Source organism: Haliotis rubra, unplaced genomic scaffold (genome assembly GCF_003918875.1).
Source record: "Haliotis rubra isolate DU_JTF1 unplaced genomic scaffold, ASM391887v1 Scf204, whole genome shotgun sequence".
Lineage (NCBI taxonomy): Eukaryota > Metazoa > Mollusca > Gastropoda > Lepetellida > Haliotidae > Haliotis > Haliotis rubra.
In genome coordinates, this window is record NW_025766048.1 from 1,516,108 (window position 1) to 1,570,499 (window position 54,392).

General features: G+C 42.3%; 2 protein-coding genes and 1 long non-coding RNA gene across 3 annotated transcripts; 2 read left to right on the plus strand and 1 right to left on the minus strand.

Annotated features, from left to right (window-relative positions):
* The first annotated feature begins 9,002 nt into the window (after positions 1–9,002).
* LOC124275927 lies at positions 9,003–10,158 on the plus strand. The gene is made up of 3 exons (XR_006898381.1): positions 9,003–9,088; positions 9,474–9,612; positions 10,072–10,158. It is a non-coding gene; the product is annotated as an uncharacterized LOC124275927 (long non-coding RNA).
* A 2,510-nt stretch (positions 10,159–12,668) lies between these two features.
* LOC124275941 (putative nuclease HARBI1) lies at positions 12,669–14,602 on the minus strand. The gene is made up of 3 exons (XM_046711645.1): positions 14,159–14,602; positions 13,644–13,820; positions 12,669–13,341 (listed from the first exon to the last, which is right to left on the minus strand). The coding sequence occupies exons 1-3, from the start codon at positions 14,600–14,602 to the stop codon at positions 12,862–12,864; spliced, it is 1,101 nt and encodes a 366-aa protein (XP_046567601.1). The 3' UTR covers positions 12,669–12,861.
* Positions 14,603–28,174: 13,572 nt separating this feature from the next.
* LOC124275924 lies at positions 28,175–38,810 on the plus strand. Its single transcript, XM_046711624.1, has 4 exons — positions 28,175–28,740; positions 37,321–37,392; positions 37,862–37,933; positions 38,274–38,810. The coding sequence occupies exons 1-4, from the start codon at positions 28,203–28,205 to the stop codon at positions 38,672–38,674; spliced, it is 1,083 nt and encodes a 360-aa protein (XP_046567580.1). The 5' UTR covers positions 28,175–28,202; the 3' UTR covers positions 38,675–38,810.
* Positions 38,811–54,392: the final 15,582 nt, after the last annotated feature.

Genomic DNA, 54,392 nt, shown 5'->3' on the forward strand with positions numbered 1-54,392 from the left:
AGGATAGTGAAGGCTGTAGTATACACAAAGGGATAGTGAAGCCTGTAGTGTACACGAAGGATAGTGAAGCCCGTGTGTACACACGAAGGATAGTGAAGCCTGTAGTGTACACGAGAGGATAGTGAAACCTGTAGTATACACAAAGGGATAGTGAAGCATGTAGTGTACACGAAGGGATAGTGAAGCATGTAGTATACACAAAGGGATAGTGAAGCCTGTAGTGTACACGAAGGGATAGTGAAGGCTGTAGTATACACAAAGGGATAGTGAAGCCTGTAGTGTACACGAAGGGATAGTGAAGCCTGTAGTGTACACGAAGTGATAGTGAAGCCTGTAGTATACACAAAGGGATAGTGAAGCCTGTAGTGTACACGAAGGGATAGTGAAGGCTGTAGTATACACAAAGGGATAGTGAAGCCTGTAGTGTACACGAAGGGATAGTGAAGCCTGTAGTGTACACGAAGGGATAGTGAAGCCTGTAGTATACACAAAGGGATAGTGAAGCCTGTAGTGTACACGAAGAAGATATAGTGAAGGCTGTAGTATACACAAAGGGATAGTGAAGCCTGTAGTGTACACGAAGGGATAGTGAAGCCTGTAGTGTACACGAAGGGATAGTGAAGCCTGTAGTGTACACGAAGGCATAGTGAAACCTGTAGTATACACAAAGGGATAGTGAAGCATGTAGTGTACACGAAGGGATAGTGAAGCATGTAGTATACACAAAGGGATAGTGAAGCATGTAGTATACACAAAGGGATAGTGAAGCCTGTAGTGTACACGAAGGGATAGTGAAGCATGTAGTATACACAAAGGGATAGTGAAGCCTCTAGTGTACATATAGAGGAGATTATCAATGATGAGAGTCTCTGATGAGTTGGTAGTATTCTTGAGGTATATAATAACCTTGGTCACGGTTGATTGATGGCTGGAGTCTTTTGATGTAGATGGCTTCTTGGAGTTTCCTGAGTTTAAAGTCCTTGTAGTTGTTAGGGTTTGGGGTCTGACTCACTGAATACTGTGGTCGGTATTTTCAAGTTTGTTGTGATCTGATAGGGCTGATTTGGAGTAAAGTCTTAATACCTAGGCCTGATGCTCTTTGATTCGGGTTTTGAGACAGACAGCCAGAATAAAGGCCGACAGATAATTACCGTCGCCTTAGACCACAAACTTTGTTCGTTATCCAGGTAGTTATATCAGCATACTGTGGGAGATATAATATAGGGTTCAATAGACAAAGGAATTAATGTTGTGTGTGGAGCCTGACACTGACTACATGTGCTGAGTTAAGGAGCTGAGTGTGGAGTCTGACACTGACTACATGTGCTGAGTTATTGAGCTGAGTGTGGAGCCTTACACTGACTACATGTGCTGGGTTATGTAGCTGTGTGTGGAGCCTGACACTGACTATATGTGCTGGGTTCTGGAGCTGAGTGTGGAGCCCGACACTGTTTACATGTGCTGGGTTATGGAGCTGTGTGTGTGGAGCCTCACATTGACTACATGTGCTGGAGCCTGACACACTGACTACATGTTATGGAGCTGTGTGTGGGTTAGCCCGACACTGTTTACATGTGCTGGGTTATGGAGCTGAGTGTGGAGCCTGACACTGACTACATGTGCTGGGTTATGGAGCTGTGTGTGGAGCCTGACACTGTTACATGTGCTGGGTTATGGAGCTGAGTGTGGAGCCTGACACTGACTACATGTGCTGGGTTATGGAGCTGAGTGTGTGGAGCCTGACACTGACTACATGTGCTGGGTTATGGAGCTGAGTGTGGAGCCTGACACTGACTACATGTGCTGGGTTATATAGCTGTGTGTGGAGCCTGACACTGTTTACATGTGCTGGGTTATGGAGCTGAGTGTGGAGCCTGACACTGACTACATGTGCTGGGTTATATAGCTGAGTGTGGAGCCTAACACTGACTACATGTGCTGGGTTATGGAGCTGAGTGTGGAGCCTGACACTGACTACATGTGCTGAGTTATGGAGCTGAGTGTGGAGCCCGACACTGACTACATGTGCTGGGTTATGTAATTGAGTGTGGAGCCTCACTCCGACTACATGTGCTGAGTTATATAGCTGTGTGTGGAGCCTTACACTGACTATATGTGCTGGGTTATGTAGCTGAGTGTGGATCCTCACTCTGACTACATGTGTTGACTATGTAGCTGTGTTGGAGCCTTACTACATGTGCTGTGTGGAGCCCGAGTGTGGAGCCACTGACTACATGTGCTGAGTTATGGAGCTGAGTGTGGAGCCTGACACTGACTACATGTGCTGGGTTATGTAGCTGTGTGTGGAGCCTGACACTGACTACATGTGCTGAGTTATGGAGGTGAGTGTGGAGCCTGACACTGTCTACATGTGCTGAGTTATGGAGCTGAGTGTGGAGCCTGACACTGACTACATGTGCTGGGTTATGGAGCTGAGTGTGGAGCCTGACACTGACTACATGTGCTGGGTTATGGAGCTGAGTGTGGAGCCTGACACTGACTACATGTGTTGGGTTATGTAGCTGTGTGTGGAGCCTTACACTGACTACATGTGCTGGGTTATGTAGCTGTGTGTGGAGCCTGAGCCTGACACTGACACTGACTATTTGTGCTGACACTGTGCTGTATGCTGTAGCTGTGTGTGTGGAGCCTGACACTGACTACATGTGCTGGGTTCTGTAGCTGTGTGTGGAGCTTGACACTACTACATGTGCTGGGTTATGGAGCTGTGTGTGGAGCCTGACACTGGCTACATGTGCTGAGTTATGTAGCTGAGTGTGAAGCCTGACACTGACTACATGTGTGTGTGTGGCCTATGGAGCTGTGTGTGGAGCCTGACATTGACTACATGTGCTGGGTTATGTAGTTGAGTGTGGGGCCTCACACCGACTACATGTGCTGGGTTATATTACTGAGTGTGGAGCCTCACACCGACTACATGTGCTGAGTTATATAGCTGTGTGTGGAGCCTGACACTGACTATATGTGCTGGGTTATATAACTGAGTGTGGAGCCTCACACTGACTACATGTGCTGGGTTATGGAGCTGAGTGTGGAGCCTGACGCTGACTACATGTGCTGGGTTATATAGCTGTGTGTGGAGCCTGACACTGACTATATGTGCTGGGTTATGGAGCTGAGTGTCGAGCCTGACACTGACTACATGTGCTGGGTTATGGAGCTGAGTGTGGAGCCTGACGCTGACTACATGTGCTGGGTTATATAGCTGTGTGTGGAACCTGACACTGCTTACATGTGCTGGGTTATGGAGCTGATTGTGGAGCCTGACACTGACTACATGTGCTGAGTTATGGAGCTCAGTGTGGAGCCTGATGCTGACTACATGTGCTGGGTTATGTAATTGAGTGTGGAGCCTCACTCCGACTACATGTGCTGAGTTATATAGCTGTGTGTGGAGCCTTACACTGACTATATGTGCTGGGTTATGTAGCTGAGTGTGGATCCTCACACTGACTACATGTGTTGGGTTATGTAGCTGTGTGTGGAGCCTGACGCTGACTACATGTGCTGAGTTATGGAGCTGAGTGTGGAGCCTGACACTGACTTCATGTGCTGAGTTATGGAGCTGAGTGTGGAGCCTGACACTGACTACATGTGCTGGGTTATGTAGCTGTGTGTGGAGCCTGACACTGACTACATGTGCTGAGTTATGGAGGTGAGTGTGGAGCCTGACACTGTCTACATGTGCTGAGTTATGGAGCAGAGTGTGGAGCCTGACACTGACTACATGTGCTGGGTTATGGAGATGAGTGTGGAGCCTGACACTGACTACATGTGCTGGGTTATGGAGCTGAGTGTGGAGCCTGACACTGACTACATGTGTTGGGTTATGTAGCTGTCTGTGGAGCCTTACACTGACTACATGCGCTGGGTTATGTAGCTGTGTGTGGAGCCTGACACTGACTACATGTGCTGGGTTCTGAAGCTGTGTGTGGAGCTTGACACTACTACATGTGCTGGGTTATGTAGCTGTGTGTGGAGTCTGACACTGGCTACATGTGCTGAGTTATGTAGCTGAGTGTGAAGCCTGACACTAACTACATGTGTTGGCTATGGAGCTGTGTGTGGAGCCTGACATTGACTACATGTGCTGGGTTATGTAGTTGAGTGTGGGGCCTCACACCGACTACATGTGCTGGGTTATATAACTGAGTGTGGAGCCTCACACCGACTACATGTGCTGAGTTATATAGCTGTGTGTGGAGCCTGACACTGACTATATGTGCTGGGTTATATAGCTGTGTGTGGAGCCTGACACTGACTATATGTGCTGGGTTATATTGCTGTGTGTGGAGCCTGACACCGGCTATGTGTGCTTGGTTATATAGCTGTGTGTGGAGCCTGACACTGACTATATGTGCTGGGTTATATAGCTGTGTGTGGAGCCTGACACTGACTACATGTGCTTGGTTATATAGCTGTGTGTGGAGCCTGACACTGACTACATGTGCTGGGTTATATAGCTGTGTGTGAAGCCTTACACTGACTACATGTGCTGGGTTAGGGAGCTGAGTGTGGAGCCTGACGCTGACTACATGTGCTCGGTTATATAGCTGTGTGTGGAGCCTGACACTGACTACATGTGCTGGGTTATGGAGCTGAGTGTGGAGCCTGACGCTGACTACATGTGCTGGGTTATATAGCTGTGTGTGGAACTTGACACTGCTTACATGTGCTGGGTTATGGAGCTGATTGTGGAGCCTGACACTGACTACATGTGCTGAGTTATGGAGCTGAGTGTGGAGCCTGACGCTGACTACATGTGCTGAGTTATGGAGCAGAGTGTGGAGCCTGACACTGACTACATGTGCTGGGTTATGGAGCTCAGTGTCGAGCCTGACACTGACTACATGTGCTGCGTTATGGAGCTGAGTGTGGAGCCTGACGCTGACTACTGTGCTGGGTTATATAGCTGTGTGTGGAACTTGACACTGCTTACATGTGCTGGGTTATGGAGCTGATTGTGGAGCCTGACCTGACTACATGTGCTGATTATGGAGCTGAGTGTGGGCCGACACTGACTACATATGGAGTTACAATGGAGCCGGTGTGGAGCTGACACTGACTACATGTGCTGAGTTATGGAGCAGAGTGTGGAGCCTGACACTGACTACATGTGCTGGGTTATGGAGCTGAGTGTGGAGCCTGACACTGACTACATGTGCTGGGTTATGGAGCTGAGTGTGGAGCCTGACACTGACTACATGTGTGCTGGGTTATGGAGCTGAGTGTGGAGCCCAGACACTGACTACATGTGCTGGAGTTATGGAGCTGTGTGTGGAGCCTGACACTGACTACATGTGCTGGGTTATGGAGCTGAGTGTGGAGCCTGACACTGACTACATGTGCTGGGTTATGGAGCTGTGTGTGGAGCCTGACACTGACTACATGTGCTGGGTTATGGAGCTGAGTGTGGAGCCTGACACTGACTACATGTGCTGGGTTATGGAGCTGAGTGTGGAGCCTGACACTGACTACATGTGCTGGGTTATGGAGCTGAGTGTGGAGCCTGACACTGACTACATGTGCTGGGTTATGGAGCTGAGTGTGGAGCCTGGGTTATGTGTGCTGAGTTATGTGAGTGTGGAGCCTGACACTGGGTTTGCGGAGCCCACGCTGACTACATGCGCTGGGTTATGTAGCTGTGGAGCCTCACTCCGACTACATGTGCTGAGTTATATAGCTGTGTGTGGAGCCTTACACTGACTATATGTGCTGGGTTATGTAGCTGAGTGTGGATCCTCACACTGACTACATGTGTTGGGTTATGTATTTGTGTGTGGAGCCTGACGCTGACTACATGTGCTGAGTTATGGAGCTGAGTGTGGAGCCTGACACTGACTTCATGTGCTGAGTTATGGAGCTGAGTGTGGAGCCTGACACTGACTACATGTGCTGGGTTATGTAGCTGTGTGTGGAGCCTGACACTGACTACATGTGCTGAGTTATGGAGGTGAGTGTGGAGCCTGACACTGTCTACATGTGCTGAGTTATGGAGCTGAGTGTGGAGCCTGACACTGACTACATGTGCTGGGTTATGGAGATGAGTGTGGAGCCTGACACTGACTACATGTGCTGGGTTATGGAGCTGAGTGTGGAGCCTGACACTGACTACATGTGTTGGGTTATGTAGCTGTCTGTGGAGCCTTACACTGACTACATGCGCTGGGTTATGTAGCTGTGTGTGGAGCCTGACACTGACTACATGTGCTGGGTTCTGAAGCTGTGTGTGGAGCTTGACACTACTACATGTGCTGGGTTATGTAGCTGTGTGTGGAGCCTGACACTGACTACATGTGTTGGCTATGGAGCTGTGTGTGGAGCCTGACATTGACTACATGTGCTGGGTTATGTAGTTGAGTGTGGGGCCTCACACCGACTACATGTGCTGGGTTATATAACTGAGTGTGGAGCCTCACACCGACTACATGTGCTGAGTTATATAGCTGTGTGTGGAGCCTGACACTGACTATATGTGCTGGGTTATGTAGCTGAGTGTGAAGCCTGACACTGACTACATGTGTTGGCTATGGAGCTGTGTGTGGAGCCTGACATTGACTACATGTGCTGGGTTATGTAGTTGAGTGTGGGGCCTCACACCGACTACATGTGCTGGGTTATATAACTGAGTGTGGAGCCTCACACCGACTACATGTGCTGAGTTATATAGCTGTGTGTGGAGCCTGACACTGACTATATGTGCTGGGTTATATAGCTGTGTGTGGAGCCTGACACTGACTATATGTGCTGGGTTATATTGCTGTGTGTGGAGCCTGACACCGGCTATGTGTGCTTGGTTATATAGCTGTGTGTGGAGCCTGACACTGACTATATGTGCTGGGTTATATAGCTGTGTGTGGAGCCTGACACTGACTACATGTGCTTGGTTATATAGCTGTGTGTGGAGCCTGACACTGACTACATGTGCTGGGTTATATAGCTGTGTGTGGAGCCTTACACTGACTACATGTGCTGGGTTAGGGAGCTGAGTGTGGAGCCTGACGCTGACTACATGTGCTCGGTTATATAGCTGTGTGTGGAGCCTGACACTGACTACATGTGCTGGGTTATGGAGCTGAGTGTGGAGCCTGACGCTGACTACATGTGCTGGGTTATATAGCTGTGTGTGGAACTTGACACTGCTTACATGTGCTGGGTTATGGAGCTGATTGTGGAGCCTGACACTAACTACATGTGCTGGGTTATGGAGCTGAGTGTGGAGCCTGACGCTGACTACATGTGCTGGGTTATATAGCTGTGTGTGGAGCCTGACACTGACTATATGTGCTGGGTTATGGAGCTGAGTGTCGAGCCTGACACTGACTACATGTGCTGGGTTATGGAGCTGAGTGTGGAGCCTGACGCTGACTACATGTGCTGGGTTATATAGCTGTGTGTGGAACATGACACTGCTTACGTGTGCTGGGTTATGGAGCTGATTGTGGAGCCTGACACTGACTACATGTGCTGAGTTATGGAGCTGAGTGTGGAGCCTGACGCTGACTACATGTGCTGGGTTATGGAGCAGAGTGTGGAGCCTGACACTGACTACATGTGCTGGGTTATGGAGCTGAGTGTGGAGCCTGACGCTGACTACATGTGCTGAGTTATGGAGCAGAGTGTGGAGCCTGACACTGACTACATGTGCTGGGTTATGGAGCTGAGTGTGGAGCCTGACGCTGACTACATGTGCTGGGTTTATATAGCTGTGTGTGGAGCTTGACACTGCCTACATGTGCTAGGTTATGGAGCTGAGTGTGGAGCCTGACACTGACTACATGTGCTGAGTTATGGAGCTGTGTGTGGAGCCTGACACTGACTACATGTGCTGGTTATGGAGCTGTGTGTGGAGCCTGACACTGACTACATGTGCTGGGTTATGGAGCTGAGTGTGGAGCCTGACACTGACTACATGTGCTGGGTTATGGAGCTGAGTGTGGAGCCTGACACTGACTACATGTGCTGAGTTAAGGAGCTGAGTGTGGAACCTGACACTGACTACATGTGCTGGGTTATGGAGCTGAGTGTGGAGCCTGACACTGACTACATGTGCTGAGTTATGGAGCTGTGTGTGGAGCCTGACACTGACTACATGTGCTGGGTTATGGAGCTGAGTGTGGTGCCTGACACTGCATCCTTATAAAGAGTCATGGTGCTGAGTTTTATGACCAATACTGACTCCTTGAGCAAACAGAAAGTTAATCCTTAACTATTCATTTAATCATCATGTGCCGACATACTTACAATGAGTCCACGGTGTGACGCTGAAAGGTCCCGTCACCGATGAAAAACTTCAGCATCCGCAACACTAATCTCTAAGGTTCACACAGAAACTCATCGTCAGAATATATCTCATCAATAATGCTTCATTCGTCTTGTTAGTTTACATCCTTATTCACGGTTAATGACGTCATATGACGTGGTTGATGACGTCAGAATATGTGGCCTACATGTAGGCTGACTTCGCGCGAGACCAGTGGCGACTAGGGTCGATCTATACACAGAACGAACTCAGTTTGGTTGAACCATAATGACGTCACATCCGATCTATAGCTCGACCTGCGGCAAGGCGTGGGTTGCTCTGGATCCAAGATGGCGGCAAAGTAGCGGCAAGTACAATTTTACAGACAGTTTCTGACAAAAATGAAATGAATTCGAAATGAAATAGTGATGTTGAATTATCCATGACAATTTTAAAGGATGTTTTAATATGCAGTTCTTGCCAAAAAAGCCACAACATGTATATAGTACAAAAATTGTCACGACAAATTTCACCGCATTTGGTGCACGTGTATGTAAAATCCATTGCTATCTATAAATTTTATTATAGGTCTAAAGTCCCTTGTAGGTCATTTGAGCGCACACATACCATTATTCGCGTGAATGAATGTTTCATTATATGTTACAGATGTCAGACAATAGAGAGGAACACGCCTCTGTTCAACACCGAATTCATCGTTGGACCTGTTACATTTGTCACAGAGCAGCCCACACGAAATAGCATTAACACACCTTGACACCCAGGAAGCAGCTAAAAATCACCCATATTTATTGATGCTGAATATAAGTAAGTTGATAATATATTTTGGGATATTGATATGCTGATATTGTAAAACAGAGAATTCAAAAGTGTTCAAATTTGGACACCAGAAAGAATAAATTTCTGTACCTTGACATTTATTTCAGCTATAATTATCTGCTTTTGCTATTTTTCTGTTTGTTTTTGTTTTGTTTCTTTCTTTTCTTTTGTGTGCGTGTGTGTGTGTTATGTGTAGGGGGCTGGGGCTGTTACTACCTCAGTGTACAATTACAGTATAACTGAACAATTGCTAAAAGCCCCATATTATGTATTAGTTCACTCATTCACTCAGGAGCTCATTGATGTGCTAGCTAAACATATTTTGTTTGTTTGGAATAGGAAATGATTACTCCCATTTGCTTCTGTTCACCAGGGTCCTCTTAAAGGTGTCATCACTGTGGCTTTGTCTTCCATCCAGCCTGTGAAGAGTTTGAAATTGAACTGGTGTTGACCGGCGAGCAGTTAGACATTACTTGCACTGCCTGTGCCTGAAAAATGTCTGAAAAGAATAGGTGAATTTCTTTAACACACCACCACCATGTCTACTTCCACTAGGACAGTATGAACTGTCTGCAGGGTTACCTGGAAATAAGAACAAATGTTGGGGGTTTATGTTCAAGAATAGTTTTAGGAATATAAAAATTGTCATGCATTGCAAAGGTGGTAAGAATACTGTATCTGACAATGTTAGCCTTGTAAATGTTGGTTTGATTCATAGGAGAATGGTTAGAGCACTAATCTTGTAGCCCTGGTGGCAGGGGTTTGAATTTTGGTCAGGCATACACAAAATTTGATTAACTGTACCCATTTCGCTCAGAGATTGATGCTTACATGAAACCTATAACACTCGCTCATCATTTTCGGTTCATATTTTAAAGTTACATATCTCGGGAAACATGTACAAGTATGTGCAAGAGAATGTCATTTATTTCTGAAGAGGTTATGTTTACCTGATTACATTGTTTCTTCAGCAGCCAAGTAAAGCTCCTAGTTAAGAAAGGAGGCAAAGATGTCTGCATTCCTTGTCCAAGAGATATTGCTGATCTTTTGACTGAGGCTACAACAGGTACGGCTAATTAAATATTATTGTTTGAAGGTAAATATTGTTTAAACATCCATCTTTGCCACATGTACTGTTAATTAGCATTTGAGATTAAACTAAAAATTCTGTTTGAACCTTAAAAGTTTAAACCTTTGAAGAGAAGTATATATGCTATGTGTCATATAATGTAATATTTCCATTACTTTTGACTTGCATTCTCAAAATAATCAAAGATTAGATGCTCTTTTGTTCTTCTTGTTGTTAATGTTGGTAAACATAATATAGGATTTCACTGGAACCATGATTGTTTCAGATCAGCTGTAAAGCAGTCCATATTAACAAGCCTTTTGGATAGACATTCAAGTCAACCCTCGGATACTCCCGCAACAATGTCCAGCACCCCAGATATTCATCGTGTTGATGAAGAAGTGCCAAGTACATCTTCTATGGCTAATGCCCTTCACTTCTGGACTGACAAGGAAGAAGAATACCTTGTTTGTCTCAGACATGAGAGAAATGATGATTTCATTTCTACTAGAAATCATTCTACTTTGTGGAAGGAGATTGTGGCTGAACTCGAAACTATCAATTGTAAAGTTACACAACAACAGGCATTCAACAAATATTCTTCTCTCTGAAGAAAAGTGGAAAGAAATCATTGATGCGCCGTCTGGTAGTGAAGTCAAGTATTTTCGACACAAAACATCGTTTGATAATATGTATGGAAATAAGGCTGGCACTAAACCAGGTGTTACAATAGACACTGACAAAGACCCAAATGCATCTTTAATGAAGGAGATGGATCAAAGTTCAACTGAGAAGAAACCGAAAAAGGTGGAAAAGCTTTGAAAAGAAGGTCTGAGGAGATGATTGCGCTGATGAGGGAACAGCATGCTGAAATGAAGCAAGAACTCCGACATCAACACTACTGAGAAAATGACTAAATTAGATAGAATGCTGGATCTTTATCAGAGAGAGGTCGAACAGACATGTATGGTAACTAAGAATGAGTGAAATGGAGATTACTGCACTCAAAAGTTCAAACTGTTGCATTTAGAGTTCATGTTTTGTTTTACTTGTTTTATTCCTGCATTACAAACAAGATTGAACTCTGCAGGTTTAATGTTACTCTGGATTTTACTAGTATATCAACACTTGTTTCTTGTAGAGTTCACTACAGCATATTGACTTGAAAGGCTTAAATACCTGTAACAGGATTTTAATTTATTTGCTTTTCATCTGCCAAAAAGTGAAGTGGATAAGAGATATATTTGGCTTTTGAGTTTGTTAGCAAATGTATACCATCCAGTTATCATATTTAGTGTTCTGTGATTTCCACATTTCTGTGATATCAGTGCAGGTTAATGTAACTGTGGATAACGATTTCACAGTGTGTAGAGCTTGATTCTTGCACAGTTCACTTCAGCGTATTGAAAGGCTTAAATACCTGTAACAGGATTTTGATTTATTTGTTTTTCATCTGCCACAAAGTGAAGTGGATAAGAGATACATTTTTTCTTTTGAAGTTGTTAGCAAATGTATGCCATCCAGTTATCATATTTAGTGTTCTGTGATTTCCACATTTCTGTGATATCAGATGGTTATTAATAATAAAAATACTATGTTTTCATGTTTTTATGAGTTCATAGAACTGAGCAGTGATTCAGCATCTGTAGTGTATACTCAGATACTACTTGTTCTCTCACTCACAGATTGACTGAGGTGATTTAGTTATAAAGTAAATGTTGCCTCTGTTAAATTGGTTTGCAAAGTTTTATTATGTCAATCAGTCCTAAAGGGATACTTGTTCTGAAAGCAACTCTTCCAACTGATTGGGGGCGGTGGGGTAGCCTAGTCGTCAAAGCGTTGGCTTGTCACGCCGAAGACCCGTGACCCGAATCCCCACATGGGTACATTGTTTGAAGCCCATTTCTGGTGTCCCCCGCCGTGATATAGCTGGAATATTGCTAAAAGCAGCATAAAACCAAACTGAGTCAGTCAGTCTAACCGATTGTTCTGAAACTTTCATGTAGTTTGTGATACGGATATAAAACCAATGTTATGGTCCTAGTACAAGGTTCAGTTGGGTATATTGGTGAATTGTGTGTAGAAGAAAATCTCACTCGCTCATGTAAACGAAATATATGCAGTCTTTGTTTTAATGAAGACCAGGAAGCTAGAATGCTGCGGTGCTATTTTTCTTATTTTGTTTTTTAGACTTTTTAACAGAGATTCTATGATGTGCCAAATATGTCATTTTTGACATTGTTCCTGTCTGGACGTACTGTCATTATGGTTGTGATATACTGATGACAAATAACAATGTTAAAGAAGCATTAGTTTTGTGAGAACTCCTTTGGAAAGTTGTTTCTCTTTTTGTTAATAAACACAACTGAAATATTTTCTTTGCATTTTATATTTCTACACGGTTTGACTGCAATAGTTGCTGACCCTGAAAAGGGAAAGAGTTAAGCCTCAGTTACTTAAAGAAACCATTACTGGAACATGATTTCAGCTATTACATTGCAGAGATGAAAAAAAATGTACATATTTCAGACCACAATAACTCAATTACTGCTTTTGAAAGTGTAAGTAGCTGAGATTTCTTTTGGTACATTTATATCACAGAAGCTTGCATGTTTTATTCACATGCAATCCATATTAACTCCAAAGTAGCCTCATCAGTATCACACATATCTCATTAACTGCAATCGTCTAGCTACACCATGGTAACCATTCTGGTAAATGTTTTTTGATAGTTGTTTGGATGCAGTAATCCATCATTGTCCATGAAGTGTTCAACATCATCATCTGCAAGGACACAGATGTTATGACAAACGCATGCTGCAATTATCATATGACAGACGTCATCTGCGTTGTGAAATGGGATTTCTCGAAGTCTTCTAAATCTGCCCTTTAGATGACCTATAGCCCTTTCGACTGTTTGTCGCTGACCTGAGAATCTCTTGTTGAATCTTCGTTGTTGACGTGTGATGTTTCCTACACATCTGAAAGGTGTGATAAGCCAGTTTCTAAGAGGGTAGGCATTGTCAGCAAAAAGATGTTGAGCATTACTGAAAAGCTGTCCTCTTTCAGCCTTTTGATAGATCATGGAATTGCGCAGAACCCTGGCATCATGGCAGCATCCTGGCCAACCTGTATATGCACTGATTATTTGCAGTTCATGATCCACAGCTAACTGAAAGAAAAATTGTTCTAAAATGAGACATTTTCTACAACTTTGTCTTTCAGCAATGTTTCAGCTGCAGGGCAATGTAACGTAACATAGTGTACAAAGGTGCATACTGAATGATGGGTCAACAGACTAGCAAAAGTAACATCCCTGTTTTAGTTCCATGAAGCATGACATTAGTGGATCATGTTCTTACCAATGAGCCAAAAAAAAGAAAAGTATGATAATATTTTTAATAATATCACATCAATATATATCAGGACAGTCAAGCAGATGCAGAAGAAACAAAGACAATAGTATGTACTCACTTGCAGCTGCATAGAGGGATAACCCTTACGATTATAGTAATCTCTGTCCTGTCCTATGGGAGATGACAGTCTGATGTGTGTTCCATCGAGAAAGCCTACGACTCCTGGAAAACCTGAGTTCTGCTGCACTGTTGCTGCTATTTCAGCTCTTCTCTGCTCATCTGGCCATCTAATCATCTGTTAAAAGTGGATTAATATACATACAGTTAAACATTTTACAACATTCATTTCGACATATGATAAAACAGTTGCTTGTGGTGGGTGGACAATCTGAAATTTATAGCTGGAAAATCGCTCTCTAGCATGTCTTTATTGTAGTTTCTTCACTTTTCGTTTCATACAAGAATGTAGCATTTCATTTCAATCTGGAAGACAATGTAACTCACAAAAAATAATTATGATACACATGATTAAATTATCCAAGATATGATTATCAGTTAAATGATTCCTGCAACTACTAATATTTAATGTAGGTGGGCTAATTGTTAATACTTAAACGTAACTTGACAACTTACACGATTCTGCAATGATGCAATCACTTTGGAAGTATTGGTTACAACTTTATGTACAGTAGACATTGAGACATCGAACAGTTGTGACACTTCTCTCATGGAACAAAGATTACTGAGATACCATAAGAAAATATACAGCTGCTTTTCTGGTGGCACAGGGTGATTTCCTCCTCTGTTGTGTCTTGAAATGGACGGTTCAATATATTCCAGTAAAATGTCAAATGTGTGTCGACTCACACGAAAATGCTCAGAAAAGTAATCATCATTCACGGATAATTCAGCAAAGATGTCAGTGTAGTCGACTGCTTTTGGCACAGAACGAGGTATGCTGGCGACCACGCCCCACTGTCTTAATTTACTTAGAAATAGAGCATAGTTTTCTTCATCGTCACCCATGAGATCGCTAAACAGGATGTAGAGTCTGTGAAACGTGCGAAAGGACGCCATGTTTGTTGACTAGAGAGCAACCCACGTGAGTTCGAGCGAGTAACCTGCCAAGACATGCGCACTTCACACTCTCAAGTCGAACAAGAGTTCGCACGCGAAGTCGGCCGTAGATAAATTCACATGGGCCTAGATTTTCGAAGCTCTCTTAGCGCTAAGATAGTCGTAAGTTAATGTTAATGAATGACACTTACGACTATCTTAGCGCTAAGAGAGCTTTGAAAATTTAGATCCAGGATCCGGTTGTATCATTGCTTCATTAACTAATGTCAACATTGAACCCTAATGATACATTAAATCCTTAATGCATCATTAGATAATAGCAACATTAAAAACGGTTTATCAAACACTTATTAGCGTATCATTATCTAATTACGTCCTTACGTAAATATTTTCATTAAATTCTGGGATTCCCCTAAATATTTCCCACAATTCCGCGACGTAAACACGCAAGCGTTACTATCGGTCGGCTGTCAAAATGGCATCTTTACGGCTAAACCTCGGTACAAAACAAACATTTCATCTGCTGTGAAGAAACAAATCTCAATAATTCTGAAACGTCGCCAATAAACCTAGAATCGGTTGGGATGTTTTAGAAAATACACGAACACGATCGCCAAAATAAACTTTCCGCCATTTTGGATAGTGTGTACAAAGTCAAGTTTCGCTAAGGCCGGTCATAGGACGCCTATTACATCACTTATATTTCATATTCAGTTCTGATAAATGCATCACTGAATTCCCTTTTAGAATCAACTTACAAATGGTCTTTCTCACTAAAACTAAGTGTCTAGTAAAAAACGAAACACACTGGGTGTGAAAACGAAACGTTGAACTCATACAGTAACACAGTGCTTGTAGAAATGTAAACAAAGCAAAATCATATTTTATACTGTGCAGCATTTTCTCAATTTTTTAGACATCAGTTCGTGTATTCGTATGACCATGAGCTCAATATTTTTAGAATATGCAGTACCGTAGCAAGAACTAGAAAATTAAAAACAGATACAATACAGTAATTTGATACATCAATACGAAATTCTGTGCAGCGGCCATGCCTAACGCAAAATCATGGAGAACGACAATTAGTCAATTATCGGCATTTCTGGCTTTTTCAACAATAAAAACAAATAACAATACGCACATAGTCAGAATGTTTCTGATTACTTACATCATACATTTATGGACAAAGGTTCCCTCGTAAAATCGTGGGCACCCATATCCACGAAGCCGCCATTTCATGAGAAATCGGTCATCGGTAGTGATGTCATACGTCAACATTGTTGTACACATTTGTGGTTAAAGTCGGTTGAATATAAGAATACAAGCGGATTACACTTTCAGTACTAAAATCCGCTTATCAACAATTAGTATTTTGAACCTATGTAAAATGTATATATGCACACGTTTTTAAAGGAAATGTCTTGTTAATTGAACTTGTTTATGTTGTTTTATAGACAAAACAATGGCGTATAATCATTGGCCAGGTGCGCGTTTGTCGCAAATGTTTTGAGTATCGTTGTGTTCGATAATTCCGTGAACAAAACATCACGAAAATATAGTGTCCTTATTCACAGCAAATTCTCTCCAAGTGATCTGAGTTAAATTCACTTAGTATTAAGCACAGCGGAGTGATGCCCCCTTATCTTTATAAGGGTATGACCTTTTTGTAGTCATTTGACGTCATAGAGGAAAATCCATTTTCAACACCTATTGCGAGTCATTTTTAAGATTGAGTGTTTAACGTTATACATAAGCACGCAAACTATTTTAATACATACCTATCTCGTTCAGGTATCAGGCAGAATTTTGTTAACTCACACTTTCAGTAAAGATGTCGAATTGAAATTATAGTAGCACAGTACTTTTATCAGTGCACGATAAAAAACATGGACATTTACTGTTTTTAACGCATAACAAAATTAGGGATAACATTTAGCAGAGTCTACTTTTCAAACTGCCGAAGTATTTGCACTTGAGTTTATACCATGTGATGGGACATTTAATACTCTACATTTCTGTGTCATTTTATAGCTGTAGGTAGATCCAGTGCTGCGCAAACAAAATTCTGGCGCAATGTTCACTTTTCCAGGAAGTTTAATGACGCTCTAATGATACCCCAGGACCTTCATTAAGTTAATGACGCCCTAATGACAACACGACGTCATTAAAACGTTAGTAAACAGAATTTAACGATACATTAGTTAATGAACGTTTAATGGCACGTTAATGCTTCATTAAAAAGTTTGATACAACCGGGTCCTGATAAGTCAGCACAACTGAAGCTACAGTATGTAAATGATCCAGCGTGGACCAGGGATCCCCATATGTCAGACCGATAATATGGCCACCAGTGAGTTTGTCTGCTTGTTGGTTCTTTCACGCCGTGATGTACAACATTCCGACCACATCCCGCCGGCCTGTAATGGGGATGAGCAACGATTGTACACGGTGCGTAACAAGACTGACCAGCCGGTTCAATGTAGCCGTCTCACCGAGAGGAATTGTGTAAGTTTAATTATGAACTGTATTTTGAAATCTTGCAAATATATTGTGGCAAATGTAGGTCGATCAACTTGTAGGAAATGACATACAAATCTTCAACTCCCCCGGTTCACGTCCATGTAAACAAGATCTGACGTGACTATTCCGTCAGTTTCACGTGACACGTAACTATTACAATGAAGTTCTGTGTTACGTATTTCGATCACGTGTTATGTTACGCCTTCCGGCCTTAGTATATGGCTCACTGGCATCCTCTAATACTGTCTCCAGTCATATAGATTGGACAATCTAATGAAGCGCATGTGATGGACAATTGTCTACCTGTTGGTGTAATGAATCAAGTGCAGGAAAGTTTCTGTTGAACGTCAAGAGGATCATCCTTCATGATCTTTTGCGGTAAGTCCTCGGTCTAATGTAATGGATACCCGACACCCATTCGTTATTACAGGAAGTGAGGTCACCAGTCTAATGTGATGGATACCCTGGACCCTTTCATCATCACGGGAAGTGACGTCACCAGTCTAAAGTAATGGATACCCTGGACCCATTCGTCATTACAGGAAGTGACGTCACCAGTCTAATGTGATGGATTCCCTGGACCCTTTCATCATCACGGGAAGTGACGTCACCAGTCTAAAGTAATGGATACCCTGGACCCATTCGTCATTACAGGAAGTGACGTCACCAGTCTAATGTGATGGATTCCCTGGATCCATTCATTATCACAGGAAGTGACGTCACAAGTCTAATGTGATGGGTATCCTGGACCCATTAATCATAAGCGAATGTATGATTAGCCAGTAGTCAGTCTCTACCAGTAGGTAATTTTAAAGCGCATTTAAAACTTACTGGAAGCAGGATGGGCTGCATAACGAACATTTTAACATGCGCGTTGCTAAGAGGCGATGGTTGTGCGAGGATAAGCCAACGGGGGTAATTTCGATTCATATAAATCATATAAGCAGGCCAAGCGAGAATTCCGCCGCCGCCATAAACAGTCAAAGCGGGCCTATACTAAGAATCTGTACTCGGACCTAGAAACTACCTGTGAGACCGATGTGAATACGTTTTATAAGTCTGTGCGAAAGCTACGTAAGCACAAAATCGGAGTTGATAAACTTGTGTATGATAACTTCAGTGCATCATCTCCCACTGACATCTGTCAGCTATGGGTAGATACTATGCAGATTTAGCAAAACCGTACGATTGTGACCAATTTGATCAAGATTTCAAACATCGAATTGACCGTGAAATTGTCAAATTAGACTCCAGCAATGAAACTAATTCATGGGTTGATAATATACTCTGTGCAGACATATCCGCTCTCGAAATCACAAGATATATACAGAAACTGAGTAGAAACAAATCGCCTGGCCCTGACAAAATTAATAATGAGCATGTGATGTTTGGTGGTGAGCTTTTGGTAGGGAAGTTAGCACTATTATTTAATTCTATTCTCAGACTTACGTCACACCTGCTGCGTATAGACACGGGGTGATTATACCCATCTACAAGGGTAAAAAGGATAAATCAAAACCCGGCCAATTATAGAGGTATTATGCTTACATCTTGTTTAAGTAAACTTTTTGAGAAAATTCTCCTAGAAAGACTAGAAACGTGGACCTCCCAAAATGCTTGCAATTTTCCCGATATGCTACAATTTGGATTTAGGAAAGAACATGGCGCTATCATGTCGCTATTTACCCTTATTGAATGTGTGCAAACCTATCTTAATAGGGGGTCATGTATCTACACAGCATTCCTAGATAACGAGAAGGCCTTTGACCGAATATGGCAATCGGGTCTCTTTGTTAAACTTTATCATCTGGGTATAAGAGGTAAAATGTGGTCTCTGCTACGTCACTGCTACACTTCTATGTATGCTTGCGTCCAGTATAAGGGTGGACAGTCTGATGCCTTTGCTGTTAAACAAGGCATCGGTCAGGGTAGAGTTATCTCAGCTTGGTTATTTCTCGTGTACATAAATGACCTCATAACTGAGCTCCGGCAGGTAGACACTGGAATATGTATATATAACGTTAGATTGCCATGTGTACTACTTGCTGATGATACTACACTTATTAGTTACAGCCCTAAAAGTCTACAACTAGCTTTAGACACAGTTGTTAATTACGCATCCAAATGGCGATTAACCTATAATGCATCAAAAAGTAACATTGTGGTGTTTCAAAAAAAGAAGCAACTAATGCGTATGCATGCTTATCATCTTGGAGATCATGACATACCCCTATCTGATAGTGTAAAGTACGCGGGTGTTCTTCTCCAAAGTAATCTTTCTTTTAAACTATATATTTGGAAGAGCTGTACTAAAGGAAGGCGCACTGTTAATTCCCTCCTCTCTGTTGGTCTAAACAGTAGGGATTTGCATCAGTATTCAAGTATTAAGATATGGAAAAGAATGATATTAACAACGAGTTTTTATGGCTGTGACTTACTACCCAATCTCCATGGTAAAGACCTTGAACTAACTGAAAGCACTCAGCGCTACTTTGCCAGGATTGTACAAGGTTTTGATAAACGCTCTCCTACTGACCCCACCATTGCTGATCTAGGACTCTGGAGCATGGTCGGCTACATAGATAAATGCAGACTACAGCTGCTTGGGCGTCTCTGTAACTTATCATGTGTCCAAATCTGTAAAACAATCTTTTGTGCATCTACCTCACTCTATTATTCTCATACCAAGAACTTAGACAGTTTATGTGGAGTACTTCTTTCAACAGCTAAGAAATATAACTTACTTCATTATGTATTTGACTACATCTGCACAGGAGAATTCCCGGTGAAACATAAGTGGAGAAAGATTGTAGTAAATGAAATCAGTAACCACGAGGAAGAAGTTGGGAAATATAAACTATCATGCAGAGCTGACTTGTCTAGATATTCTAAAATCCATACAGCACTTTCACCTCATGTGTTATGCAGCATGGTATTGTTATATCCAGAACTGATAGAAGAATTGCAATATGTAATAAGGATTCAATCCGGAAGCAAACTATCAAAAGAATGTAAAAAATGTAATACCTTCGCTGACGATTTCTATCACCATGTTATACTAAACTGTGTATCTCTGCTTTCAGAGAGAGACGTATTTTCCTCAACTCTAATCGATAATCTTGATATTGACATGTATATCAAAATAGAGATGATGGAAGAGCATGACATGCTGGCATTCTTTCTTGGGGCCAATAACAATGACATTGATGACATAACAAGGCATTTCACTATTTTAGAATTCTCAAAGTATCTGTATAAACTAAAAGATATTCTCAATTACTTGTGGTAATAATCTAGCCAATACCTGACTGCTAATAACCTGTATATATTTGGGGAAATGTTCCCATATGCTATGTATGTTTATGTATATATATATATGTGTGTGTGTATGTTTGTTGAGTATTCTGTTAATTATATAATTATATAGCCATGATGTTTTGAGGATCTTCGGACCTATCTGGAGGAAATAAAGACATTCATTCATTCATTCATTCACAGGAAGTGACGTCACCAGTGTAATGTGATGGATACCCTGGACCCATTCGTCATCACAAGAAGTGACGTCACCAGTCTTATGGGATGGATACCGTAGACCTATTCGTCATCACAAGAAGTGACGTCACCAAATCTTTTATGCCACATAGCCGTGAAGATCGGGGTTAGAATTAGTCTTTAACAACCCTCCTTGTCGTAAGAGGCAACTAACTGGACCGGGTGGTCAGGGTCGCTGACTTGGTTGACACCTTTCATCGTATCCCCATTGCGTACACTGTCTGGTCCTGACTCGATTATTTACAGACTGCAAATGTAGGGAACTTCTCGTCTGTCGCCGTATAGCTGGAATATTGCTGAGTGGGGCGTTAAACACCAAACCAACCAACCAACCAACATTCATGGTAGTAGTTGGGCACAGAATCTTTCATGCTTAAGAAATGCTTTTGTTCAAAACGCCAATATTTTAAAGCACCGTTAAACACTAGCGACCCTTTAAATAGCTAACAAAAAGTTAGTTAACGGCAAATTGAAACTTGTTTGCTGAAAGGTCTTTGTAAAAGGCTGTTAACTAATGGTATGACTCATTTTACCTAGCAGGTTCTTCACATTATGTGTGTTTTAGTTGTCTCTTACAATACAAGTTATCATTGTTGAAAATTTAAACACTGAGTTATTAAACAGATGTAGGCGATCTAACTAAACGCATGTCGTATAGTTCATGAGCAGTGTTGAGTATAAAATGTAAACACGTCATATTATTTAAAACATTAACACTCTAAACACCTATTGTGTTCAGTCTGTTGAGAACGTAACCTTTACCCCCATTCCTTGCACACTGTCCCATGATTCCCTGTCAAAATGACATCGCTACCACAAGCCCCTCAATGACCCCTTATTCTCAGTACAGAAAAAGAAGAAAACAAAACAGTGTAGAAGATGAGAATGTGATTCAGACGGTGTTTCATGAAAATGCTGACATTCTTAGCCATAAATTCAGCACTGAGGTAACAATCAAACCAAGATGGCGAACGCCTCGTTGTCATCATGGAGCGAAATCTAGAACTAATGCTAATGGTTACGTTACGTTAAGTTAACACGGTCTTAACGGGCCGCTCAAGGTTAACGGAGCCTTGAGAAACAGATGTTCGCTCCCCTAACGTTAACGATCCGTTAAAGACTAGTTAACGGTCCATTAAAATGTAACGTGTTTTTGAACAACCGGGCCCTGTTTGAGACTAGTTAACGGTCCGTTAATCTTTAGTCTGCCGAATAAATTTTAGCATAAGGCTAAACAGTTGGTGTGTCATTAATTAAGGGACAACAGAAAAAATATTTGGCACATTAATACTAGATAGAAAAATGTACATTATAATCTAAAAATATCCTGATAATTTCAAACATACAGAGGTTAATGACAAGGCAAATATAAATAATGTATTTCTTTCTGAATTTACTCGAATTACTTGATTGACAGTGGAATGCGTTTCATATAAGGAACCTGAATAAATCGGTGAAGTGGAAAACTAACAATTTTACATACTTATTTACTACACCTATACCATAAAATATATATATAGATGTTTCATATTATTTTGTGTATTTTGTTTCTATACAATATCTTACTAAAATATACCCGAAATACAGATGGGTGATGAACAATTTTTTTTTTAACAGTAACTCTTTGTTTTGTGAATTATTTTAAATAACGAACAGCTAGTATCATTTATGCAGTTGCGGTAACAGTATATCTATCAGAAAATGTTATTTATGATGAAAACAGAGACACTATACATGTGATAAATTATATGGTCTCTGATGAAAGTCAACAGGCCTCATGCTCTGTTACAGTATCAGTATCTGTTACAGTATCATTATCTGTTACAGTATCAGTATCTGTTACAGTATCAGTATCTGTTACAGTATCAGTATCTGTTACAGTTCTGTTCACTACAGTATGTAAAATTGCCTCTGCCATGATAAAACCAAAAATGTCAAGAACAGTTTTCTTTGAATTACAAAAATGCCAAAATCTGAGCACTCTTTCGTTTATGGTCCGCATGTATTTGATATTTTCATTGTCACATATACATGGCAATAAAAGATCCAAATTGAAATCTCAATGAATTAGCTCCAAACTGAACAGCAAAAATCATTTATTGCAGGGCTTGATTCAGGGAAAGGAAACCTATTTGTCCCTGGTGCCACCTTACATGATTACCTTGATGCCTCAGACAATAACAGGTTGCACCTCCTGTTCAGTATATAATTATCTATTACTTGTGGTTTTGATATTGCAGATTCACAACATCATTACAAAATATTATTCTGGGTCAGGTATGATAATTTTATAACACTTCATAAAATTTGCTGACATCAAAGCAAGGGTAATTCTAGCTATCACTGTCAGTGTAATTATTGCTTCAAGCCAGTTTGGGTCATCAGTCTGTTTCCCAGATGAAGTCTGTTTTTAACAGCAAAATATGAACATGCACAGGGTGCAAGTAGGTATACATATGAGATAACATTTTGCAGTTTTAGGTTGCACCAGTGCAACTTCTAAATGCTAAATGCACTGGGTCACTTGACCAGTAATTTGTTTTAGAGAAAATGGACACACGTCAAACAATGTGAAGAACTAGTAGGTAGAATTAAAACTGTTTGAGGCAACAGACATATTTCAATTTTGCTAATGCTGGGAGAACAAAAGATGTGCTGCTTAGCAGTTTTAATGTCTAAAATAAATACCGATTTTGAGTGAAATACATTCACGCAGACTATAACTATTTTTGTATCCCGTCATTCCAATCTTTAATAAATCCATTTACATCACATTCTTACACGACATCTGGTTTCATCCGTTTCTGTGAAAGGAAAAAAGAATTCATGCATGACATCTTCAATCACCAGAATTGTCCTTCTTGTGGCGATAGACACATAACAATAGTATGTTATTGTTATGACATACTGACATTTTATAATATCTCCCCGTGTCAGAAAATTATTCGAAAATCAGCGAAAGCGAGATCCCTTACGACTTCGACTTTGTGAAAATAAAGATCTACGCACCGGCGGCAATATTGAGGGACAAAATATACAACGCAAGCAAAAAATGCCAACTGCTGTTGAAAACAGCTTAAAGTAACGAAATTGAAGGTAAATATAAACTTAATTCTATTATATATTTTGGATTTTACGGGAATTTGAATCAATTTAGAAAATGTATCAATGGTCGTTTCCCAACTAGTGCCTATTTTACCCCCATGAGTGCCTTGCCGTACGTGCTTTCGGTTTCATCAAAGGTGGGTACAATTACAAATATTGGGATAATGTTTTCTGATCTGTATTGATTAGGTATTGAGCCGTTTTCTTTGAATGTTTTTGAGTTCAGATTCTGCTTATGAACGCGTATTGTCAAACATCCTTCGTGTCTTGTCACCTAAACAAACCGCGAGTTTGGACACGCCCTTACGCGTCACCTACGGCTGTCAACAATGTCAGTGTCGGAAGGTTCATCCAACAAAATCATTATACACTTGATAAATATGATAGTTTTCTTACAAAGACAATAACATTTACCTAATCAGACCATGTAATTAACTTCAGCGAAATAGTTGGATCTATCAAAAGGATGGCACATTGGAGTTGTTTGTTTACCGCCGTTGCCATGATCGTTCCTGTTCGTCATTGTAACATTGAGATTGTTTTTGTTTATAAATAATTAAACCGAAAGTTACTAATTTTTAGAAAATGGGAAATTTCAGTGTTTTATCTTCACCAAATAACAAAAATATTTCATTATGAAGAAAATATTAGACTGGGTACCACTCGACGTGATGTGCCTGAAGTCAACAATGGCCGTTAGTTGCGTCTGTGTGCCGAGAATTTTGGCGAACATACTTTTAATTCGCGGGAGTTTCGTTTTAAGGTACACAAACTAATTGAATATTATATATTTAGAAAGCTGAGAATTAATGCATTCCATACATAAGTCAAATGACACGTAAATCCCACTTGTTGAATAATTATTTGGGGATGTCATTATGCTGCTCTCCTGTCGAATTGGTTCAACAGTAGCATTGAGAGGATTAAAATGTAACGTGTTTTTGGACAACCGGACCCTGGCAATTAACAATAAAAATGTGAGATGGACACGATTTGAAGCTTTATCTCACTGAGTGTAAAGACAGGGACAAGACCCTGTGATACAAACAGTTGTATTTCGTACGGCAACTACAAGTATTGAAAAGTACGTGGCTTGTTTACGACAGAATGGTGTAACTTGATATGTCGTCTCTTACCTCTAGCTGTAGGGTTGGAAGCATGCTAAGGCTATACCAAAAAAGGATGGAGATTCCTGCATATTCAGAGTAAGAATGCTTGATGACTGATTCTGTCTTCACTGAAGGCCAGGTTTTTCGAGACTGTGTGTTACACACAACACTGTAAGACTTTGGACCAAATCCAAAAGACTATATATGATGACAGTATGAACCTACGTTGATGTAATGTGGTATCCGTCTCCCCTATCCACAAAACACCAGCGTTGTATCAGAGGATCAACAACCCTGTACAATACACTGCGTCACCAGAGTCCCGTGGGCCACCTAGGTCCCATCTCTGAAATTAAAACGCTATAAATATTTACTTGATGAGCCAGGTCGTGTGTGATGTCGTCCAGCACAGACTGTTAGGCCCACGGGCTTGATGATGCCGTTAGTGTATGCTTGCACAAGTCACAAGGGTAAAAATTAATAGTTTAAATGATAATTTCAAAAAACACGATAAAGAATAGACCGGGGTCCTTGTACTGTCCACTTATCTAGACTTGCCTCTTCGGAGGATAGAATTACTATACATCCATGGTCGCAGCATTCAGTACAGCCTTGGAGCAATCATACCGTCAGTGTAGACCAGACAGATAGCGCGGTATGTGATGCAGTCCCTTAGTCGGTCTAACAGTCCCTGAACCACATAATTTTCTCTACTGCCTTGCCCTCCCCGCAATGCTAAAGCCCTCAACAAAGCCAGTATAGATTTCCCCAATCTCCCAACTAACTGGGTTTCTTTTCAATATAAATTCGTAAATTTGTTACTATCAGTATTATATATATAATATATTCAGGGACTAAGCGTTAGTCTACAGACCCAGTTCTCCATACTGTAAGTCTCTAGACAGGTGTATGCTTAAAGCGCTAACATTGTGATCCCGGCCATTAGATCACTGTCTATAACAAAGCAAACTGCCCGTGAGTCGCTAGAAAAAAAACATCCCACCGGGTACCCATGCATTACTGGTTAGGCAGAGAATTTTCAAATAAAGTCACAATGGTGAGACCACATAAAGTGGTTCGTTTTGCTGCTTGTACTCGACTCCTAGAAACTCTCACGAGTCAGAGCGCCAAGAATGGTCACCCATCCCAGGACTCTCCGAAACCAATACGGCTCATGTTCAATTAACACTCAGGCTTCGTCCACTTCCCACACACCCCACACAGTACAGAGTGGTTCTCACACATCCCATACAGTACACAGTCTCACACCACCCACACAGTACAAAGTAAGTCTCACATACCCCACACAGTACAGTCTAACACCACGCACACAGTACACAGTGGGTCTCACGTACCCCATACAGTACACAGTCTCACACCACCCACACAGTACACAGTGGGTCTCACACCACCCACACAGTACAAAGTAAGTCTCACGTACCCCACACAGTACAGTCACACACCACCCACACAGTACACAGTGTCACACCACCCACACAGTACAAAGTAAGTATCACACAACCCCACACAGTACACAGTGAGTCTCACGTACCCCATACAGTACACAGTCTCACACCACCCACACAGTACACAGTGGGTCTCACGTACCCCATACAGTACACAGTCTCACGACACCCACAGAGTACAGTCTCATACCACCCACACAGTACACAGTAGGTCTCACGTACCCCATACAGTACACAGTCCCACACAACCCACACAGTGCAGTCTCACAACCCCCACACAGTAAAAAGTAAGTCTCACGTACCCCATACAATACACAGTCTCACACCACCCACACAGTACCCCATACAATACACAGTGGGTCTCAAGTACACCATACAGTACACAGTCCCACACCACCCACACAGTACAAAGTGAGTCTCACGTACCCCATACACTACACAGTCTCACACCACCCACACACAGTACAGGTGGGTCTCACGTACCCCATACAGTACACAGTCTCACACCACCCACACGGTACACAGTGGGTCTCACACACCCATACACTACACAGTCTCACAGTTGTGTGCCGAGGACCCGTGTGTACTGTGTTGGTTGTGTGAGACACCAGTGTGCTGCTGTGTGGGTTGTTGAACCTACTGTGTACTGTGTGTGGGTTGATAGTGACAATCGTGTACTGTGTGGGTGGTGTGAACTGTGTACTGTATGGGGTACGTGAGACCCACTGTCACTGCTGTGTTGGTTGTGTGAAGACCCACTGTGTGCTGTGTGGGTTGTTTGAAACCCCTACCGTGTACTGTGTGGGTTTGTCAATGAACCTGTGTACTGTGTGGGTTGTGTGTTTACCGAGTACTGTGTTGGTTGTGTGAGACCCACTGTATTGTGTTTGTTGTGCGAGACCCACTGTTTACTCTGTGGCTTGTTGTGAGACCCACTGTGTACTGTGTGTGGTTAATGACATCCACTGTGCACTATGTGGGTTGTGTGACACTGTGTACTGTTTGGTGGTGTGACACTGTGTGTTATGTGGTTGTGTGAGACTCACCTGTGTTACTGTGTGGGGTTGTGTGGCTGATTGTTAATGTGTGTGGGTTGTGAGACTGTGTACTGTATGAGGCACTTGAGACCCACTGTGTACTGTGTGGTTTGTGTGACACTGTGTGGCTTTGTGGGTTGTGTGACACTGTGTACTGTGTGGGTGGTGGGAGACTGTGTGCTGTGTGGGATATGTGAAACTGTCTCACACAACTCTAATAGTTCACCGTCTCTCACACAGTCCAAGAGGATGTTTCTAATCGTACATTTTCCACACACACTACACAGTAGGTCTCATAGAACTTGTGCGTGTTATGGGGAACGACAACATTGGGTTTATTTACCCGTTTTCTGAAGAATTGAGGCTCGCCTCGCCTTCCATGACCGGGGGACTCAAGTCTGGAGACGTCCTGCCGAGCGCTGTACACAGGTTAACGTCGTACAGCACGATCGTATTTAGGGTGGGTCCATAATGGCATGGGTGGTTTCACAATGACTGGTCGAACTGCGTCTCAAGTTGTTCAAGACAGGGCCTCAGGTTAATACTATCTCGAAACATAATTGCAACAGTCACGGTGCCATTTGCTAATTTTGCTAATACAATTGGTCTTACGTGTATGGTGGCAATACACAGATCAATGGTGGGATGACATCTCAATATTCTCAAGTAGGTATCGCCATGTCAGTTATTGATGCCACGTGTACGCACACCACTGGTGGAGAATGTGTTTCCCCGAGTTGGCATTTTGCTGGAGTCGGGCTATATTAAAGCCGTGTGCCGACGGCGAGGCAGTCGTCTTCCTAGCTGCGCGATGGAGGTATCAACAATTATATTCTTCAGTCTGCTGTTGTGTGGTGTGAAAGCCATCCATGCTGATGCCAGTTTGGCAGCCTTGGCTACACGGGTGCGTCTGGTGGAACGAGAGATCAATTTGTGGAAGCAGGATGCTGTTAATACTGACACTAACCTGATCAACAAGTTTGAAGTGTTGGAGTCATCACTGAAAGAAGAACTGACTGAAAGATTCCTCCCTCTCTTGATAAAGCCTCTCGTCAAACAAGCTATAACCGACATCATGAACGAAGACTATATTGGCAACATTATTACCGGACATGTTCTCAGGGAAGTTCAAAGCCTTAAAGCAAATGTGCAAAACACAAAGACACAGCTCAAAACCTTGGCAGAACAGCTGAGACGTGTTGAACGGGATAGAGACACTTACAGAAAGAGTCTTCGAAAACAACGTCGCAGTTTGACCAAAGACATCCGTGAATTACAGATTCAGCTCAATCACACTGTAGCTGACCTGCGTGATGCCAGGACCACGACGTGTCCCTTAACGACAGCAGGTGAGACTTTCGTCAGATATTAATACAGCTTAATTAACACTATATCTTGATATTCCAACCGGAAGATATGAAAATAACAACATTATTTCGTTTAAATTAAGCAAATGTTTTACAGTCATACTGCATGCACATTCAGTATCTGTCTTCTGCTTTTGAAACAATATGTTGCACGTGCATGTTCAGCGTTTTCACTGTGGAAAACGTTCAGGTCCAAATAATCATTTTTGTTTCAAAGGCTGTTTGTAAACTAGTGAACAAGATAACTTATTGTTTATTGTCAACATCATTTAGCGTTCAGAGGACATATTAACGTATTGCTTAGTGGCCATGGTAACATGGGGTTAACGGTCATGTCAGCGTATTGTTTATTGGCCATGTTAACTTTGGGTTCAAGGGACATGTCAACGTATTGTTTATTGGCCATGTTAACATAGACTTCACTGTACATGTCAGCGTATTGTTTATTGGCCATGTTAACATAGACTTCACGGTACATGTCAGCGTATTGTTTATTGGCCATGTTAACATAGACTTCACGGTACATGTCAGCGTATTGTTTATTGGCCATGTTTACATAGACTTAACGGTACATGTCAGCGTATTGTTTATTGGCCATGTTCACATAGGGTTCACGGGACATGGCACCGTATTGTTTATTGGCCATGTTAACATGGCTGTCACAGTACATGTCAATGTATTGTTTAGTGGCCATGTTAACATAGGGTTCACTGTACATGTCAACGTATTGTTTATTGGCCATGTTAACATAGACTTCACGGTACATGTCAGCGTATTGTCTATTGGCCATGTTAACACGGGGTTCACAGGACATTTGTCGCTTCTTGTGCCCCTTGTCCACATTTTTGTTAGCACATCGTAACGTAGAGAACTAAATCAGTGACACAAAACAGTTAAGATCAGTGAATAACTGAGACAGCACACTGAAACACACTGGATATGAGTTACAATCATAAACATGTGCCGTCGTCTTTGTCGGTTTAGCCTTACAGTGCTCCAGTAAGATCCAGGGCCCCGCCCCTCTTATGCAGCTTGAACTGCCCCAACACTGACCCACCACCACCCAGGACTCGAACTCGGTTCATCAGGCTGGCTCATCATTACAATGAAATAGCCACACTTCCCACTGTCCCCCCTCGCCCTATGTACAAATCCAGTAATGAGGTTGTATATGTGGGGCAAGCGCTACATATCTCATCTTATTGTAAACCCATGGACAAATCCAGTAATGAGGCTATATATGTGGGGCAAGCGTTACATATCTCATCTTATTATATACCCATGTACAAATCCAGTAATGAGGTTATATATGTGGGGCAAGCGCTGCATATCTCATCTTATTATATACCCATGTACAACCCCAGACTCAATAATCATTGCGTGAAATTTACAGGGAACTGACTAAAACCATGGTATTCTGAATGGGCGGACGTGTTATGGATACTGTATATTAACATAAATATCTCGGTATGTATTTCACACGTGGACTGAGTTGAGGAATACATGCAGTCTACACTTAAAATAAACTCAGAAGACCACACATTGTCTTTCAAGGCTATTTTTAGTGTTTTAAATTCAGTGTAAGTACGACAATGGTTTTGTTTGACAGAATGATCGCAGATATTTACATCTAAGCCTCTGGAGCCTTATGATATCCAAATATGCATTGAAATTGACATTTATTTATATTTTTGTAAACAAATATTAGAAGTTTGGATACAAACAGTCAGTGAATTAGGGAAGTACCCAATATGCTTATACAATTCGTGTCCATGTCATGGCACAGTTAACGCGAAGTGTGTTGTAATATGTTACTTTCATCTGATAAAACCGGAGGCCAAACTTCGGTTGGATAGAAATATTTCCATACTGAGTTGTTGATCAGGGTGCCGTTCCACTAACCGATCTTAGCCCTACGCCAATCGTAAACCCTAAAATCCCAATCTTAGTGTGACGTTACGATCGGCTTACCGTTCCACTAACCAATCTTACCCAAGTCAATCGTAAAGTTAAGATCCAAAGTCTAAGTTGCTCAGGACCAACTTAGGATCGCTAAAATCAATCTTAGAGAAACCAAAGTGGTGGCTTTCATAGTCTATATGAAGAAGAAGAAGAGCGAGCATTTCACCGTGAGCGTCCCCTAATTCTTTACTAACCATGAAATGAATTTGTTAATTCTGTGATGTAAACAAACACTGCACTGAAGCCTTACAAATGTCAGGCCAGTCTGACCCCTGTCGTCATGGGAACACAGCCGAGGGTGTCGGTGTAATACATTTGTACAACAATATTACAACGTCATGGTTAAGAATAGGGACGGGTCGTGAAGTGAACAATGTTCTGAAACAAAAAGATACAAATATGTTTGATTTCACATGCGCTTATTTGGTAGGGGATTCTAAATTTTAAGGCAGGCCGCGTGTTTTTCAAGACCAGAGACTAGACTACATTCTAGATACGTTATCAGATGATGTGCTTGTGGCAAAGTAGAGGCCAGTCTGTCGTACAGACTCTGAAGCAAATATATCCAAGAAAGCCAACGCAAGTCTAGAAAATGTGACAAGTCTAGATTTCCTCAGCTTCAGGTCTGAAAATGAAGAAAGTCTCAGGGCTCCTTTTTATTATATTTCATGTATGTTTTACTATGAACATTTTTCAGTAAAATATGTTCATTTCAGAGACTAGTTGTTAGTCTAGGTAGAGGCGTTCAGCCGCACTTGCCCCTGAAACCAAGGTGCTCACTACCCTAATATTTTGCTCGAGGTTTTTTCTCCGCGTTTACACTTGGTTCCAAAACTACTTCCTCGCATTTCTCTATCTCTCGCACGAAAGAGTCTCGATCTAAGCTTGGATCGGATCGTAAGATCGGTTAGTGGCACGGGTGTATGTAACTTTTAGCTAAGTGGATTGTAAAATTGGTGTAACTTGCTAAGATTGATCTCAGATAAGATCGGTTAGTGGAACGGCGCCAGTACTTCAGTCGAAAGGACAAGGTATGATAAGGGTGGTTTTTGGCCCACAAACAGAATTGGCTGAACACATGTTATTTGTTTAGAGACAAGATGGTTTTGCATAAAAAAGCTATTTTTTAAATGATCTGAGGCCATAATTTCAATGTAGAGGGGCCAAAAATGGGTTTTATCAGTTCCCATGAAAAAATAACAAGAAATCTGAAATATCAGTGTGCCATAATGACTTATATACAACTATCAGTTTATTTACATACAAACAGTATCAGTTTTGCAACAGGTATTCATGATGAAGAAACATGTCAACATCAATCACAAGGTTTTAACGTCAAGGGGCCCAATTAGGGTTGCAATACATTGTGGACAGTAATTCAATTACTTGCCAATTGATTACAAAAAAGCTCATTATTCACAACTTTCTTTGCAAACATAAACTATAGGTCAATTTTACAACATGTACTTACGATAACCAATCATGTCCCACGAAAAATCACAGGGGGCCCATTTTAGGTCTAATTACATTTTGGGCACAGCTTGATTTTAACAAGTAAGTGTTAAAAGTCAGTATTCACAACCGGTTTTAGCAAATATACAGTAAACATCTCATTCACAACATGTTATTACAATAACCAATCATGTTGCACTAAAAATCACAGGTCTTGACCTCAAAGGGGCCTATTTCAGGTGAAATTACATTCTCGGCACAGCTTGATTTTAACACCATGTAAGTGTTAAAAGTCAGTATTCACAACATTCTTGCAAATATATACAGTAAACATCTCATTCTCAACATGTTGTTATAATAACCAATCATGTTGCACTAAAAATCACAGGTCCTGACCTCAAAGGGGCCTATTTCAGGTGAAATTACATTCTCGGCACAGCTTGATTTTAACACCATGTAAGTGTTAAAAGTCAGTATTCACAACATTCTTGCAAATATATACAGTAAACATCTCATTCTCAACATGTTGTTATAATAACCAATCATGTTGCACTAAAAATCACAGGTCTTGACCTCAAAGGGGCCTATTTCAGGTGAAATTACATTCTTGGCACAGCTTGATTTAACACCATGTAAGTGTTAAAAGTCAGTATTTACAACATTCTTGCAAATATATACAGTAAACATCTCATTCTCAACATGTTGTTATAATAACCAATCATGTTGCACTAAAAAGCACAGGTCTTGACCTCAAAGGGGCCTATTCCAGGTGAAATTACATTCTTGGCACAGCTTGATTTAACACCAAGTAAGTGTTAAAAGTCAGTATTCAAAAATCTTCAAAAAGTAATTATTCACAACTCATTCACAGCAAAGATATATAAAACATCCACTTTCACTCTTCATCCACATGGTCATCAATCTCTGAATCAGTTTCTGAATCACTGTCAAGAACTGCAGCATTCAACCGTGTATCACTAGAGTTGCTGGAAACTGGCATATTGTTTTGGTGTCTGCCATACCCAGATCTTCTCTCAACTGAAAAACAGATGACTATATCAAAAGAAAATTCTATTTTAAAACTTTGATATTATAAATCTATTCAAGGGTAACATTACTTTTTTATTTTCAAATGTCAGTAATCTGGCCTTGAAGGCTTATGCAGATTTAATCACCACTGAGACATCAGTATTTCTGAAATTCTGTCACATTAAATTAGAAAATTGAAGAAAAAAATATTGTTTATTTTTTAGCACTCATATTATGCTTACCTTCCACCTCAAGTTTTAAGTTGTCATCTTCATGAAATGACACTCCTGAAATCAGTCCAAGCAAATTTCTCTTATCTGAAAACAAATATTTGAAATCATAAAAGAATTATCATTATGTTCAAGAAATTGGTGCTTTCTAATTTTTCTAATGCTAAACATGTCAATAGTATAGTTATATAGGGAAGGGAATTGACCTCCAAAAGCATAATCAATTGTTGAGGCCACTTTTTGATCAATTATAGATATAAGATAAATACAACTATTAGAGCACATGAAAACAAAGGTAATCAGTCCTCAGTTTTAATATGACAATTGAAACCAATAGTCATTGATTCTGTAAACATATTTTTAAGAAGAAAGAGTGAACGCTTTAATTGATTATGTGATTTGGTTATCGGTAATTGACTGGCAGCCCACAAAATATCCATAAACTAATTATTTGTTTGATCAGTGCACCACTAATTAACAGCTCCGGACAGTTTGTAAATATTTACTTAAAGAAATTACCATACTATCATTTTGAAACAATGCTTACCTTCTACAGGTTCTTTATTGTGTGGGAACAAAGTGGAAAAGTCAGTGTCTTCAGGCTTAAACAAGATTTACATGATGTTAATTCAAGTTTGTTTGAACAGTGTAACTTACATTACCAAACTTAAGAATTTTTTTTTACAAAATTTGTATTTCATGTGGACAAGTTTTGTCAGCCAATTTACAATGTTTAAGTTAACTTTTGAAGAAAAAAAAAGATGAAAAGAAAAAAAACATTAGGATTTGAACCTGAATGTCTGATAACAGAAAAAACTGAGAGGCCATCACTGTAACCACTAGGCTACAGATTCTACTGTTACTCTTTGTCACTTTAAGCTTATATATTACACTTTGCAACCATGTGTCACTTGACGTCTGCTTGCTTTTCATAATCTGCTAGACCTTGATACAATGTTCTTATTCTAACAATATTAAATGTAGCCTGATATATCAAAAAAACATCAAGGTACATTATTTTTGTTAAAATGTGTATGTTTATACACAGTTACATCCAGTGGAATGCCAGTGTTATTTGACAGTGACAGGTGACACAGAGGGGTTTGCTAAACAGATGATAGAACAAATATGATAAAATTCTAGCATAATTACAAAGATTCTCACCTTTAGAATGCTGCCTGATCATATTTTGAAAAATCTTCTGATGTCTTCTTATTTTTCCAGCAGTGATCAACAGGGTCTCCAAAAAAAACTATCCTTGTTTACCTCAAAGTAATCAGCCTTGAGAGTCCCTTACGATATTGAAATTTGTTAATAAACATGTTTGATAAGTTCATTTTAGTGCTCTAAAACATTCAAAATAGTAATGAATCATGGTATAGTTGTGTAAATGTGGCGAATAGTTTTCAGAGATATTACTTTACGCCACTGTTTATTTTTGAGATGTTGTATGGGGCAATTTCATACAACAGAAAAAATGTACTTTTTTAAACATTTTGATATGAGCAAAAGCGTGACCCACCACAATTTTTTAGGAGTGCATTCTAATTTACTCTCTTCATGTGTGGTGAAAAAATTGGGATGGGTCAAGCTTTTGCTCACACTTTTTTATCACTCTGAAAATATGAAAATGCAGGTTTTTCGAAGATATTGTAAAATAGGTTAACTTTGAGGTCTTCAAAGAGGACAAAAACAGCACTAAAACGTATAAAAAAACCATATGGAGGTAATTTCAACAATTTATTTAGCATTTTGTATGCTACAATTATCATGTTATAGAACTTTGAATATCATGAAATTTTGTGGGCCAAAAAGAGCCTTTATCATACCTTGTCCTTTGACAGAAAGATTTGAAATCATCTCTGCTCTGCGCTCATAATTTCAGTTCAATTCTCCTGACCACTATGTAACTAATGACATCACATTTATCAACTTACTTATAGTTCCACAATGCACAATCCCATAGGCCGCCATGTTAAAGGAAATCACGGCACTGTACACGTGTTGATTAAATTGTTGTCATTCGATAAATAAGCTATGGAAAATTAAAAACAGATATTATGTGATTGTAGGTACGATGATTCCTCACAAATGTACAAAATTTGACTTGGATCATACGCAAATTAAATTCATGAAAATGCTTTATGCTACATTAAATTAACATGTTAACAAGTCTATGGAAGTTACGTCAAGTGTCCGAATATAACTGGCCCGGGTCTATATCTTGTGTTCTGCGTCAATGAATAACTGCACTGCATTGAAATACAGTCATTGGACATAAGTATTCGTCATTGTGCATAATTTCTATAGACTTAATTGTTAACTTCGTGCTGCTAGAAACATCATCTTGAATTTATTTGTCGTTTGATCTTGTTGATATTTTACACGTGTCATGAATCATCTCAGCTGCAAAGACATAATTTCCGTTTTATTTTCCATTCGGTATTTCAAGAATGACTGCACTTTGATTGATGCGTGTCATGGTTAAGACAATTTTTAACATGGCAGTCTATGGGGAAAGAATACACAAGGTTGTATATATATGTTGCTCATGTAACTACAATGCGGAAAATACTTGAAGGAACATTACATGGAAATTATGTATCTGTGACCAAGATGATTTCCTAACAACCTGCAAAATTTGACAACCAAATAACGAAAACCGAATTAATGAAAATTATTACAGCTACACTAAATAACATGCAAGTCTATGAGAATTTTGCCGACTGACGAATACTTATGTCCCATGAGTATACATCCCCCCTTTATAGCACACGACCGACAGTATCACCTGAATGTTTACATTGAAGGCCTGTAGCTTAGCTCTTTTAACACTGAAACCTTTATGTGGAACACATGTATTTCTGCAACACTTTTAAAAAATGCAGTAGAATGTAGATTATGGAAAGGCAACTATACTTTTTTCTCGTTATTTCTAATAATATTGAAACGGAGAATGTTAATCACTCGGACAGCCGACATTTCGATCTTCACCACCTCACACTGCCACATGTTTGTACACTTGTTGTATATCAAAGCACGCTGCTTCCAACAACAAGTACGGTTGTGTCAGCTACAGTTTCCGCCTCAGTTAACAGTTGTGTGAGAATTGCACTGCCGGCATAGCTCGATATGCTGACATTTTGTGAATGCTTCACAGAGTTTTCCTGACACAAATTACAACTGTGTTGCACAAACACCGAGGAAAGTTGCAATGCTGCCCTACACATTGCGTGATAAACACTGAAGTTTTAATCTGCTTCACATTAGAATTTACGGAATTGCCTAAAATACCATGTACACTAAACAGGAAGGGTGGGGTGGGGACATAATGGAAAGGCATTTTGAATTCCAGTCACGATTAATGAAGTCAGACTAAGCAGGTGGTGATTCCATAAAGAGGAATTATGAGTAGGTATAAGTGCAGATGTTTTTGTTTCTTTATCTACTTTTACTTTCAGTGTAATAATGTAAATAATGATGTATGTTTATATATGAAGTCCCCGTAGAATATACTCGCCCCTAACCTAGCACCAACCCTGGGGGCGAACAGATGCTTCAGTTTCACCGTTAATGTTTATATTTTAAAAAAACCAAAAAACAATCTATTCAGTTACAAAATTTCAACAAAGAGGAGCATTTGTAAAAATAAATTTAGGAAGTGTTTCTTTTTTTTCCTGCAGAGACACGCGGTCTTTTATGAACAGGTATCTCAATCAAATCAAACCACATATTAATATTTAATACCTCTGCTATAACTGATTTATTTTGAATTTATTCATACATACTATTGAAAGGCAAAACATTTGTGGGAACGAAAACTGAGACCAGTAGTTATAATGCTTACGTGCTATGTATAGTTTTCTGACTAAAATATTCCCTGTTTCAGCCTCCACTGACCCGAGCCCGAGCAACACGGCTTCACTAGCGCCAGTGACGACACAAGACTCTGATCTACACGGTAGGTTAGAAAACCCAGCAGGCAGGAAGCTCAGTCCTTAATTTTGCCTACATTTATCACGCTAATGTATATACCCGTGGAGATTCTGACTTGAGGGATGAGTCTAACCTATTATATCGATCGACGTTCATGTTGTCAATCACAGGATTTCAAACTGTAAAAACTAAATATAAGAAGTTTTACTTTTTTCCTGCATAGACACTCGGTCTCGATGAATCGTTATCTCAATCAAATTGAACAATATATTCTTCCATCAGAGATGCATTTAGAATTTAATAGTACATAATATTGAAAGGCACAACATATGTGGAAAGGCAAAAACAGAGCCAGGGATTGGATTCAGAAAATGACTAATAATCCAGAAAATGGCCCATTGTCAAAGTTATCTATCCCAATCCCTGCAGAGGCCAGTAGTTATAATACGTGTGTGTTATATATAGTTTTCTGAACAACATATTCCCTGTTTCAGCCTCGACTGACCCGAGCCCGAGCACCACGGTTCCACCAACGCCAGTGACAACACACGACTCTGATCCACACGGTAGGTGGGAAAACCCAGCAGGCAGCCCTATATCTGATTGCCCTAATACATACCAAACAACATTTGTACTGACATTATCAACTTGTAAAGTTCAACAAACATCATCACTCTCCACACGTACACAAAATAATGCTACAACTTCTGGTTCAACAGAAAGTTTTGTATTAAACACACCATCCATAATTCCAGAAACCACATGTTGACATTCCCGCCATGTTGTATTGTTGTCAGCCATGATGGAATTGTTTAAACGATGCAGCAATGTCCGAGTCACGTATCAACATGGTGAAGACATTGTAGATGTGTGACACAGATGTCTGATGTTTACTTTGTGTTGCAGCGACTCCATCACCAGCAGGCCGCCGCCTCTACTTCGCCAGCAAGGACGGTGACCTGGAGACAGTGAAGCGGATCCTGGCAGCGGGTCACGTGGACATCAACACGAGAGGAGGATGGTGGAGCAGGACACCGGTGATGGCGGCAGCAGACAGAGGACACAGCGATGTGGTGGAGTTCCTGGTGGGTAGAGGGGCTGATGTGTCGCTGGTGGACAGTAGAGGTGACAACGTCCTTCACTGGGCCTGTTATGGTGGAGACCTGGAGACGGTGAAGCTGATCGTGTCCAGGAACCTGGTGGACATCAACGCCAGGAACAACGACGGGAACACAGCGGTCGACATAGCGAGACACTATGGACATCAGCGAGTGGTGGAGTTCCTGAGGTCACGTGGTGGACACTGAAGTCGGTGTCGGTGTGGACGGTGACGGTGCACATGTCGTTACTGACACTGACGCGGTGTGTGCCGTCCACGTTGTCGTGTGTCACGATTCACGTGATTTCCTTTTACTTTGTGAATAGAAATAAAACTTGTTGAAAATATTTTCAGACATTTTGTCATTTGTTGTGTTTGGAACCTCGCGTGATCAGGTAAGAAAATTGTGAAGTGAGTGTAAACATAAACGGTGAGTGATTGGACGTAAACGTCGCCCGTCTTAACATAATTCTGTGTTAATTTTGTTCTGAGAATATCGCGAATTGTGAAACCGACAACAACAAACTGTTTGTTTACATGACGCTGCACTCTGTGACCTCAGACTGGGTTCACCCAGTGACATGGCGCCATTTGTACAGTGACAGTGACGTCACACTGCTGGTGACGTCACAGATATACACTGAGGTGCCCGGCCGTCTTCTCTCAGCCAGATAGGACAGAGAGCGGCGCAATATGCTGGCATCGTGCCATACAGCACAAACAGTATCTGTCAAATACCATGTGTTGGGTATCGTTTAACAAGGGAAGGATGGACATCTGTAGCTGATTACTACTGAGATTTAACCTTTTTTGGTGCCACAAGGAAATGTACCCTTTCTGTAGTGACAAAACACACGGTATACAAAATCAAACACATGACAATCATCACCCAAATTATCTCAGATTTGTTAAACCTGGATGCCGGAATGACAAACACTTCCCCCTCTTCTCTGTTTCCTGATCTAAACATATTGTTTTTTAGGTAAAGTACAATTGCTGAAATGACCGGTAAGAATTATGTACTTGGTAAATCTCGCCATTTTTGGACACATGAAGAGTTCGCCATTCGCGGCATCGTTTACTGTATGTTGTAAAGGTGAATATCGGATATTAACCCGTTGAACTGAATTTGAAAAATAGCCAGTTAGTGATTAGTGGTATGTGTTTTTTATGTGTTATCAAGTCGCCAATGACTATACTGAAACCCCGCCTATAACACTGAAATCGTTTGGACCGTCTCGGGAGCAGGCAAACACACACGCCGAAGTGAGCTCTCCGTTATGTTTGATAGTGTTTACTGAAGCATGTTTCACGTAAGCTGGTCATGAGACGCCAATTACATCACAAATATTTAACACTCAGCTCTAACCACACACCTACTTGAATTCCTTATACATTTTATAATCAATAATGCCCGATGATTTTTGTTACTAGTTCAAATAGTTGATGATATCAAGCCCCTGGATGTCGAGGTTTCTGACACAAGTCTGAAAAGTGAACGTTGTTGCGAGGAATGATCTGACAACGTTATGCATTCAGTATATATTGTGGCTTGACATAACTGACACGCATAGAGACGAGGGGCGTAACTCCGCTAGGCTTTACACGATGTCATTGTAACTCAGGTCACTTGGAGAGAATTCACTGTTGAGAAGGACACGTTATTTTCGTGAGGTTTCGTTCACGATGAACCAGACTATTCCAATACACACTGTAACCGGATACGTTTTGGTAGTAACAGAAATGACAAGAAATGTTGAAAGCGCACAACATGTGAAATCATTACCTCGTGGTTTGTTTTATAGATATGTTTGCGAGGTCGGAAAATAGGACAGTTGTATGTCCATTAGTTAATATATGTACCTCTCACATAATGTACGTAGATTCTATAGAGACTTCGGTTTGGCAGCCGTGCTTTCCACAGAACATGAAATGAATTACTTACAATTTAAATAAATGTCCTGAATAGTTGATTGTGTATTTTGATTTACCGTGAAATGAAACAATAGTTCAAAACATATGAGCATATTTTCAGGACAGGAGTTTCCCTCTGTTCATGATGGTGTTGCTATTTCTCTATAAAGCAAACAATTAAAGATGAAAAAATAGACCCTTTTGTATGGGACTGTCAGAATAATTATGTGAGGTTTGTTCCAAGGAATATTGGACTATTGCACACCATATGCACAAAGCACGTGTTGCAGTTATGCCTACATTTCATCTAACACTTGTGTACAGGTTACAAACTTTAATATCATTATGGTGTACTACACCAACTGTGTCACTTTCGTCTTTAAATATTGTTCAAACAAGCAAAAACTTGCAAAGGATAAAAACACGTATAGCCTATATCCATGTATGATATGATACTGAATAAGCCCAATTCTACCATGACATCAGTAAACACTGGATTGTGATTGGTTAATTAAAGTCATTCAGAGGTATATAATCACGTTATACAGGTCTCTGTTTTCCGTGCGCAATCATACATGGTTTACGGTAATGCACTATTTTTGTCTGCCCACTAACATGGCGGACACCAAACAACCTACCGATGCATCGATAAATTACGGCGATTTTACTGTCAGAAATTACACATATGTCTTTAAAGATGGATTTAGCGATGACGGGCTCGACTCACTACTTGCGTAAATCACAGCAATAGGTGTTTATACATACAAAAGTACTTCGAAAGCATGGAAACAAATATTCAGTCGAACAAGATCAAAACATCGTCTGCTTTCCGAATAAAAATTCAGCAAAAACAAATATGTTTACGTTGATTCTATGTTATGTCAGAATAGATCCAGCAATAGACTGCTACATAATTTCCCGTGTTAAATTTATTATCAGCTTTCGTCAACGATATCGCCACTGATCTTGATCCGGTAACGGAGGATGCATTAACATCGAACGCCGAAGAAAGTTTAATGCCTTCCGTCGACATAAATAAACAGTTGGGTTATCAATTCAAACAAAATGATAATTTTGAAATTTGTACTGTTTCAAATTTAGCGGTAGTAAAACACAATTACAGTATCTGCAAACCGTTCTGTTTAGCCCAACATATTTTTTCTAAAAAGTATAATATCATTGAAAAGTTATTTAGCTTAGTCATGATCCTCTTATCCATTACACTGCTTGATCTAAAAGTAGTCTATTAAAGTATAATTAATTACCTTACCGTGTTTATGCCAGAGGTACACCCTCATGTCCTGATCCATCCTTTCGGAAATATCACCACAAATCTGTCTCTTTGTCAACAGACTCGCGAACATGCCAGCGAATCCGATTCAATTTGAATTCACTACACTTTGAAGCCACTAGGTCACAAAACACTTTCCAAAATGTAGAAAATAATATCCGTAGAATCGAATTTGAGCACAAAGTACACACATGAGTGAGTAAGAGATCACAGCTGTCGCACGCAGACGTAGAGGTGCGTGAAATCGTCAAGTTGAGAGGGCGCAAAATTCAACAGTATCTAAATTCGGTACAACACGGACTTCTCGTTACAGCAAAAGCGCCTCTACTCTTAAATTTTGTACCAGTACCAGTAATTAGATATCAAAGACTATCTCAGTCATACAATCAGGTTAACCTTGCGCAAACTGTCAGAGGCTCTGCTGTCGCATCTTTCCAAATTTGCACGTAAATGTAAACAATGACTTCCGAGAAAAGGTCAAGGCCATGAGGTTGCTGTCATTATTCTGGTGGGGTAAGGGTCTACTGTCGAATTTTAAAATGTGAACCAAGCTTTTTTAACTTATTTGATATATGTTTTCCAACTTATCAGTTAATGATTGGTGATTGATGCATTGAAAAAACAAAACGTGATTTGTTATTAGTGAATCTGGAGTTTGTTAGTCATTGACGGTTTGCCACCAATCACCCCGTTTCGGGCGATGCCACTTGAGATTGGAATGCGAGGCCGCTTCACGTATTGACTCGTAACCAAAGAAAGAGCTCCACCTGAAATTGTTCATAAAATTGTAATGGTAGAATGGAGATAAACCTACTGTGTGGGAAAATCAGAGGTATATAACGAAATTGTTCATTTAAAACCTCACGCTACGCGTTCGGTTTTAAATGAAATTTAGAGCTATTTTAATTTCGTTATATACCTCTGATTTTCCCACACAGTAGGTTTATCTCCTAAATGTAATCATTTTTCATATGGGGACGGAGTAAGTATATACTAGAAAACATCGTCTATCTCATAATATAGAGGTTGACATCCATAAACCTCTCTTCCTTATGTGCATCACTTCTGACTGGCCTGAAGGCTAAATGTAGATAATGAAATAAGCTTCGCGAAAAAAAAGTATCTAAAAGATATATACATAATCAAACGCTAAGTAGCTTGACGGTGTGACTGTGTTTACCGACATTTATCTCAAACAAATTGCTCAACATGTTGACATACGACATCACTACCAATAGCAGATTTATTTTATATAACACTGACATCGGCACGCAGGGGGCTTCCCTGGTCTGCCTTTAGAATCCCTCACCAAATAAGCGCACGTGAAATCAAACATATTTGTATCTTTTTGTTTCAAAATATTGTTGCAATTCACGACCTGTCCCCATGCTTAACTGTGACGTTGCAATATTGTTGCACTAATGTATAACACTCGTCGTACGAGCCAAATGTTGCTATTATATGGGTTTGTAAGGCTTCAGTGCAGTGTTGTTATCATTTACGGAAATTAACAGATTATTTTTATGCTGTCATTTTTAATTTTGAAGAATTCTGTGCTTTTCAATTCTGAAGGGGGTTTAGGTGGCCTTGGTCCCGTTTAAAAGGAGCCAAATAAATTTAAAATTACTGTGGGTGGGAAAGGGTTTTTTGTGTGTGTATCTCTGTCTTTTCCTCCTTGCTGGTGATGTTATTCAACCAAGCACTACACGCATGTCAATAGAAGTATATGTTATGAATCCCTCATCAAAAACATTCGTGTTGGGTGTTTGGTGAAAACCAACCGTGCGTTATCTAAACGGCAGTAGGGCTTTCAGCAATCAAGAATGAGGATTGGACCAGGTAACATTGATTAATGGGAGAATCTCTTCTGGCTACTGGTACTACAAAAAATCATGTGTCTAGCCTCTCAACACCACCGAACACCCACTGGCCTTCAACAACATGACATTTATGTAGTCAGGCGCGTAAAAAGCCAACTTTTTTCCTGTAAGCCCGATAGGTATCAGGACTTTATATTTAGATGGTATTTAGGGCTTGTCCAACCTTTTTAGCAACAATCATGTATAAGCCCGGGCCTTTTTCATAATGGTAGCTGCCCCCCTGGCAGTGTATGAAAAAAGCCAAGAACCCACCCACACATCAGGGCTGTTAACTTTTAAAATGTTACCAGCCCCAAAATGGATTTAACCAGACCAGACAACGTTTTACTGGAACATTATTTTAACGTTTTGACACAGACGATAGTGGATGGTGTCAAGACAAAGACGATAGTGGATGGTGTCAAGACACAGACGAAAGTGGATGGTGTCAAGACACAGACGAAAGTGGATGGTGTCAAGACAGACGATAGTGGATGGTGTCAAGACACAGACGATAGTTGATGGTGTCAAGACAGACAATAGTGGATGGTGTCAAGACACAGACGATAGTGGATGGTGTCAAGACACAGACGATAGTGGATGGTGTCAAGACACAGACGATAGTGGATGGTGTCAAGACACAGTCGATAGTGGATGGTGTAAAGACACAGACGATAGTGGATGGTGTCAAGACACAGACGATAGTGGATGGTGTCAAGACACAGACGATAGTGGATGGTGTCAAGACACAGACGATAGTGGATGGTGTCAAAGAACACAGACGATAGTGGATGGTGTCAAGATTACAGACGATAGTGGATGGTGTCAAGACAGACGATAGTGGATGGTGTCAAGACACAGTCGATAGTGGATGGTGTCAAGACACAGACGATAGTGGATGGTGTCGCCAAGACACAGACGATAGTGGATGGTGTCAAGACACAGACGATAGTGGATGGTGTCAAGACACAGACGATAGTGGATGGTGTCAAGACACAGACGATAGTGGATGGTGTCAAGACACAGACGATAGTGGATGGTGTCAAGACACAGACGATAGTGGATGAGTGTCAAGACACAGACAATAGTGGATGGTGTCAAGCAGACACAGACGATAGTGGATAGTGTCAAGACACAGACGATAGTGGATGGTGTCAAGACACAGACGATAGTGGATGGTGTCAAGACACAGACGATAGTGGATGGTGTCAAGACAAAGACGATAGTGGATGGTGTCAAGACAGACGATAGTGGAGAGCGTCAAGGGACAGACGATAGTGGACGGTGTCAAGACAGACGATAGTGGATGGTGTCAAGACACAGACGATGGTGGATGGTGTCAAGACAGACGATAGTGGATGGTGTCAAGACACAGTCGATAGTGGATGGTGTCAAGACACAGACGATAGTGGATGGTGTCAAGACACAGACGATAGTGGATGGTGTCAAGACACAGACGATAGTGGATGGTGTCAAGGACACAGACGATAGTGGATGGTGTCAAGACACAGACGATAGTGGATGGTGTCAAGACACAGACGATAGTGGATGGTGTCAAGACACAGACGATAGTGGATGGTGTCAAGACACAGACGATAGTGGATGGTGTCAAGACAGACGATAGTGGATGGTGTCAAGACACAGACGATAGTGGATGGTGTCAAGACACAGACGATAGTGGATGGTGTCAAGACACAGACGATAGTGGATGGTGTCAAGACACAGACGATAGTGGATGGTGTCAAGACACAGACGATAGTGGATGGTGTCACGACACAGACGATAGTGGATGGTGTCAAGTCAGACGATAGTGGATGGTGTCAAGACACTGACGATAGTGGAGAGTTTCAAGGGACAGACGATAGTGGATGGTGTCAAGACACAGACGATAGTGGATGGTGTCAAGGGACAGACGATAGTGGATGGTGTCAAGACACAGACGATAGTGGATGGTGTCAAGACACAGACGATAGTGGATGGTGTCAAGACACAGACGATAGTGGATGGTGTCAAGACAGACGATAGTGGATGGTGTCAAGACACAGACGATAGTGGATGGTGTCAAGACACAGACGATAGTGGATGGTGTCAAGACACAGACGATAGTGGATGGTGTCAAGACAGACGATAGTGGATGGTGTCAAGACACAGTCGATAGTGGATGGTGTCAAGACACAGACGATAGTGGATGGTGTCAAGACACAGACGATAGTGGATGGTGTCAAGACACAGACGATAGTGGATGGTGTCAAGACACAGACGATAGTGGATGGTGTCAAGACACAGACGATAGTGGATGGTGTCAAGACACAGACGATAGTGGATGGTGTCAAGGGACAGACGATAGTGGATGGTGTCAAGACAGACGATAGTGGATGGTGTCATGACACAGAAGATAGTGGATGGTGTCAAGACACAGACGATAGTGGATGGTGTCAAGACAGACGATAGTGGATGGTGTCAAGACACAGACGATAGTGGATGGTGTCAAGACAGACGATAGTGGATGGTGTCAAGACACAGACGATAGTGGATGGTGTCAAGACAGACGATAGTGGATGGTGTCAAGACAAACGATAGTGGATGGTGTCAAGGGACAGACGATAGTGGATGGTGTCAAGACACAGACGATAGTGGATGGTGTCAAGACACAGACGATAGTGGATGGTGTCAAGACACAGTCGATAGTGGATGGTGTCAAGACACAGACGATAGTGGATGGTGTCAAGACACAGACGATAGTGGATGGTGTCAAGACACGAGACGATAGTGGATGGTGTCAAGACGATCAGACGATAGTGGATGGTGTCAAGACACAGACGATAGTGGATGGTGTCAAGACACAGACGATAGTGGATGGTCAAGACAAGACACAAGACGATAGTGGATGGTGTCAAGACACAGACGATAGTGGATGGTGTCAAGACACAGACGATAGTGGATGGTGTCAAGACACAGACGATAGTGGATGGTGTCAAGACAGACGATGGTGGACGGTGTCAAGACAGACGATAGTGGATGGTGTCAAGACAGACGATAGTGGATGGTGTCAAGACACAGACGATAGTGGATGGTGTCAAGACACAGACGATAGTGGATGGTGTCAAGGACAGACGATAGTGGATGGTGTCAAGACACAGACGATAGTGGATGGTGTCAAGACACAGACGATAGTGGATGGTGTCAAGACAGACGATAGTGGATGGTGTCAAGGGACAGACGATAGTGGATGGTGTCAAGGACAGACGATAGTGGATGGTGTCAAGACAGACGATAGTGGATGGTGTCAAGACACAGACGATAGTGGATGGTGTCAAGACAAAGACGATAGTGGATGGTGTCAAGACAGAGGATAGTGGATGGTGTCAAGACACAGACGATAGTGGATGGTGTCAAGACACAGACGATAGTGGATGGTGTCAAGACACAGTCGATAGTGGATGGTGTCAAGACACAGACGATAGTGGATGGTGTCAAGACACAGACGATAGTGGATGGTGTCAAGACACAGTCGATAGTGGATGGTGTCAATACAGACGATAGTGGATGGTGTCAAGACGGACGATAGTGGATGGTGTCAAGACACGAAGACGATAGTGGATGGTGTCAAGACAGACGATAGTGGATGGTGTCAAGACACAGACGATAGTGGATGGTGTCAAGACACAGACGATAGTGGATGGTGTCAAGACACAGACGATAGTGGATGGTGTCAAGACACAGTCGATAGTGGATGGTGTCAAGACACTGACGATAGTGGATGGTGTCAAGACACAGACGATAGTGGATGGTGTCAAGACACAGACGATAGTGGATGGTGTCATGACACGAGACGATAGTGGATGGTGTCAAGGACAGACGATAGTGGATGGTGTCAAGACACAGACGATAGTGGATGGTGTCAAAGACACTGACGATAGTGGATGGTGTCAAGACACAGACGATAGTGGATGGTGTCAAGACACGAAGACGATAGTGGATGGTGTCAAGACACAGACGATAGTGGATGGTGTCAAGACACAGACGATAGTGGATGGTGTCAAGACACAGACGATAGTGGATGGTGTCAAGACACAGACGATAGTGGATGGTGTCAAGACACAGACGATAGTGGATGGTGTCAATACACAGACGATAGTGGATGGTGTCAAGACAGACGATAGTGGATGGTGTCAAGACACAGACGATAGTGGATGGTGTCAAGAACACAGACGATAGTGGATGGTGTCAAGACACAGAACGATAGTGGATGGTGTCAAGACACAGACGATAGTGGATGGTGTCAAGACACAGACGATAGTGGATGGTGTCAAGACACAGTCGATAGTGGATGGTGTCAAGACACAGACGATAGTGGATGGTGTCAAGACACAGACGATAGTGGATGGTGTCAAGACACAGACGATAGTGGATGGTGTCAAGAGCACGATCGATAGTGGATGGTGTCAAGACAGACGATAGTGGATGGTGTCAAGACACAGACGATAGTGGATGGTGTCAAGACACAGACGATAGTGGATGGTGTCAAGACACAGTCGATAGTGGATTGTGTCAAGACACAGACGATAGTGGATGGTGTCACGACACAGACGATAGCGGATGGTGTCAAGACACAGACGATAGTGGATGGTGTCAAGACACAGACGATAGTTATGCATTCAGTATATATTGTGGCTTGACATAACATAAAACATAATCCCAACCGAAGTTAGAATCCTTAATAAGTGCATAAATAACTCACTCACTCACTCACATTAACAACCACTGATTTGTGGAAGCTATATTATTACACTTTGATTTAGATACAAGGCCTCTGACACAGGGTATCATGGATAAATATAAACTTACTGAAGATAAAAGCCCTTTATGTGTGTACAACTCACTCAAAATATATCAAACGCCATGTTTGTGGAAGCTAGATTTAATTACAGAGGATCGTGATATTGTTACTCTTGGTGTACATAAAAAGGTCACTCACTGACCACAGGGCATCGCATATAAGACAACTCCACTCACACCATCAACCACTGGTTTGTCAAAGACGGATTTGATCACCGATATTGGTGCAGTTTCAGGAAATACAAATCCTCTTACTGCAACAGGGTGTCATGGATATCATATACACCCATTAAAGCTAAATCACACTTTCAACCACTTGTTTGTAGAAGTTCAATCGTTCCAGCAGCCACTGGTTTTGTAATAGCTCAATCTGTCTATCAACCAACTAATTTGTGGAATTTCTATTTGGAGTGGCTTGGTCACACTTTCAACCCTTGGCTTATCATTCTATCACTCACAGTGTGAACTACTTGTGCTTCCGCTCATTCCCGGGTCTGCACAGAGACAATAAACGGTGTTTTCAGCATCATTTTCTAACGCTTCTTTCAACAAAAATGAAGCGTACTAACAATTTTCCTGCACAAATTGAATTAACAGTGACAGAGGATGCTGTGGTCGGTAAGCTCACTCACTCACTCACTCACTCACTCACTCACTCACTCACTCACTCACTCACTCCACCCACTCACTCTGTCAAAGACTGGTTTGTCCAAAGCCGATATTATTGCACTTTGATGGCGATAACAAAAGCAGAATAACATAGATAACATTTAAACATTACTGGAAGTGTACAACTCACTCACTGACACTGGTTTGTCGAAGCTAGATTTAATTACCGATATCATTGCACTTTATGGAGATAAATCAATTGACTACCTGACAGAAACCGAGTTTTTACCAAGTTCTCACAGCGACGTGTATGTACAAGCACAAAGAAAGGGCGATAACTCCGCTTGGCTTCAAACTGAGCCATTTATGCGACGCGGTAATACCTTCTGTTATTCTGACAAATCAAAATATATAGTGAGTGAGTGAGTGAGTGAGAGAGAGAGTTTAGTTTTACGCCGCACTCAGCAAGATTCCAGCTATATGGCGGCGGTCTGTAAATAATCGAGTCCGGACCAGACAATGCAGGGATCAACATCATGAACATCGATCTACACTATTGGGATACGATGACGTATCAACCCAGTCAGCGAGCCGTTAGTCGCCTCTTACGACAAGCATGGGTTGTTGAAGATCAATTCTAACCCGGACCTTCACGGGTGATTAAAATAAATAGATGACCCTATCTGAAATTCAAATTCAGTGGTTCTATTTCACTGCATTTACTTGTATGTGTAATGTAGAGAGTTCTGCTGTTACACTTAAGTGTAAAAACAAGTAAATGTAAGATATACAACGAAATGTATTTGCTAAACTTCAGCACATGGCATTTTGTGCCACATCTGGTTGATGGTACCAGCACAGGTTTCTCAAGTTTGGGTGCTCTATAACAAGGGATCTGCACTCTCAAACCATCTGTAAAAGACAGTTTCGGCCATTTTGTCAGCACTTCGTCCATTCTGGTTTTGAACCCCGAACAGGCACCCTGTTGGGGGTGTCTTGCTTACGTTTGCTGGCTGCATTGGGTCCGGGCGCCCGGGATTATTTTCCTTCTTCCTTCCGCCATTTGTCCACTTCATTTTATTCTGTATTTCCTTTCAAGCTGTACTCTCTGTGCCACTGCATTTCCATTACATATGGCTACCAACAGGCATCGTAGATAAATCCACCATCTTTCTGGTAGGCTCCTTTCGTGGCCACTCCACTCACCTCATTCCACTCTATCCTTCACTGGTCTGTGCGGCTTCGTGGGCCACCGTTCCATTCCTCTTCATTATAAAGGCTCACCATTTTCCGTGTCCGGCTCTCACTGGCTCGGCCACGCTCCGTGGTGCTTTCCATCCATCCATCCATCCATCCATCCATCCTGCTCTGCTCCTGTCCTCTATCCTCCTGTCTGTCCTATCTATCTATGCTACAATGCTGTGTGTGGTGATTTTGATACAATCAGTTGTCATGTGTGCTTGTGTCTCGATTGTGGTCTGGTCATCTGGTCATCGGTCCTGGTTCCTGGGGTCCTGGGCAGGCCGGCATTTATATCTGGGCTGTGATAATGGGGGCCTCTTTAGGGCAAGGGACAGGGGTCTGTTCCTGGCTGTTCCTTTCTTTGTGTCTTCGGGTCCGTTTATGCTGTACTATTTAGGACTGGCATCCATGTCCATGTTCCACTCTGGGGCTTGTGTCTGGTCGGGATGTGTGTCCTTTTCGTGTTTCATCCACCTGTCTTTGTTGTTCCTTGTCTGGTCCTTCCTGTGTGTGCTTTCATTGTGTGGTCTTTGTCTCACTGTCCTGGGATCATGGGTCGTGGTCTTCCATCTGGGTTGCATGTTGTAAGGTCGGGTCTATGGGGCCTGAACAGGATTCTCTATTAAGCCATATTATTTATGTACACTCTCCACATTTGTCCGTAGTCCAAGTTCAAGTCCTTATTTTTGTGTGTGGGTGGTTTATCATGTTGTTGGCATGTGCTGTTGGGGTACTGCAAGTTCCTGTGGTCTGGGATTCGGTTCCATGTGTTCCCCATCCGTACTCTCTTTTCCTCACTCCGTCCAGGCCTCATACTAGGTCATTTATGTGTGCTTGGCTGTTTCACTGTTATGTGTCGTAGATGACCCTGTCCATGGTCAGTCCATTCATTGAATAGGGGTCTGATCCTTATCAACATATGAAGATGTCCTGTGGGTCTGCATTCCTACTCTGTTGGGGTTTCCAACAACCCTGTGTTTACCTGGATGCAATACCATTTAGGTGGTCCTATAGTGTGGCTGTGTCTGGTCTCTGGGTCTGTCTTTCATCATATTCCTTCATCACAGGGCGTTGAATCAAGATGAACTATCCTGTGCCCACTATCACAACCCCAACCCTATACAACCCCTTTATCTGTGTGTCTACCTGTCTGTGTCTGTGTCCTGTGTCTGTGTCACAGCCATGTCTGTGTCTGTGTCTGCCTCCACCTTCCTCTGTGTCTGTGTCTGTAGTCTGTGGCCAGCCTTGTCTGTGTCTGTGCCTGTCCACAGCCCCAGCCACTGTCCTGTGGCCCCAGCCCTGCCTTGCCACTGTCCACCCAGTGTGATCTGTGGCTATCTGGCCTCGGCCACCTGGCCCTGTCTGGCCAGCCCTTGCCCTGTCTGACCTCCAGCTTTGTCTGACCCCAGCCTAATCAGCCAGCCTGTCTGACCTCGGCCCTGACTATCCTGGCCCTCAGCCCTACCCTGGCCCTATCACAGCCCCAGCCTTCTGTGCCTCAGTGATTGTCTGACCCCAAGTCCTATCTGGCCTCTGTGTCTGTGTATCATGACTGACAATCTGACCCCAGCCTATCTGATCCCAATTCTGTCCCCAACCCTATCCTGTCATCAGCCATGTCATGACCCTGTGGACCTATCTGACCCCAAATCTGATTGATTCTGTGATCATGACCCCAATCCCTCTGTGTCCCCTGTCTGACCCAACCCTATCCTGGCCAGTCTGACTGATCCCTTGTGTCACAATATCAGTCCCTAGTCCCTGTCTGACCTCGACCATCTGATGATTGCCCTAATGTGTCATGATCTGACCTCGATACCTGAGCCCTAATCTGACCCCAGCCATGACCTCAATGACCCAATCCCTATCCATGACCCTAGCCCTAATGGGTCTCAGCTGTCCCTATCATGGCCACCCCTGGCCTCCACCTTCCCTATCCATTATCCTTCCCCCTATCCATTCCACCCTGTGTCCTGGCCCACCTTCCTGGCCACCCTATCCTCCATTATTTTCCACCTATCCACCCCTATTATTCCACAGCCTCCATTCCACCAGCCTCCATGTCTGACCTCCATTCCACCTTCCCCTCCATTTTGTCCTTCCACAACCTCAACCTTGTCCTGGCTCCATTCCTTCATTCCTTTATTTATTTTCCACCTCCATGTCCTTCTGCCACTATCCTGGCTATCTGTGTCCCTTTCATTATTTCACCTTCTATTTATCCTGTCCTCCATTATTTGACTCCAGGCCAACCCCCCTACCTTCACCTATCCTGGTGTGGCCTCCATGTCCTTCAGCCACCTAACCCCTCCCAGCCACCCCTATCCTTCACCCCTCCATGTATCTGTGGCCACCTGACCCCTATCCACCCCTCCATGTCTGTGTCCACTCCATGTCCTGTGGCCCCTATCCTTCTTATCCATTCCTTCACCCTATCCATTCCTTCACTATTTTATCCTTATTTCCTTCCTTCTTCCTGTGTCACCTCCATCTATTCCACTATCCATGTGTCCTGGCCCCAGCCTCCGACCTTGTCCTGTGTCCTGGCCAACCTTCCTTCCTCCATGTCCTGACCCCACCCCTATCTTTTCCTCCATGTCCTGTCCCTATCCTGTGGCTTGTCTGGCTTCAACCCCTATCTGTGTCCACTATCACCTCCTTGTCCTGTGTATCTATTTCTGTGTCTGTGTGTCTGGCCTCATTATCTGTATTTCCTTCTATTACCTTCCTGGCCAACCCTTCCTGGCCATTCACTATCCTGTGTGTCCTGTGTGGCCTCATTCCTGTCACCTCCAGCCTTGTCCTGGCCGGCCCTTCTGTGGCCCACCGGCCTCCATTCCATGTCAGCCTCAGTGTCCACCTGTCCATTTTATTTTCCTTGTGGCCTGCCTGGCCTGTCTGTTGTCCTTGGCCTCGTGTGTCCATATTTATCCACGGCCTCCGGCCTTGTCTGACTATTTTCTGTGTGTCCTTCCATTGGCCACTGTCCACGGCCTCCGGCCAGCCGCTGTCTGTGTCCTGTGGCCTTCCTTGTGTGTCTGGCCTGTCCACGGCCTCCGGCGTCCTGTGGCCCTCGGTGTCTGGCCCTGCGTGTCTGTGTGTGCCGGCCTCCGTGTCTGTGTCACCGGCCTCGGCCATTGTCACCGGCCTGTCGTGGCCAGCCTGTCGTTGGCCTCGGCCGGCCTGTGGCCGGTTATCCGGTTGGGTCGTATCGGTCACCGGCCTGTCTGGCCTTGTCACCGGTGTCGTGTTATCGGTGTCACCGGCCATGCGTACTGTCTGGCCAGTATTCCGGTGGCCACCGGCCGTCTGTGGCCGCCGTCAGGCCGGCCTGTGGCCGGTTCGGTCGGTCAGTTCGGATCCTTCTTATTTCCTTCCGTTATTGAGGGCCGGGGTCCACCTTCCGTTTCCGTGTTCACCCTCGTTGAGGCTGGTGTTGGTTCCGTTCCTTTCTTCCACTTCGCCCTTACTTCCACCCTGGGCAGTTGGTTGGACTCGGGCCAGCTCAATCCATTTCGAGGTCATGTCCGGGCCCCTGTTCATTCTTTTGTTATTTCATTGGCTTCCTTCATTGCCCGACGGGTCCGGCTCCTTGTCCTTCACCTTGCCCGGTTTGACCTTGGCCTATTTCCATTTTCGGTCATGCCGGTGGCTCATGGGGCCAATCTTTCGGTTGGGGATTTATCTTTTCCTGGGCTATTTTCTTTGTTCACCCACTCTTGTCCTTGGTGCGTCTTCAGACCCACAGACATAAGGCATCGTCCGCTTGTTTCCATGGTGGGTGGGGCTGGGAGGGTGAATCCTCCTTTTCCGTCCACCTGAATCGGTCGTTTCTTTCTGAGATGGCTCCCGGTCCTCCACAAGCCGGAATGTGGCCTCGTTTCGGTTATGTCCGGCACCGGTGGTGGGCTTTCTTCGCTGAATCACTTTCCGCGGTAACAAGGTGTCAGTTCCTTGGGTTGATGTCCGGTCCGGCCAAGATCTGGTTTCACTGCTTTCATCGGTGCCGGGCTTGATCCGGTCTCGATTCTTCAATCATCTAAATTTTTGGCGAATGTTCCATTGGTCCCCAGACGTTGAACTCTTCGCTCAAGGGCTATCGTCCGTGATGTTGGGGCGTTATTCTTGCAGACATGAATGAACATGATTGAGCAATGCGTGAAAACCCCGCA

Coding starts and splice junctions, on each gene's coding strand:
- LOC124275924 (XM_046711624.1), top strand. CDS start 28,203: ATGGAGGTATCAACAATTATATTCTTCAGTCTGCTGTTGTGTGGTGTG. Junction 28,741..37,320: donor GTGTCCCTTAACGACAGCAG/GTGAGACTTTCG, acceptor TCCCTGTTTCAG/CCTCCACTGACCCGAGCCCG. Junction 37,393..37,861: donor ACAAGACTCTGATCTACACG/GTAGGTTAGAAA, acceptor TCCCTGTTTCAG/CCTCGACTGACCCGAGCCCG.
- LOC124275941 (XM_046711645.1), bottom strand. CDS start 14,602: ATGGCGTCCTTTCGCACGTTTCACAGACTCTACATCCTGTTTAGCGAT. Junction 13,821..14,158: donor TTGCATCATTGCAGAATCGT/GTAAGTTGTCAA, acceptor CACTTTTAACAG/ATGATTAGATGGCCAGATGA. Junction 13,342..13,643: donor ATCCCTCTATGCAGCTGCAA/GTGAGTACATAC, acceptor TTTTTCTTTCAG/TTAGCTGTGGATCATGAACT.